At 43.3% G+C, this 72,089-nt stretch overlaps 1 protein-coding gene across 2 annotated transcripts; it reads left to right on the top strand.

Annotated features, from left to right (window-relative positions):
- Positions 1-41,261: 41,261 nt before the first annotated feature.
- LOC111216858 (endothelin-converting enzyme 2-like) lies at positions 41,262-70,221 on the top strand. 2 transcript variants are annotated; one of them, XM_022738489.1, is made up of 20 exons: positions 41,262-41,504; positions 53,425-53,511; positions 54,534-54,669; positions 55,545-55,760; positions 57,438-57,562; positions 57,995-58,141; positions 59,175-59,240; positions 59,367-59,555; positions 63,785-63,927; positions 64,434-64,548; positions 64,667-64,669; positions 65,626-65,736; positions 65,853-65,951; positions 66,030-66,107; positions 66,303-66,406; positions 67,039-67,149; positions 67,521-67,588; positions 68,100-68,290; positions 68,414-68,509; positions 69,559-70,221. In XM_022738489.1, exons 1-20 carry the CDS (start codon positions 41,472-41,474, stop codon positions 69,733-69,735), a joined length of 2,295 nt encoding a protein of 764 aa, XP_022594210.1. In that variant the 5' UTR covers positions 41,262-41,471; the 3' UTR covers positions 69,736-70,221. The 2 variants fall into 2 exon arrangements, with proteins under 2 accessions (XP_022594210.1, XP_022594211.1); XM_022738490.1 differs by lacking the exon at positions 64,667-64,669.
- The last annotated feature ends 1,868 nt before the right edge of the window (positions 70,222-72,089 follow it).

Genomic DNA, 72,089 nt, shown 5'->3' with positions numbered 1-72,089 from the left:
TGAGCAGCACTGGGGCTCCACAGGGGACTGTTCTGGCTCTGTTCCTGTTCACCCTGTATACGGCCGACTTTAAATACAACTCTGAGTCCTGCCACATCCAGAAAACGTGTGTTTCCTTTTTCGGTGCTACCTTCAGATTCACTCTCAGTTCACCTTCCTTCAACTTTGACCTTTAGATCTGCCCCATCAGCCAATCGAAACACTGTGGTTGTAAGTGTGGAGGTTATTATCATGCATAGTGTCAGTACAGTGGAAAAACTGAGTGTCGCTGTGGGATACAACTTGAGTCTGATGTTCAGACAACTATCACTGGATCCAGTGTTGTGTATGAACAGCGTTCACTGAATACATTCATAATTTCAGTGAACTGAACGAATCAGTTTACAAATGATGAACGTGAATGTGCTGCTAACGTTTTATGACAGTTTTACAGCACGCCGCATGAAGCATGACGTCTCCATAGACACGGCCCAGCTTGGCTGGTGCTAGAGGTACAGACGGTACAGACGGTACAGACGGTACAGACGGTACAGACGCATCTACCACTACTGAAGCCAGTTTGTTTGGGCATTTGAAGCAGATTTATGAACAAACAAGTGAAGAACCAGACAGATTATATTTATATACAGATTTTAAATGTAACTCATGTCTGTGATTCTTCAGTAATGAACAATAATTCATTTCGTTTGGGACTGGCAATGATTAGAGGCTGGTGAAAAAAAAAAACAGAACAAATGAATGTGAACTAGTTAATTTTTGCAACTGTGAACTGTCAAAATTTTAATAAATGAACTATTAATGTGAACTAGTTCCTTTTCATCTGTATGAACTGAACTTTGAACTAGTTCTTTTAAAGTGTGAACTGGCACAACACTGGATGGATAACTGTGATACTGAAGGAAACTTTAAAACAGGAGGATTCTAAATGAAGTTCTGCGGCCTCTGTTTCTCTGGAGCTTTGTTCTGGAGAGACATCAGAGAAACTATATCCTCATGAAGGGAAGTCACTCTGAATCAGATTAACATGTGGTTCAGGTCTGTGGGTTCAGGTCTGACTCAGGACCAGTTCGTGAGAAAAACCATTTCCAACAAACACTGAAGCAATCAGGAGTTACGTGTTTTCTTCATCACGCTGAGTGTTTGTTTTCTTAAACGACAAACAAGTGTAAATGTTTTCTTCCAGAATGAATACAAAACATGACTCTCAGTTAATGCCTTCAGCTCTGTATGCTTCAGTCATCCTGACATGACCTTTGACATTTAATCCCAGTATCAGCAGCAGCTGTGGCTGCTCTTTAGGTGAGTATGCAGGTGTCTTCAATTCAGTGTGATCAACAGTGTGATGATGTCACACCTCTCTGTGTCATTAAGAAGCAAACGTTTCTTTAATAAACAGGAAGCAGCTGCTGCAGGCGCACAAAGAGCCTCAGCCGCCAATCAACCTGTCAGCCAATCAGACGCCAGCATTTAAACGGCTTCAATAAACCGTAATGAGCTTTAATTACAGCTGAAAGCTTCACTGGAAGACATCACACACTGCCTTTTAACTGTGTGTCTGTTTGTGTGTGTATGCGTGTGTGTGTGTGTGTGTGTGTGTGTGTGAGTGTGTGTGTGCGGTGCTGCATACTTCAGCTGATTAGTCGGCATTTTGTTTTCAATGAATTTCCTTTTTAAGGTGAAACACACCATCAGATGCCATTCACACACACAAGCACACACACATTCAATATGACGTCAGCAGCAGTTAAAAAGGTCAGAGGTCAAACTGCCATCAGGAGGTCTGGACCAATCACAGAGCAGTTCACAGAGCAGAAACAAAAAGCCTGTTGCCACAGTAACGTTATCAACATCCTCCAGGTTTGGAGGTGTGTCACACTGTCTCAGGTCTTTATTGAGCCTGGTGCATGATGGGTAGGAACAGTGTGTCCTGGGCAGGTAGATGATGAGTGTGGGAGGAGTCACATGATGAAACAGACCTGCTGTGATGAAGTTCTCCAGAGAACCTTCAGTCTGGGTTTGGGCTCAGATAGTCGGTTCCATCAAGTCAGGTGACATCAGCAGGATAAAATGATGACATCATCAGTGGTAGATTGCATCAGCTGTAGCTGCTGACTGGACTGGACTGAAGACAAATCACTCTTTAGCATCTCTGTGAACTTTGTTTCTGTAGTCCAACAGATATCAGCTGATCATTAAATACAGTCATACTCCCTCATCTAGTCCCCAGACCTCCACATCTAGTCCCCAGACCTCCACATCTAGTCATCAGACTTCCACATTTAGTCATCAGACCTCCACATCTAGTCCCCAGACCTCCACATCTAGTCCCCAAACCTCAGTATGAAGTCCTCTGACCTCCACATCTAGTCCCAAAACCTCCACATTTAAACCTGGGTCCTCAACATCTAGTCATCAGAACTCTACATCTAGTCCCCAGACCTCCACATTTAAACCTCAGACCTCCACATCTCATCTGCAGACCACTGTATTTGGTCCAGAATGCTGCTGCCTGTTATTCAACCTTCCAGTTCCCTCACTCCTCTCCTCTATTCATTCACTCCTGCTGCTGCTTGGTCAAGTTCAGAACTCTTGTTCTGGTCTAATATTCATAACATATTTGGTATAATCTATTCATCATTAAAAAATATACTCCAAAATCAATACATTTGAAAAACTGAGTAAAATATCTGTCAAACAAAAGTAGCTGTAATGTACAAAACAATCATGAAAATTGTGAAAAATTTTAGCATTCTGACAAAACCTGTAAAATATCCTAAAAGAAACAGTAAAATATCTGAAAATGAGTGAAATGACCAAAAATATCAATGAATGATAAAGTCAGAGTGTTTTTGACTCTGACTCTTGGTGTGTGTTTTTACCCCTACTTGTGTGTTTCGATTCTGACAAGTGTTTTTTGACTCAGACTTGAGTGTGTTTTCACTCAGACTCGTCATGTGTGCTTTAACTTTGACTGGTGTGTGTTTTGACTCTGACTTATGTGTTTTGATTGACGCATGTGTGTTTTCACTGACTCCTGTGTGTTTTGACTCTGACTCGTGTTTTCTCACTCTGACTCATGCTTGTTCTGACTCGGACTCGTGTGATTTGACTATGATTGGTGTGTGTTTTCACTCAGACTTGCGTTTTTTGACTCTGACTTGTGTGTTTGGTAAATGCAATTGCACTAGTTGCACTTGGCGTCAGTTTCCGCTGAGGAGAGGTGTGCATGTAGAAACCTGGTTACTGTGAAAATGGAGTGTCAAGCCAGGCCAGCTACACCTGCACATCCACAAATTGTCATCAGCTTATTTTAGACACACACTTTCTGACCATGAGTATACATCATAATCTAATCTGTGTACTGCTCCATACCACACAGAAAAAATTGGCTCTGATTTCAGTGCCACCACAAAGTGAGAACTGGCCTCCACCTGGCCACACCTATGAAAATTGTCTGACTCTACCGCTATTACTGTGTAAAACAGAGATGAAACATCTGATTGGACTCAGTGACTTTTTCATTTACTAAGTTTCTTTATCTCAAAAACAAAGAACAAGAAAAGAAGTGAAAATATGTCAGCTGTATGACATTGTTCTCTGCTCAAACACTAAAGTGTATAAAAGGCAGTGAAGTCAAAAACATTTAAACTGCATTAAACAACTGGACAGCCGTTAATAATGGCTAACTCTTTACACATGATCGGGAATTATCGGGTGACTTGTGTGTGACAAACAGTCCAATCAGATCTCCTCTCTGCTTCAGATTCAGAGCGCCAGCGAGTCCCATCAGTCCTGAAGATGAACCAAACTGTGATTCAAGTTTTTTCTCTTTGCTGCTCTTTGAATGTTAATTGATAAAGAAAAACGATGCATAACATTATCTTTGAAAGCATCCTCACTTTCCTCGCTTTACTTTCAGGCTCTCAACCTGTAAATCATTATTTTAACTCCAAGCGATGCTGGGCTGGATGGATGTGAGATGAGCTCCTTGGAGGTCCTACTCTGCTGCCTGGACTCCTTCCTCTTCTCCTGGCCTTGCTTCAGCTCTGGATACAATATTCCAGCTCCATGGTCACCTGCTTCTGCCGCCTTGTGGCCTGCAGAGACACTGCAGCACACAGATGTGAGTTAGTGCTTCACTCCTCTCCAGTTCAATATTCACAAGCTGAGTGCTTCATGTCAGACAATCCTCTGGTCAACAAAAATGTGTACGGTACCTTAAAGATGAAATAGATGACAGCAATCACCAACAGCAGAATCAGTGGCAGGATGACCAGTCTGATGATAGGATCTGTTGGCTCTGATGAAACACATTCAGTTATCACATTAAGTCACATGACATCATGAGTACAGCAGCTGCATTAAACAGAAACTCCAGTGATGTCGCTGAAGTGAAGTAGCTGTTGAAAGAATGAATTGAAGCCCTATAATTTTCTCCTTCATGCCTCTGTTTGCTTGAATTGTCACAAGTGAGTGTTAATCACCATCTTTACAGACAGTTAACCAAACATGATCCTGGTGAAGCTGAATAATCCTGCTGACGTCTGACTCATCATGTAAAACCCTGTTTCTTACCATCATGGTGGTTATGAGGCTTCACTGGCTTCTTCCCTGTCGTGGACTTTTCTCTACAGCACACATGGCCGGATTAAGAGACAATGTGCCCCTGGACACAAACAGGTAACAGGCCCCCCAACCTCCTATATGGGGCCCCCACACCGATATTAGTCATTAGCATATCTTTGTTTCTTCTAACTGAGCTCTGTTACTTCCAAATAAGAAACATGAGCCTTTCAGGCCCCAGGGTCTGTCCCCTGTGTGCCCACTAGGTAATCCATCCATGACAGCACAGTTGTAGAGCTGAAAAATAGTTTACAACTTTAAATTATACTTCAAGTCCCATAACTCCTTGTTCTGGACCTGGTGTCTGACAACTTTTTAATCATGTTTTCCACCTGAGCTTGACTGCGCTTAAGCTCACTTGTGAGGGACAGCTGACGGCTCTCAGAGGAGAAGTTATGAGAAAAAAGGTAGATCTAATAAGCTGTAGCTTCCTTGTTGGGCACGCTCTGCAGCAGGAAACAGGAAGTGGGCGGAGTGATTGACAGCTGGCTGGGTGTAGTTGTGCGTTGTGTCGAAGGAGGTGAAGGTGAGCTGGAAGAAGCCTCTTGGATATTGTGGCTGGATGGAGCGGCTGATGTTGAAGTTGGAGCCCTTGAACGCATCTGAATACCCCTGCTGCTGGGCCTCAGAGAACCCGTCCATGTAGGACACACAGAGATGATTGACTGAACCAGCAGGTTTGTAAACAGAGAGATGATTGGCTGAATGCTAATAATCAGTTTCTAAATGGACTTTGGTCCAGATGTCCTTCAGGTGTTTTCCAGAAGATCAGTGGTCAAACTGTCAATTGGAGAGATAAAAAGACAGACTTCTTCTTCTTCAACACTATGTTGGGTGTTTGGTGGTGAGAAGTGAAGAGGTTTTCTATATATTCTTTCTTTTTTTCCAACTGTGTGTTTATTGTATGATCATTGTGATTATTGTGTGATATTTGTGCAGTGTTTGTGAACTGTTAGTGTAGTTTGTTTGGTGTGTTTCCTGTGTTTTCTTGGCGGGGATGGCGTCCTCTAAGACGCCGTCCCTGTCTTTGAGGCATGGAGTACGTATTGTTCCTCAGCCCAGCTCCTCGGCGGAGCAGGTGCTGTTGGCGGTGGGAGAGCAGGTGGGTCATGCTAACATCACGTATGCCTCCCGTATGAATAAAGCGGTGGTAATATTTCTAAAAGACCAGGGCTTTGTAACTCAACTCATAAAGAGCGGCCTGGAACTTAATGAACAGTTTCTGCAAGTGTCCCCACTGGCTGTTCCTTCTACCCGGATCACAGTGTCCGGAGTCCCTCCGTTTGTCCCTAACGAGGCGTTAGAGAAAGAGCTCAGGCGTTTTGGCAAGTTTGCGAGCAGATTCCACTCGGTGGGTCTGGGCTGTAAAGATATCAAACTCAAACATGTTCAATCTCTGCGGAGACAAGTGTTTATGTTCCTAGACTCCCCCACCCAGACACTAGAAGTTTCCTTCCGTGTTAAACATGAGGAAGGGTATTATATGGTGTACGCCAGCTCGGGGAATATGAAGTGTTTTGAGTGCGGAGATGTGGGTCACAGAAGAATTATTTGCCCCCACAGGCAGCAAGCAGCGGGGGCTGCTCCGCCTGTGTGGTTACAGACTGCCGGCTCTGTTGCCTGGGGCTCCGCGGCAGGGGGCGCCAGTTTAGGCGGCTCCGCGGCCGGGGATGCTGATTTCGGCGGCTCTGCGACTGGGGGCACCGGTGTCGGTCTCTCCGCGGCCGGGGATGCTGGTGTTGGCAGCTGAGGCTGAGGTGAGAGCAGGGCAGGAAGCAGTGGTAGCTGTAATAATGTATAATGTTGTAAACACACACACGGAGACCTGTATTCCAGAACGCCTGTATTTTATGTCCCGCTTCTTCCTCTCCAGCTTCCAACAGGTTGATCACAACACAACACTGTTACCATACTCCACCTAGTGGTAGGAGTCATACCCATACATCACATCTTCCCCCTTAAGATTCTCCATAACCAATTTACTCAAGATTTCTACTTGTTGACTTATCATTTCACAGTTTAACAAAGTCAAAACTTGGTTTGAAGCACATACAATAAACACCATGAAATACTGTTATGAGTGCACTTTCTAATAGTATATATATATATATAATTCAAAACTGCAGCCTCTGATTCCAACTGAAATTAACCTTACCAAAAGTTTTTTTCTTTTACATTAAGTGACTCTCACTACATAATTAAATGCTACGTATCACTGAGAATAACGTTTTGGTGGTCTAATTTGCCTGCCACACCTTGATCTTTTAACTGGTTCTTCACTGTTCACAGTTGGTGTCCCAGTCCCTTTCAGTGGTGTTATCACTGGTGAATGCATGTGATAGCATAGGCCTATCAGTCTCTGCAGGTGTACCAGTGACTGGATACAAGTCCTCCATATCTACAGAGCGTGATTGTGGAAAAGTCTTTTCTCTGGTTTTCAGCAGGTGTCGCCGATTTCTCCTTTAGGTGTTTCCATCTGCCGTTTGGACTATCAACGACTTGGGGTTCTCATGTCTTCTCACGACGACTGCTGGCTGCCAGTGATCTTTGACTCTTACTCTCACCTTCTCTCCTTCCATCAGAAGTGTTAACCGTCTTGCTCCTCGGTCAAGGTACTGCTTGCTTCAGCTGCCTCTCCTTGATGCTGTTGTGAACATCCTCATACAGCTGTGGCTTCAGCAGCTGTGCTGATGTTGGCAGTTTGGTTTTCAGTCTCCGACCCATAAGCAGTTGGGCATTGCTCTGTATTCCAACAGAGCAATGTAAGAATCACTCTGGCTCTCTTGTGCTTTCTTACTGTCTGTATTGCTCGCTCACATTGTCCATTAGACTGGGGGAATCCCGGGCTGGATGTGGTGTGTACAAACTCCCAGCTCTCTGTAAATGTCCTAAACTCAGCACTCGTGAATTGTGGACCATTGTCTGACATGACCTCGTCTGGAATCCCATGTCTTGCAAACGAAAATCGATTTGAGGGCTGTCACCATATGACGGCTGGTCGTCTCTGTGAGTTTAGCAATTTCAGGGTATTTTGAATAGTAGTCAACACACAGCAAATAATTACCTTGCTAATAGTGGAACAGATCTACTCCAACCTTTGCCCAGGCTCTCTCTGGAATGTCATGGCAGATGAGTGGCTCTTTAGTGTTGTTCCGCCTGAACGTGTTACAGACAGCACACTTTAACACAACATCTTCAATCTCCTTTGACATGTTAGGCCAGAACATGACGTCTCTCGCCGTTTCTTTACATTTGACAACTCCAAGATGAGCTTCATGGACTCTCACAAGCATGTCTGCTCTCAGGCTACTTGGAATGACAAGTCGTGTGTTCTTGAAGAGTAGACCATCACCACATGTAAGTTCCTCTTTGAATGTCCAATATTTTCTGATGTCTGCTGGTACATGTCGTATTTCTGCTGACCATCCTGTTTGAACCATCTCTATGACCATCTGCAGTTCTTCATCAGCCGCTGTTTGTGTTCTGAATGTATTCAGTTTCTCCTCTGTGATTGGTAGTTGAGCTGTTAGCTGATGGACCTGTAGTTCATCCTCCAGGAGTTGCTCTGGTTTCTCTTTCAGGTAAGCTCGACTTAGTGTGTCTGCGATGTAGAGCTCCTTTTCAGGCTTGTAGCTGACCCGCAAATCATAAGGTTGGAGGCTCATAAGCATCCTCTGCAGTCTCGGTGGAGCCTTCTGGAGTGATTTCTTAAACACAGTCTCTAAGGGTTTGTGGTCTGATTCCACATGCACCGTCTTGCCATAAACATATTGTTTGAACTTCTCACACCCATACACAATCGCCAAGAGCTCTTTTTCGATCTGTGCATACCTTTTCTGACACTCAGTCAGCACTCTTGAGCCATAGGCCACCGGCTGTCCATCTTGGATTAACACTGCTCCCAGGCCTTCAGAGCTCGCGTCCACAGACAGTGTTATATCCTTTTTCACATCGAAATACCTGAGCACCAGGGCTTTGCTCACAAGCATCTTCAGCTTTTTTCAAAGCTTTTCTGCTGCTCAGCCTCCCAATGCCAAGCTACGTCACCCTCCAGGAGTTTCCAGAGCGGCGAACTCGCATCAGAGAGGTTTGGGATACACTTTGCCAGATACTGAAGCATCCCTAAAAACCTCAGCAGACCTGCCTTGTCTTCTGGTTCGGGCATGTCCTGTATAGCTCTGACCTTCTCTTGGTCTGGTTTCACTCCCTCTGCAGACAGAATGTGACCGACGTATGTGATCTCTGTCCTTCTGGTCTTACATTTGTCTTTGTTTAACTTTAGGTTGATGCTTCGGATCCTGTCTATCAGCGCTCTCAGTCTCCTGTCACGCTGTTCCTCGTCTTCCCCCCACACTAAGATATCATCCACTATGTTCACCACTCCTTCCAAACCTTCCAGTCTCTGTGCAATGCACTTCTGAAACACTTCTGGAGCTGACGACACTCCAAAAGGAAGTCGCAGGAAGCGGTAACGTCCATACGGGGTGTTAAACATACATAACTTGGAGCTCTCCTTGTCCAACTGTACTTGCCAAAAGCCATGATTGGCGTCCACTACAGAGAAAACCTTTGCATTTGGCATCTCTGCGATGATCTCTTCAACTGTGCGTAGTGGATAGTGTTCCCTTTTTATAGCCTTGTTGAGATCTTGGGGATCGATACAGATTCTCAGTTTGTTGGGCTTTACCACAGTGACCATGCTGTTCACCCAGTCTGTGGGCTCAGTCTGCTTTACGATAACTCCAAGATCCTCCATCCTATCCAGTTCTGCATTTATTCTGTCTTTCAGTGCTATTGGCACTTTCCTTGGTGGGTCAATGACTGGAGTGACATCTGGATTGAGCTGGATGTGGTGAAGTCCTGGCACGCACCCTAAACCAGTGAACACATCTTCATATTCGCTCAGAATGTCAGTACTGTTTTTTTTATCTACACTGTACACCCGCCTGATAGTCCTAGTTTTGTGCAGGATTCTCTTCCAAGGATAGCAGGTAAGTCTCTCTCTATGATCTGGAATTCCAGCTCATATTCTTTGTCTTTGAAATCACACTTGAGCTGTTTCTTGCCCTTTTGTTGTAATCATGTGGCCAGAGTAAGTAACTAGCTTCCATCCTGAATTCTGTAGTACCGCATCCTTGTTTGTGATTCTCTCAAAGTCTCTCATTGACAGCACGTTGCAGTCTGCGCCTGTATCAAGCTTTACAGTTAACACACTGTTGCTTATTTTGAGCTGTTGAGTCCATTTCTTACTGTCATTGTTCACTGTTGAGACTGTATCCAGCTGAAACTTTTCATCCGTTTGCTCACTTGGTCTGATCTCTATACATCCCATAAACATGACATCATCCTCTTCTTCTTGTATCTCATGTACTTTTTTCTGAGTTTTCCTGGGTTTCAACTGTTGTTTTTGTGACCTGCATGTGCGACTGAAGTGGTTCTTTAATTTGCACTGGTTGCATATTTTCCCATATGCTAGACACTTCTTTGGTTCGTGGTTGTAGCCACACCTCTTGCATTCTCCCTTCTCTCTATCAGTCTCATAGTGTTTGCTACTTGCTTTGTTCGTTTTTGTAACTTTTATCTTATTCACAGCTACATCTGCTTCTTTGTGTAGTGCTTTCATGTGACTTTGCGTTACCTCACTTGCTCGACAGATATCCACAGCCTTTGTCAGGGTTAAATCCATCTCCCGGAGCAGCCTAGCTCTCACAGTGTCATTGTTTATGCCACAGACTACGCGGCCTTTTATCAGTTCGTCTGTCAGCTGTGCAAATTCACAATCTTTTGCCTTGTTCTTAAGGTCCGTCACATAGGCATCAATTGTCTCATTCGGCCCTTGGACTCGGGTAAAGAACACGTGTCTCAGGTAGGTGATATTCTTCTGTGGCTCACAATAGTCTCTGAACATTTCCTTAAGTCGGTTAAAACCATCCACATCCTCATCAAAGTCCATGGTATTAAATACCTTTATCGCTTCATCTCCAGCAACATGAAGGAATGTCGCACATTTCACCTTCTCACTCTTCTCTTCAATTCCTGCCGCAATGAGATATAGTTCAAACTTTTGAATCCACGTTCGCCAGTTTTCCGCCAGATTTCCCTCGAAGCACAGACTGTTCGGAGGTTTTAACTGTTCCATTTTTCTTTTTCATTTGTTTTGTCTTCTGACACCATGTTATAATGTATAATGTTGTAAACACACACACGGAGACCTGTATTGCAGAACGGCTGTCTTTTATTTCCCGCTTCTTCCTCTCCAGCTTCCAACAGTTTGATCACAACACAACACTGTTACCATACTCCACCTAGTGGTAGGAGTCATACCCATACATCACAGTAGCCATTGTAGGGCAGAGAGAGGCTGAGATTGAGGTGAGAGCAGGGAAGGAGGTAGATGTAAGCCAAAGAGAGGCTGAGCTGTTAAAGGCTAGTCTGGATAACACTGATTTAGACATGGAGTGTGACTGTGACTGACAGTGTTTCTGTGGCAGACAGTGTCTCCCAGAACACTGACCTGTATTCTTTAGAGGAGATAAATCATTTCTTGGAAGATACTTTTAGTAAATCAGCCAATGTAACTGATTATTTTCCTGATGCCAGAAAGTTCGTCCAGACAGCAACACTCTGCAAAAGATTGTGGGTCTGGACTTATTGGATGAAAAAAAACGCTACCGGTTAAAGAAACATATAACTACTGTAAGGAAAGACTTAAAGATGTCTAAAGGCAAAAGAGTGAAGAAAATGAAAGTCTCCAAGTGACAGGCAACACTGGGTGTTTCTTCTCTGCTGTGTACTGTCCTGTCTCTTTTCTCCTCCTATGAAGGTCTTGAGGGTGGCATCTCTAAACATTAATGGGGGTAGAAGTGCACAGAAAAGAGCATTAGTGTCAGAGGTGGTCAGTCAAAAAAGACTGGATGTAGTTTTTTTGCAGGAAACACACAGTGATAGTGTGAATGAGGCAGACTGGGGCTTATGGTGGGGGGGGGGCAGTAATCTCCAATCTCAGTGCAGGAGTCGCTGTTTTATTCTCTCCCACTGCCAATGTCAAGATTTTAAGTAGTACAGAAATCATGAAGGGCAGAGTCCTCACAGTGAGAGCAGAAATACATGGGTTTATTCTTACTTTCATTAATGTTTATGCTCCAAACCACGGCCCTGAGCACTCAGCTCTTTTTAAAATTTTAAAAGATCAGTTAAGGCTGTGTGGTCAGGGAGAGTGTGTTGTTCTGGGGGGGGGGGCTGGAACTGCTGCACAGACTCTCTAGATAGGACAGGTCAGGAGCTGCACCCACAGTCAGCTGCACATCTGTCTCAGCTGGTGGCAGAGGCTGATTTAGTAGATGTGTGGAGAATGAAGCAGCCTGCAGTCAGGCAGTACACCTGGGTGAAGGTGGCAGGTGGCAGGGTCAGTGCAGCTAGGTTAGACAGGTTTTATCTGTCAGCTGCTTTTACTGCTTGGGCAGCTGACTGTCACATCCTCCCTTTGGCTTGCAAAGATCACCATTTAGTTCTTATGGAGCTTGTTTTATCTTCCACTGGCAGTTTCAAATCTTTTTGGCATTTTAATGTCAAGTTATTGATAAAACCTTTTGTTCGTTCGTTCATTCATCGTCTCCCGCTTATCCGGATCCGGGTCGTGGGGGCAGCAGCCTCAGCAAAGAGGTCCAGACAGCCCTCTCCCCAGCCACTTCCACCAGCTCCTCCGGGAGAATCCCGAGGCGTTCCAAGGCCAGCCGAGAGATATACTCCCTCCAGCGTGTCCTTGGTCGGCCCCGAGGTCTCCTCTCGGTGGGACATGCCCGAAACACCTCCCCGGGGAGGCGTCCAGGAGGCATCCTCACCAGATGCCCGAACCACCTCAACTGGCTCCTCTCGACATGGAGGAGCAGCAGCTCTACTCCGAGTCCCTCCCGGATGACCGAGCTCCTCACCCTATCTCTAAGGCTGAGCCCGGCCACCCTGCGGAGGAAACTCATTTCAGCCGCTTGTATTCGCGATCTCGTTCTTTCGGTCATTACCCATGACCATAGGTGAGGATTGGAACGTAGATCGACCAGAAAATCGAGAGCTTTGCCTTCCGGCTTAGCTCCCTCTTCCCCACAACGGACCGATTCAGCGCCCGCATCACTGCTGACGCCGCCCCAATCCGCCTGTCGATCTCCCACTCCATCCTACTCTCACTCGTGAACAAGATCCCGAGATACTTAAACTTCTCCACCTGAGGCAGAGCCTCCCCCCCGACCCGGAGCGGGCAATCCACCCGTTTCCGGCTGAGAACCATGGCCTCAGACTTGGAGGTGCTGATCTTCATCCAGCCGCTTCACCACTCGGCCGCGAACCGCCGAGGAGAGCTGAAGGTTGGCGCTCGATGAAGTTGGAGGACCACATCATCCACAAAAAGCAGAGACGAGATCCTCCGCCACCGAACCCAAACCCGTCCCACCACCTGGCTGCGCCTAGAAATTCTGTCCATAAAAGTTATGAACAGAACCGGTGACAAAGGGCAGCCCTGGCAGAGTCCAACCCTGACCGGGAAAAGGTCTGACTTACTGCCGGCTACGCGAACCAGGCTCACACTCCTTTGGTACAGGATTTAATGGCCACTAACAAGGGGCCATCCACCCGCATACTCCCGGAGTGCCCCCCACAGGGAGCCCCTGGGAACACGGTCGTAAGCCTTCTCCAAATCCACAAAACACGTGACTGGATTGGCAAACTCCCATGCTCCCTCCAGCACCCTAGCGAGGTGTAAAGAGCTGGTCCACAGTTCCATGCCCAGACGAAAACCACATTGTCCTCCTCGATCTGAGGTTCAACTATCGACCGGACCCTCTTTTCCAGTACCCTGGCATAGACCTTACCAGGGAGGCTGAGGAGTGTATTCCCCAGTAGTTGGAACACACCTCTGGTCACCCTTCTTAAAGATGGAGACCACCACCCCGGTTTGCCACTCCAGAGGCACTGCCCCGATGTCCACGCAATGTTGCAGAGGCATGTCAACCAAGACAAGTCCTACAACATCCAGATCCTTGAGATACCCAGGGCGGATCTCATCAACCCCCGTGGTCTGCCACCGGCAGTTGTTTTCACTACTCGGCGACTTCTGCCCCAGAGATAGATCATCCATCCCTAGGTCTCTTGGCTCTGTTTTCCACGGAATACGTGTTGGTGGGATTGAGGAGCTCCTCAAAGTATTCCTTCCACCGTCCGACTATATCCTCAGTTGACGTCAGCAGCTCCCACCCCCACTGTACACAGTGTGAGCGAGTTGCCGCCTTCCTCCCCTGAGGCGGCCGGACGGTTTGCCAGAACCTTTTTGGAGCCGATCGATAGTCTTCCTCCATTGTCTCACCGAACTCCTCCCACCGCCCGAGTTTTTGCTCAGCAACTGCCGCGGCTGCACTCCGCTTGGCCCGCCGGTACCAGTCAGCTGATTCCGGAGACCCACAGGCCAACCCGCCCTGTAGGCCTCCTTCTTCAGCCTGACAGCTTCCCCCACCCTGGTGTCACACAGCGGGTACGGGGGTTACCGCCACGACTAGCCCCAGCTACCTTGCAGCCGCAGCTTGCAACACCGCCTCAACAATAGCAGAGCGGAATAAGGCCCATTCGGACTCAATGTCCCACCGCCTCCGGGACGCGATCGAAACTCTGCCGGAGGTGTGTGTTGAAAATCATCTTGACGGGTTCTTCCGCCAGGCTTTCCCAGCAGACCCTCACAACCCGTTTGGGCCTGCCAGGTCTGCGCGGCATCTTCCCCCGCATCTGATCCAACTCATCACCAGGTGGTGTGCGGTTGACAACTCTGCTTCCTCTCTTCACCCGAGTGTCCAAAACATGTGGCCTCAGGTCTGATGATACGACTACAAGTCGATCATAGACCGGCGACCTAGGGTGTCCTGGTGCCAAGTGCACCTGTGGACATCCTTATGTTTGAACATGGTGTTAGTTGTGGCCAAAGCTGTGACTAGCACAGAAGTCCAATAACTGAACGCCGCTCGGGTTCAGATCGGGCAGGCCGTTCCTCCCCCACCACACCCTTCCAGGTCACGCTGTCATTGCCCACGTGAGCGTTGAAGTCTCCCAATAGGACAACGGGAGCCCCTTTCGGGGCACTTTCCAGCACCCGTCCCAAGGACTCCAAAAAAGGTGGGTAGTCTGAACTGCTGTTCGGCGCATAAGCACGACAACAGTCAGAACCCGATCCCCTACCCGGAGGCGCAGGGACGCAACCTTTCGTCCACTGGGGTAAACTCCAACATACAGGCAGAGAGCCTGGGGGACACCAAAAAGCCCACCCCAGCCCTCCGCCTCTCACCCGGGGCAACTCCAGCAAAGAGGAGAGACCAGCCCCTCTCAAGGACTTGGGTTCCGGAGCAGACGCTATGTGTCGAGGTGAGGCCGACTATATCTAGCCGGTATCGCTCGACCTCTTCCACAAGCTCCCGCTCCTTCCCCGCCAAAGAGGTGACGTTCCGTGTTCCAAAAACCAGTTTCCGTAACCGAGGATCGGACCGCCTGTCACGGCCAGGTAGGTGGACTCAAGTGGCAGAGACTGGAGGCAGATGGGGATCGTTACAAAGAGTTTTTATTGTAAGAGAAGGTGCGGGGCAGATGAAGGGACAGATGATGAGGCGGATGATGGCTGGAGGAGTGTGGTAGGCAGGAGAGCTGAGCCGGGCGAGGGGAACTGGAAGCTGGAGGCCGGATGGGAGTGCAGGTGATCCTGAGCAGAAGAGAAACAGGTTAAAATGGGAATACGGCAGACCTGAATGGCGACAACTAGAATACGTTTTCAGGAGCTGGAGACGGAACTAGCGCCCAGGGAACTGGTCAGGAAGGAGGCGATGGAAGTCCCTGATGAGGGACGGGTCCAGGATGTCCCGCCGGGGAACCAACAGCGCTCCTCAGGGCCAAAACCCTCCCAGTCCACCAGGTAGTGGAAGCCACGCCCCTGGCGGCGAACGTCCAAGATGCGCCGCACCCCGTGTAGACGGGACCCCCGTCCACCATCCGGGGAGGGGGGTGGAAGCCGCAAGGAGGAGAAGAGGGACAGGAACGGAAGGCGTGGATGAGCGCTGCGTCGTTCCAGCCCGACTCCACTGCTGCACTTTGGAACTGGCTCACAAACTCCCGAACAGTAAGCCGTCCTTGGCGGATCCTGGATAGCTGTTGGCCCGCTTGCTGGCCCCGTACGGGATGGTCGTACACCCGTTTCAACTCCTGAGAAAAGGCATCAGCGGACATGGCAAGGGGGGAACATTGCTCAAAGAGGGCATTATAAAAGTTAAGAGGAGGACCCTCCAACAGGTTAACAAGGTAAGCTAATTTAGCGGCTTCACTAGCATAACGGCTAGGCTGAGCATTGAAGGTTAAATGGCATTGAGTGAGAAATTGACGACATGTGTTGGGATTACCTGAATATTTTGCCAGAGGGGGAATATGTGGCTCCGGGCCAGCAGAGGCATTAATTGGACCTGATGGGGCAACTGGAGGAGCTTGTTGGGCAGCAGGTGGCTGAACGGTGGAGGCAGGGGCAGCATTGAGCCGATCAGTGAGAGCAGTCAGAGCAGCAGATACTTGATCTAATTTTTCTGTTACCATTTGAAGGGCTTTGTCATGGTGTTCCAGATGTGTTCTCTGGACGGTAACTGCCTGCTTGAGTGCCTCCTGCTCTGCAGAGTCCATAGTGGCTGGATTGTACTGTCACGGGCCAGGTAGGTGGACTCAAGTGGCGGTTACAAAGAGTTTTATTGTAAGAGAAGGTGCGGGGCAGATGAAGGGACAGATGATGAGGCGGATGATGGCTGGAGGAGTGTGGTAGGCAGGAGAGCTGAGCCAGGCAGGGGAACTGGAAGCTGGAGGCCGGATGGGAGTGCAGGTGATCCTGAGCAGAAGAGAAACAGGTTAAAATGGGAATACGGCAGACTGAATGGCGACAACTAGAGCCTTGGTCTGCTGCGCAATCCACACTGCACCGGATCCCGCTGACTCTTCCTGCAGGTGGTGAGCCCACTGGGAGACGAACCCATGTAGCCGGTTCGGGCTGGGCCCGGCTGGGCCCCATGGGGCAAGGCCGGCCACCAGGCGCTCGCCCACGGGCCCCAACCCCAGGCCTGGCTCCAGGGCGGGGCCCCGGTGTCCCTCCGGGCCGGGTACTCGGGTTCTTGATATTTCTCATCATTAGGATCTTCTGAACCGTTCTTCGTCTGGCCCTTCACCTGGGACCAATCTGCCTTGGGAGACCCTACCAGGGGCAAAATGCCCCCGACAACATAGCTCCTAGGGTCATTAAGGCTCTCAAACTCCTCTACCACGGTAAGGTGACGGTTCAAGGAGGAGTAAAACCTTTTGTGAAAATTTTTAATTATTTTGGGCTCACTGGAGGTCTAGGAAAGAGTCCTTTCCTTCTCTGAGTCAATGGTGGGAGGTAGGAAAGGACAAATCAGGGTTTTCTGCCAGCAGTACACATAGTACTCCACTGCTAAGATCAGGTAAGCTGTGCAGCGTTTGGAGGCAGAGATCACAGAGCTGGAGAGAGGGTCTGGTGAGCAGAGCACCCTATTGCTCTCAAAATAACAGCAGTTGAGCGCCTTCCTCCAGGACAGAGCTAAGGGAGTGCTGGTCCGGGCTTGTTTCTCTCAGCTCAGCAACATGGATGCACCGACTAAATTCTTCTTTAGCTTGGAGAGGTCAGTGGCCCGGAAGAAGCAGATGGTGTGCGTGTTGTGTGCTGAAGGTGGGGGGAGGTCTTACTTGTCCTGTACCAGTCAGGAGGGGGATCAGGCAGGGCTGCCCCATCTCAGGCCAGCTCTACAGCATGGCCAACAAGCCTCTCCTCCACAGACTGAGGTCCAGGCTGAGGGGTCTCTCTCTGCCAGAGCTGGCTAACTATCCCCCTGTGGTCATATCAGCCTACGCTTCGATGTCAGTGTTTTTGTCCGGGACCGGGGCGACGTCGTGGAGTTAGAGGCTGGCCTGGCTCTGTATGAGAGGGCCTCCTCAGCAAGGATAACCGGGGGAAGAGTGGAGCTTCTCTGGTGGGGCGGTGGGTTTCAGAATGCCCTCCTGGTCTTCCTTGGGGCCTTATGTAACCCACATGATAGTGACTTATAGAAAAAAACAAAAAAAACAAAAAATAAATTTAACTATAACAGTATTGAAATATTGTTATTTCACTCAAAATAGCACAACAGTTGTTTAAATAATGGGATATTCCATATCCAGTGAACACATCACAAAAGACTGACAAGTTATCTTGGACCAATCAGAGATGATCTGACCGATGCTCCCCTCTTGTGAGAGTGAGAGTGTGTGTCAGGTGTGTGCGAAGAGACATCGTGTCAGAGCACTGCTAACAGGGTTGGTGAAAAGACTGAAAAAGTTGATGAAACTTCAGGAAATACCACACACTTTGTCTGTGCCCCCCAACGACTGTGAACCTGTGAGTTAACTGAGCGCTGCCATTTCATGTGAATGCGCCCAGCCCAATAAGAGAGATCGGTGAGACAGTTATTTTTACTTCTAAATGAGAGATTTTATTTAAATTGAACCATTTTTATGCACTTACTGTTTCCTGTAAGCTGTGAGAAGATATTTTGTGGAAAAAAAAGAGGGAAAAGGAGTTTTTTGGTTAACGTTTTGGTTATAAAGTGGATGAAAGTAAAATTCTTTTTGCCCAGGTGTCAATGTATATTTTGGTTACTGAACTTTTATACAGCCTATATGTTGTAAGTGAATGTATAAAGTTAAAAGAACTAGAAAGTAAGGTGTAAAGCTTATACAATGTGTTATTTTGTATTTAAAGGTCCATATTAATGTGTTATTGTTTTGTGTGATTTGAAAAAGACAGGTCAGGTTTTTTTTGTTAGTTTGCGCTTTTGGTTGTTCCTGGATTTGGACCCTTGTTGCTGATGGCGAGCCTTCCCACCAGGATCTAGAGAGAGGAAGAGAGAAACAGTATCACAAGATACTGCTGTGCTCATTGAATACATCCTGTTTCTACTGCACTCAGTGGTGTGGTAGGCCAACTGCTACAAACACCCTCACACTCAGCCTCATCATTCTCATCCCCCCAATACACACACATTCCCCCTTGAACTGTAGACTTGAACTCACCTTTTACCTTTTAAGTTTTTTCTTCTGGACTTTGGACTGAATTAAACGAAAGACTCATCTCTTCATCTCATGGAACTAATGACTGAGTGGTAGGATATTTTCCAGCAGGGTGGTGGTTGTAAGCAGAAATGTGATTGTGTACTGTGAACTGTGTTTTGAATTGAATCTGATCAGAAAGGAACCATGAATCGAATGTTATTTACTGTGCATTCAGGTTAAGGGGTGAACCCAAGATAGACACTTTGCAATAAGGTATGGTGAACTTGAATTTAGAGCAGTTGCTTATGTGACATCAACTGTGGTTCAACACAACTAGTGTTATTACTGTTATTGCAAGTGGTATCAATATTGTGTTTTGTGTGTTTAACCTATTATTTTCTTTGTAATAAGAAGCCGACATACTTCTAAATCAAACCTTAAGTCTTTGAGTCTCATTTAGGCATTTCACTCTGCTCCAGCAGCCAAACCTACTAGTCCTTTACACACTATATTTATTCAACACCTATTAGTATCTTATAGGGTTGTTACACTTAGTTGGGGAACAAGAGGAGCAAAGTTTTTAGGTGTATTTCTAGGCAACGAGGACATAGAAAGACAGAACTGGGAGGGAGTGCTGGGGAAGGTGGAAGCCAAGTTGTCTAAGTGGAAATGGCTGCTCTCCCAGCTGTCCTACAGGGGAAGAGTTCTGATTATCAATAACCTGGTTGCCTCTTCCCTGTGGCACAGACTACAGGTGTTGTTTCTACTACCAGACCTCACGGAATCGATGCAGCAGCTCCTCATGGACTTCTTCTGGTCAGGTCGCCATTGGCTACGGGCGACATTGCTGTATCTCCTTGTGGCAGAGGGAGGACAGGGCCTCATAGACATTAGATCCAGGATGGCAGCCTTCAGACTGCAGGCAGTTTAGAGACTGCTGTACGGCTGCAGTCTCTGCTGTTCGGCCATCGCCCAACTCATCCTCAGAAAGGCTGGGAGACTTGGCTTAGATAGGCAACTGTTCTTGCTGGACTCACAGTGTGACCTGTCTGGGCTTACACCTTTCTACAGATCAGCGATCGATGTATGGAGGACACTTCACATCACCCGACCTCCTGATCCCAGGCCTGGAATGTGGCTGTTTGAGGAGCCCCTATTCAACAACAGCTTCCTGTTCAATGGTGTGCCCTTTTCAGCCACTTTGAGGACACGTTTTGTTGAGGCTGAGGTTGTCAAGCTCGGTCATCTAATGAGGATGTCATTGGAGACACTGACGGAGGTGACCAGCATCAGGTCGTCCAGAGTGCTGAAGAGGGTTGTAGATGAGGTGGGGCAGTCTCTGTCTGCTCCACTGAAGGCTTTCGTTAGGGACCAAGTGCTGGCTGAACAGTGGAGTGACGGCCACGATTTCGTGTTCCCCTCCCTCATAATCAGTCCTGATGTGGGTGGGTGGAGAGAGAACAATGGCCTGCTTCTCTCCATAAAGACTCCAGCTATGGGAAAATTCATCTCCTGTGGGAAGAAGCAGCTGTATCACAGCTGAACACTGAACCTCGGCTCTCTGACAGGACTCAGGGAGTCAAAATGGACCAAGGTGTTGATGCACACTCTTCCCCTAAAGGCTGCTGGCGGCTCCTGTACAAGCCTCCTGTTGAAAAACGGATGGCTGACCTCCAGTGGGGGATTATACACGGAGCTATAACTTCAAACAGATACAGAGCTCACCTGGACCCCAGCACTTGGGAGGGCTGTCCTTTTTGCAGGCACACAGAAACTTTAGAACACCTGGTGGTTTCCTGTCCTCGTTTGTATGATTTATTTAGGCTGCTACACGGGTGGGTGGAGGCTCTAGGAGAGGTTTTTTCGTTTTCTTTTTTTATCTTTGGCCCAAGGTACACCGTCAAAAGGAGAAAGACACTGGTTCTTGTTAACTTTTTGTTAGCAAATGCGAAAATGGCAATTTGGAAAAGCCGTAAGAACCAGTTGTCAGGTGTGGGTTGGACGGAGCCGGTGCTGTGCCTGAAGGCTCTGGTCTCAGCTCGGCTAAGAATTGAGTACTCTTTTTACAGACTAACTTACAACCTGGACGTTTTCAGGGATGTGTGGGGGATCAGACAGTTCCTGTGTTCCATTGGGGACGATGGGTCACTGCAGCTCAGCTTTCAGTCTTGGTTTTTTTTGTTTTTTTTTATTTATAGGTAGGAGTGTTGTTGTTGTTGTTGTTGTTGTTTTTGTTTGTTTTTTTCATTTTGATTGGGAGGTTTAATTGTTAACTGGTAAGTTATTAGAAGTTTTGAAATGGACCATTTAAGTTTTTTGGCATAATGTGTCCTGAATAAAGTTGTTAAAGTCAAAAGTCCTCTTCTTCTACTTGTTGTTGTTGTTCTTCTTCTTCTTCTTCTTCTTCTTCTTCTTCATTTATAACGGATCTATAAAGCATCAGTAAATTATTTATTAACCATTATTAATAAGTGCTTTCGCCACAGCTTATGAAGTCTTTATACATGGAGCATCATTAGGAAGTGCGACTGATTCTTCTTTGGGCTCCCAACACAAACCTCAAGGCACTCAAGTCAGTCAAACGTTGGTCCACCAAAACACAAGAGTCGGCCTCGTGCCATAAACCAGCTATGCTTTTTCTCCTGTTGTACTGCAGTTACGCCCTGTTGTGGAAAATGATCTGACAGGTTCAGGGGCAGATAAGCTCCTGCTGGGGCTAAACTCTGACACCTCCTTCCTGTCGGGAGTGCTGAGTGGCAACAAACTGGTTTTAATTCCCACTGTAGTTTAAGCAACCTGCACAGCAGGTATGAAACAGTCGTCCGGTCCTCACTGACATTTTGATTGAGGACGTCACTTTCACAAGTAGTTTCAACATTAGTACAGTCTGGTCTCATGGTCCACAACAGTGAGCTTGATAAAGAAATATACACATATGTTGCTGAGCAGATCACTGAGGCTCAACAGCTTCTACCAAATAAGGAGATGAAGTTATGAACTGAGAACATGTCACTGTGGAAGAAAGACACTGTAAACATTACTATCATAAGTGATGTCACTGATAGGCTTAACCGAACAGGTGAGCTCTAGGGTGGAGGAAGAGGAACTTAAATTAAATCCAGACTGAACACAGTCAGAGGTGATCCTCCGTACAGACCTTGCTGAAGCCTCCTCTCTTCTTGATGAGACAGCAGAGCCACATGCGAGCTCTCTACAGGCTACAGCTGATGCCTTCAGGTTCCATAAATACCCTTCCACTGGTCTCCACTCTCCTCGTTTCACCTGCAGTGTACCTGCACAGCGACTGTCGCCTCTCACCAACCTGGTGATGCATCATAGAGTAAAACCAAGCCTACCTAAGCTATTGGTGATGTTACAGAGGTTCATGGTGAGGTTCTTGACAATGTCTGGAAGAAATGAGAGGTCCTTGATATAGTACATATGAGATTCTTTGGGATCAGAGGCCATCGACCTCAGCTGAGTCTCGTCAGCATCCTTCACACCTGAAAAAAATGTTGTCTTAATACTGTCTCTTAACAATGAGACCCAAACAAAGAAAACTTTGGTTGGTAGGTAATAAAACTGTCTTCCTAATGCCTAAACTAAACCATGATAAACTTTACTGATTGTTGTACATTTTAATCCCATGAATTAGTAATCTAATATTTTATGTTGTCATTTCATATATTTGTTTACACATATTATTTATATGATTTATTTGTGATTATATGATATATTTTCTTTAATTTGTATTGGATATGTAAGACATAGGAAGTTAGTTTCAGCCTCTGTTGCACAGTTGTAACACTTACCTTCTGAAAACCACATGAAGTTAAAGAATGTTTGTTTTGTGTTCAGGTAAAGTATAAGGTAAAAGGGTGAAGCACTGCCGCTTTGGAATTTGTTTTGGTCCATTCATTTTTTCTTGGTCGTATGCAGCCAGCAAGGTATGTTTATTTACTTTATGTGTGGTCGTGTATGTTTATATTTACATTTCTGTAGTTTGTTGTACTATGGAGTCTATGAGTTTCTAATTAGTTCGTCGATGATGACGATGGTGCCATTTGAAGGAGAAAGAATGAATCCATCAGTAACAAATCTTGGTGTCGCCTATTTCCTGGAGAGAGTGACAAGTATGTTCAATTCATATACATGAATTTTAGTTCTTTTGTGGTAGTGTTGTGGTTTCACAGCTTTTCAGAGCTCATCCTCACTTTAACGTTTCTGAGGCTCTGCTGTTCCGCTATTCAAACAAGTCAATCACCAATAATGTAGATCTCAACCCGATGTCTTTCAGGTTCTGTGAAGGGAGGTTTACGGACATTCTATCTGTGATCAGGACAACAATTTTTGGGGGTCTGCACATATTCCCACATGAGGTTTAAAGTTCTTATGGTTTATGTGGTCCAGAGCATCTCCTGTATGACAGTAATAGAGAGACATCATAAAACATAGAGTTGTGATGTTGGGGGAGTTACTGCAGTTTATAACAACTGTGTTAGAAAATATCTGGTTCTTTGATAAAAAGTCAAAGATACAAGAAATCTGTGGACATTAATACTGCCAGAGAAAAGTCAACTACAACTCCCAAGATGCAATGCAGCAAGAAACATCCAATCAAAGAGTATCAACTTCTGTAGTGAGTAGCTTCCATCATTACAATTATTAATAACAGGCAAAACTTTAGAATCCAGTCTGCAAATTACAGTGTAATTATTTAGTACATATGCAGGGAATCAGTGAAGTACTTACTGGGTGTCTATACATATGTTAGAGCAAGGGGGTATGGGAATACACTTCTTCCTCTCACTGCTGCTTCCATTGTTGTTGTAAAAATGTGTCTTTTTACAGTGCTTGCATCCTGATTGATGAGTCAATAATCAAGCAGTTAGGTGATTGGCCAGGCGGCATGTGTATTGGCCAACTGGTCCATAGGTTTAGCATTTTGAATAGCAGTGTTTTGAAATGGCAAACAAATTACTTTATGTCAGCTTCCTCTGTTTTACATAGTGAACTGTGTGCAGTGCATTGCAAAAAGTGTCATGTTGAATTGCAATTTGTGTGCAAAGGTGAAAATGTGTTTAGAGTTTTGGAGACGTGAGCTGAGGTTTTGCTCTATGAGTGTCAGTTTCAATCATTTTGCTTTATGTCTCATTGTAGTGTGTTAGCAAATGAAAAAAACTGTAATTTAGTTAATTTATGTTTTGGGGCCAGATCCAACTAGAGACTCTGGTTCCACAGCCCGTTCCTGGTGTAGACAGGATAACATGATGGTAAGTCACCTGTCATATTGGCGGCTCCTCCTGCATGTGTCAGCTTGGCTATGGCAGCAGGGATTGTTGGGTTTGGTGGGTGTTCAGGTGCCATTCAGTCCTTAAGTGGTTACTGTACCTAGTCAGACCTGCAGAAAACACACAGCAATGTGTAAAACACAGAGGACACACTGACCAAGAGTTTTATATATATGTATATTTAATTATTATTATCATTATCTGTTCGTAATCATCATTGTTGCTTCACAGACGTGTCTCGTACTCTGTAGATGTACATCTGTATTATCTAAAAAGAAAGTGAGTAAAGGTTTATTTGTATAGCACTTTTCAAAATAAAAGTTACATAGTGCTTTACAATAAAGCATGAGCATGATAATAAAAACAATGGGATTTATAAAACAGACATGATGAACAGGTGAAGAACACAAAGATCAGTTAAAAGTAAAGGAACATGGGACAGAAGGGAAACGACAAGGAAGTGAAAGGACAGAGAGAGAGAGAGATGTACAGTACATGTAAATAAATAATGCTTTGTGTGTGACAACAGTTATATATAGTATATATTTAAACAGCTAGCATCTATATATAAACCAGTATAGAGCAGAAGCAGACAGGTAAACCCACTGCCTGAAACTCTGAAAATCAATCAAAGAAAGAAAGTGAAATACAATATACACTGCTGGATGTATGTCCTTTTTCAGTGTACATCATTTGGCCTGTTGTCATTCCAGTCTGCTGCTACTGCTTGTTAAAAAACACTAAAACAACAATTTATCTCAGTCACTGTTTTTAAAGGCCTACTTATGAATATTTTAATGATACACTGAAAACAGATACTAAAAAATATTCAATATCTTCCTTTCCATACACTGTAGTGTCATGAAAATCACTTCACACATAAATAGTCTCCTCTTGGTTGTACTACAACACTTAATTTGGAAAAATGTGCTTTTACATAACTTTGGGGATTTTTTATGAGGGATAATATTCAATAACTTAACTCTTATGATCTTTTATTTTGGAAAATGTCCCTATGTTTTTAATGGTCTGATTTTTTTTTTTTTTAAGATAAAGTGTAGGGGCATCAAACTCACATGAAACACCAGGAGACCCCTGATTGTTAAATGAAACCACCTGGTTTTTAAAGATTTCTTTCATAACTTTAATTTGTTTAAACCATATAAGAAGGTGTCCTATTTGCTTTCCACAAACCAGAACACTAGTTCAGACTTCTTTTGTGAATTAAGTGTTGTAGTATAACCAACAGCAGACTGCTGATGTGTGGAGTGATTTTCGTGACACTACAGTGCATGAGAGGGAAATCACTGAATTTTTTGTAGTATCTGTTTTCAGTGTTTCATAGGCTATATTTCATACACTGATGACAATGAACAGCAACAATCAAAAGTCAAGAACATAAAAGCAATAAAATATAATTAATAAATGAAATAACTTAGATAAAAACAGCTGAAGTACACGCCTTGTATTTGCATACTACTACTACTGAAGAAGCAGTAGTAACAGTACTGAGAGAGTAGTATGAATAGTAGTAGTAGTAAAAATATTACCAATCTGAACTCTGTCTGGGCCGATGTCAAAGACTCTGACAGTGTCAATGACAAAAGAATGGATGATTTCAAAGTTGTTTATGCTCCATGTGTCCTCCATGAACAGCATGATGTCAGCTTTGGCTGTGGTTTCACACTGAGCATCTGGAAGAACAGAGTATTATGGGATACAATAAAATACCAAACACAGAGACCTAGGAATGCTTGTCAACGATTGTGGCCATTATCACCACCACCAACCACTCCTTACAAGAAAGCCACATTTGGCAGTAAAGAAACAAGAGTTTCACCACCGGAGACAGCTCGTGAAGAATAAGACGCAAGCATGCTCTCAATGAATGAATCAGGCACACAGAGAGGGCCAGTAAAGAGACAGAAAAGGGCTGGTAAACACTTATTGGATTTTTTGGCGGTCCACCAGCACACTGATTCAGCAGTCCACTGGAATTTCTCCAGGTTTGATGCTGAACTCACAACTTTTCTTCTAAACTGGTCAGTGAACAGCTGTAAATATGTTAGCTATGTAGTGATAGCTTATAATGGTAGCTAATTGTATAATATAACAATGTTAATATGTTTGTAAGCTGTTTGTTGATACTGGGTTCAGACCTGTTTGAAAAGCTGTATGTGACTAGATCAGCTAGCTCTATCTAGCTATCTACCAAACTGAGGTAATTTATGTAGCAAACTCAGCAGATGTACTGACATTGTTTGGACAGAACAGATCTTTGCAGCTAATGACAACATAAACCAAACCAACAAACAATCTAAATGGGGTCAATCTATGGTTTTGCTGTGGCTGTGTTCTTCCTGTTTTGGTCTGATAGCATATACTTAAGCATATCAAGCTATAACTTAAACTGTAGGCTGTACGTCACACGTGAAGAAGATTGTTAGTCAGCTGTGTTGTGTTGACGACTCTCAGAGTTTCAGTTTGGATAAACTTGCATGTTCTTGATCTGTCATTAGTTTGTTGTCTTTTTTATGACTGATGATTGTAAAGTCACTGTGTGGACTCAGTAGTGAATCAATGGGTTCTCCGGTTCTCTGACTTGACATTACAGTTATGAGATAACTGTACAGTTATGAGATGTACTGTACATTACTGTCCATTACTGTACATTACTGTAATGTCAAGTCATTACAGTTATGAGATAAGATAAGATTGGAAGGTTGGAAAGTTCTCTATTTCCAGCCTTCCAATCTTACCTCATATTAGGGTTGCCACCCATCCTGTATAATACAGGATTGAATCAATACAGGAAGCAATTTGTATTTTCATTCATGTTATGTCGTCAAAGTGCTGTGAATAATGTAATGTCAGATAAAACCAAACCAGTTGTAGCCTACAAGTGGATTGGAGAAGTTTAGCAATTAGCAACAGACTGACAAGCTCTGTGTGCTGTGAAAAAATGCAGAAGACAGCTGTACGGTGCTCTAGTGGTTTACCTGGTACAACGCATGTCATTAGCCGCACTTCGAACAAAAAGTCTTTTCTTTTTTTCAGGAACTAAAAGGTTCCTGTGGCCCACTGTTGTCTGCATTTCCACTGCAGCCTAAAGTCCCGGGAAGATTATGCAAAATTATTACTTGAGATTACATTATTCACAGCACTTTGAGGACAAATTGCGTCCCGTATATATTCAATACAGGACACAGCATTTTTTTTTTTCAAATATGTGACGAGCCCGTATTATATGTGACAGGAGGCAACCCTAGCCACTCTTTTTTTTTTTGAGGTCCTGTTTCAGTTTTTTTTACCCTCTCAAAACTGTTGACAGGACACCTCCTGCTGTAAACACAGTCAATTATTAATCTTTGTATTGTATATCATTAAGCCATGAACTTTTAATCCTTGTAAAAAATTTCCAACAAAAAGCCCAGAAAAGTTTTTTTTTTCTGGATGACATCACCGCTTTGTACATGCACTCTCCACGCAGTCGAGCTATGTCTTGGGAACAAGGATGCTTGCTAGGTTGAGCCAAACGCCGTATACAGATGTACAGAAGTTAGTTGGAAAACTGAATTAACGACATAAAGGTGAGTCTTTGTTTTCACACATCAAGATATTTAGATTTTCTTGATTTTGTGTGGCAGTTATTGGCCACTTGTCAGCCATTGTGCTCAAACATAATTGCTTTTAATCTATATATTAGCCAATATATTAGCTGTGTGATCACTGATTCATTGTTATGACACTGTAAGTGATTTTTCATAACTACAACTACTACTATTTTTCTTCAGTGAATTTTAATTTGGTAAGTCATTTACCTGACAGGTGATCTTTTCTGTGATCTGTGTGCCAGCAGTGTCTCATCCTGACTGAAGTTCACCAGCCTGTCTTCTGCTACAACAACCACATTCATTTAGTTTATGGCTTAAATTGTCTCAGTGTGGTAAAATTATAACTCTGACTTCTCGTCCAATGGGTTGGCGGTGGTGGCCTTAGATGGTGCAACCTGCTCCCCTTCTCGCACCGGTCCCTGAGGGAAAGAACCGTCCCGGACGTCCTCATTGTCGTCTCTCTAACCCCCCCACGTCATCATTGTGTGTTCCATATACAGTATGCTAAATGTTCAATGGCATTCATTATCATTTAAATTAAATTTCCCTCACCTCCCTCCACACAGGGGTCAAGTCTCCTGTCCTTTACAGTGGAAGAGGTGAGGGCGGAGCTCAAGAGGCTATGTCCTGCAAAGGCAGCAGGCCCGGATGGTGTGTGTCTGAGGCTGTTAAAGGACTGTGCAGCCCAGCTGACTGAGCCTCTCCGGAGGATCTTCAACTTAAGCTATTTATTATTAACTGCTTTTATTATTATCAACAATGAGCTAATGGACACATGAATTTCCCCTTGGGGATAAATAAAGTATCTACCTTTCTATCTTTCTATCTACCTATCTATCTATCTATCTATCTATCTATCTATCTATCTATCTATCTATCTATCTATCTATCTATCTATCTATCTATCTATCTAACACTTAATTCACAAAAGAAGTGTGAACCAGTGTTCTGGTTTGTGGAAAGCAAATAGGACACCCTTATACATGGTTTAGAGGAATTAAAATTTATTAAAAATTGGTTTCATATCAATCAATCAGACTTTATTTGTATATTACCTTTAATACAAACAATGTCACACAAAGTGCTTTACAGCATAAGAACAATAAAAACAACCCCACCCACTATTTAATGATCAGCTGATATCTGTTGGACTACAGAAACAAAGTTCACAGAGATGCTAAAGAGTGATTTGTCTTCAGTCCAGTCCAGTCAGCAGCTACAGCTGATGCAATCTACCACTGATGATGTCATCATTTTATCCTGCTGATGTCACCTGACTTGATGGAACCGACTATCTGAGCCCAAACCCAGACTGAAGGTTCTCTGGAGAACTTCATCACAGCAGGTCTGTTTCATCATGTGACTCCTCCCACACTCATCATCTACCAGCAGACTGAACCCAGGACACACTGTTCCTACCCATCATGCACCAGGCTCAATAAAGACCTGAGACAGTGTGACACACCTCCAAACCTGGAGGATGTTGATAACGTTACTGTGGCAACAGGCTTTTTGTTTCTGCTCTGTGAACTGCTCTGTGATTGGTCCAGACCTCCTGATGGCAGTTTGACCTCTGACCTTTTTAACTGCCGCTGACATCATTATGTTGAATGTGTGTGTGTGTGTTGTGTGTGTGAATGGCATCTGATGGTGTGTTTCACCTTAAAAAGGAAATTCATAGAAAACACCGACGCCGACTAATCAGCTGCAGTATGCAGCACCGCACACACACACTCACACACACACTCACACACACTCGCACCCACTCACACACACACACACACACACAAACTTGCACCCACTCACACACACAAACACACACTCGCACACATTCACACACAGAAAAATGGAGACAAAATAATAAAATGCTAAAAGAGAGAAAAAACAGAATCTATCACTTGATATGTTTCTATGTCTTAATAACATGAAAATATATTGTTATAATGGGAAAAAAACCTTGTAACAAACTTTTCACACCATAATTACTTTTTTTTTCTGGCATGGCAAAATATTCTGATTAAACAATCTAATCGTTTTTTTTTTTAATTCATGGGTGCTAATAATTCTGACCAGGACTGTAATTAATAGTAGAAATGGAGTTGAAGCTTAACTCACAGTTCATGATCAAAATTCATCTCATTTGAAAAAGGTGATAATCATCAAATTAAAGAAAACATTTTCATGTGAAAACAACATAATATGGTAGATACAAGGTTTGCCTCTAACAGTAAAGTGAAACAAAGAATGGAAGACTCTTCACTCTGTTTTACTTCAGTGTTCTTCCTCTGTGGTTCTCAACCTTTCTCCTCCCAACCTTTCCAAAATTAAAGCAGAATCCTACCTGAGCTCCACAGCAACAGCAGCATCATCAGCAGGTGAACCATGTCCAGGTAGATGCCTGTCACCGTCCCCATCTCTTCTCTGACTGCTGGACTCGACCTCTGCTCCTCCGTTAACATGTTGTCAGCTTCATATTGTCAGTACACCCTCTCTGACGTCACATGACTTGTGCTTTCCTGGATTATGGTATCATAAAAAAAATATATGCTGTTTTATTAGACCATTATCTCAACTTAAGACACATACAGTTTCATCTGTTGGATATTTACTCAATTTACTTGGTTTTTTGTGTTTATGCGGAGTTTGTGCTAGAGCCATTTGTTTGTTGATGTCCATTTCTAAGCTAACATTAGCTTGTGTTGCACAATGTTGGGACTGTAGAGAAGTCACTTGGGAGTGAGCATAAACATCACATCCCTCTGATTTTCCAAGAAAACTTGTCCTGAGTCCTTGACATAAAATTCAGTCCACAGGTTGTAAAAGACAACTGAGAAAGTCTAGGAAGGTTTCATCATGTTACAATCCATTCACACACTGGAAATAAAAAAGAGAGGAATACATGTAAATTACTTCACAGTCTTACATGATAATACCTTTAAAGATTTCACACACAAAATCAACCTTTTAATTCCATTCTACATGTTCCATGCAGAAAAACAAACCACTGAATAAACTAGGATTTTTAAAGGATGTACAACGAGGCGGATGTAGGGTCGATCTATATCTCTGATCGGCTCTTGCTTCTCTGATCCATTGTTAGAGTTGGGTCACTGATAAATGAGTCTTGTTACTCAAACTCAGACAAACAAACTGTTTTTACTCTGTTTTACTTTGGTGCTCTACACACTTTCTGGCAAGTGTGCTCAATATGAGTCCTGACCTCAGATATGATCTTGAAATACTTGTATTTTGAATCCACATCAATTTAAATAATGCTCAAACAAACAGAAATATTAAACACATACATGCCTGCGTCTCCACCACACCTGTAAAACTCTGCCCCCCATCAAACAGTGGATGGATGCTGGGTGTTTATCTCTGCATGATAGTTGTCAGATAACTGTGGTTTCTGTCAGTGTGATGGACGTGATAACATCAGTTGCTGGAAGAAAACTTCACACACAAGTGGTTTTATGAGCTGCACATGATGTCGCAATGTCGCAGCTCGTAAAACCACTAGAGCAGTGTCATGCCATCAGAACAAGCAAGGCAAGCAGTGTTTGGCCAGTTAAAAATATAATTGGATCAATCAGAACAATAGTAAAGTGAAGTGATATCTCTCCTTACATCTGATCTCAGAGAAGCGTTCTGTCCCATGAAGAATCTGATGCCTGGTTCATTCATCATGTAATTTACTGCCCTCTTATGGTAGCAGCAAGGTGTTGTCTCTGGAAGCTAGCTTGACTTCCAGCTGTTGTATCTGTCATTTCTGTCATTTTCATGGGTGTGACCGTATGCTGTTGTTCAAAGGCTGGAGCCTGTCAAGTGGAGAGGACAGCAGCTTAATTCAGAGGTTTGCTCGTTGAGGATAATCCTGGATCTTAGTGGTGATAAACTATAACGAAAGTGAGCTTGTCAAGCTGTCTTTGACTCAGCTTCTACTGTTCTGAGATCAGTTATGATATTGAAAGAGAGAGGGAGCAGTGATGATAATGACTGGAACAGAGAGTTAGTCGTTAGCAGTGTAGCTGTGAACGTAGCAATGTGGTGTATGTGCAATTTAGGCTGTTTTTTCAGTAAATAAATACTACGACTGATCGAGACTAAAGTTCCCCTGTACTCCCCAGGTTCTGCTTACCTATTGTAAAAGTCGCCGCACGCCACTGGTACAACTGGAACACCAACCTAAACCTGCAGCTTGCCCTCACTATGTTTTAAAAGAAAATTAATAATAAGAATTCAGATGGGAGACAGGGTAGACTGACTGTGATTGTTTTTACTTTATTACTTAGCACCAGTGACAGAGTGGGAGACATGTTGTTTTCAGGTTGTCTGTCCGTCCATCTCGTTCTCGTGGACACAATGTCTCAATAACGCCTTGACAGAACTTCTTCAAATTTGGCACAAACGTTCAGTCAGACTCAAGGATGAACTGATTAGATTTTTGTGGTCAAAAGTCGAGGTCAGTGTGACCTCTCAAAGAATTTTTTTAGCTAAAACACATAGCAATTATGACAAAACCTCACGCCAATGGTTCATATTTTCTATGACTCTGGATAAACAGGGATGTGACCTGAAACTAATCTGAGTGGAAGAGGCAGACAACCATGAGGAGGTGATTCCAGTTTTCTTTTGTGTCGCTTTTATTAATTAATTCAAATTATTTTATTCCTTCCACTGCATATATTATATCTTTTTGTTTGTTTGTTTGTTTTCTAATTTTTATTCATTTTTTCCTGATTCATTATGATTTAAATCTTTACGTGTGATGTTGTAACAGAAGAACTAAACGGGTCATTACCTCACCTTCATATACCCTTATTAAAAAAAAAACTATTTCTTCTTTTATGCGTGAGAATAAATCAAAACAAAGAAAGATCAAATGTGTTTGTTAGAAAAGGAAAATAACCTTTAAGTTTAGAGGACAGGACAGCGTGTTATGTCAGCATGAAAGTACAAGTGTCTGTGTGGGCTGGACTCAATTAATCAGTTGATTTCCTTATTCAAAGTTATAATCTGTAAGAAGCTCAAAATTGACTTGTATCTAGTTTTACACCACATACACTTTTGACACCTTGAGCTCCTGTCTGCAGTGGATCATGATGTCCAGACAACTATCACTGGATTACTGTGATACTGAAGGAAACTTAAAAACAGGAGGACTCTGAATGAAGCTCTGAGGAGACATCAGAGATAATGATGTCCTCAGGAAGTGACATCATACTGAATAAGATCAACATGTGGTTCAGATCTGACTCAGGACCTGTTTGTGAGAAGGACCATGTCCGGCGAGCACTGAATCAATCAGGAGTTAAAGTTATAATCTGTAACTTTTCCACATTAAATGTCTAAAAACGACTAAATCTATGTTCCAAATGTTGTTGAGTTGTGTTCTTATATTATCCTTAATGTTTCCATCAATTCTCAAACCAGAGAAATCTGTGATTTTGATCATGGTAACGCTCCGTGCCATTTGGTTGACATCATATCCTCTATGATAATGTGTCAATGTGTTTGTCTGACAGAAGCTCATCACTGACTTTTATTTAGTTTTAAGCCACATACACTTTTTACACCTTGGTGGTTTTGAACTCTACATTCTAACCAGATGAAGGATTTTAGTCATCAGACGTCTGGATCTGAAGTTATCAGAGAAACAAGCTGAGGAAGTGTTAGCCAGCTCAGCTCCCAGCTTCTAGAGACGTCCTGTCTCCATCTCTTTTTCAAAAAAGTGAAATTGTTTTATTCGTTTGCTGGTTTTAATGCCCTGGTCTGTTTGTTTTGGAGAGGATGGCCCTTTGCAGATAATTCGGCTACCGGGAAAAACCTGTTGAACATCTGGTTCATACTTGATTAAAGAAACATAGGTAAGCAGTCTTAGTTTTCTGCTACTACTAGACATCATGAGTCAGTGAATCATTGATTTTTTTTAAGTTATATGGAAGGAATTTTTGCCTTTATTCAGATCACTACAGTGAGAGAGACAGGAAAGTCAGGGAGAGAGAAAGAGGGGATGACATGCGGTTCCCAGGTCAGACTGGAGGAAGACAATTCATTGAAAATGAAAAGCCAGCCAACGGTCAGAGGTCAAACTGCCATCAAGAGGTCTGGACCAGTCACAAAGCAGTTCACAGAGTAGAAACACAAAGCTTGTTGCCATAATAACGTTATCAACATCCTCCAGGTTTGGAGGTGTGTCACACTGTCTCAGGTCTTTATTGAGCCTGGTGCATGATGGGTAGGAACAGTGTGTCCTGGGTTCAGTCTGCTGGTAGATGATGAGTGTGGGAGGAGTCACATGATGAAACAGACCTGCTGTGATGAAGTTCTCCAGAGAACCTTCAGTCTGGGTTTGGGCTCAGATAGTCGGTTCCATCAAGTCAGGTGACATCAGCAGGATAAAATGATGACATCATCAGTGGTAGATTGCATCAGCTGTAGCTGCTGACTGGACTGGACTGAAGACAAATCACTCTTTAGCATCTCTGTGAACTTTGTTTCTGTAGTCCAACAGATATCAGCTGATCATTAAATAGTGGGTGGGGTTGTTTTTATTGTTCTTATGCTGTAAAGCACTTTGTGTGACATTGTTTGTATTAAAGGTAATATACAAATAAAGTCTGATTGATTGATATGAAACCAATTTTTAATAAATTTTAATTCCTCTAAACCATGTATAAGGGTGTCCTATTTGCTTTCCACAAACCAGAACACTGGTTCACACTTCTTTTGTGAATTAAGCAGGTTAAAGTGATGACATCATCAGTGGTAGATTATATCAGCTGTAGCTCATTACTTTTAACAGTGTAACATGTTACGTGAGCCGCTGACTGGACTCTAACAAAGATTGTTTGTGAGTGAAGACACATCACTCTTTAGCATCTTTGTACAACCGCCAGTGAACTTTGTTTCTGTAGTTCAAAAGATATCAGCTGATCGTTAAATACAGCAGAGTCATCAGATCCAGATCTCGAGCTCATTAAGCACAAAATTCTGCATGTAGTACCCAGACCTCCATGTCTAGTCATCAGACCTCCACATCTAATCCTCAGACCTCCACATCTAGTCCCCAGACCTCCACATCTAGTCCTCAGACCTCTATATCTAGTCCCCAGAACTCCACATCTAATCCCTAGAACTCTACATGTAGTCCCTAGGCCTCCACATTTAGTCCTCAGACCTCCACTGTCATGGTTTGTGGTAAGGCTGGGCCCAAATGCAGCCAACATATGGGGATGAGTGCAAAAATGTTTATTAACAGAAGGCTTACCAAAACTGGTGAAAAGCAAAAGCACAAGGAACCACAGGGGACAACAACAGATAACACAAGGAACTTCAACAGATACCAGAGGGGAGAATAACAGACGAACCGACACAGACAAAGGGGAGCACAGACACTAAATAGACACAAGGGAGGCAAGGGTGATTGAATACAGGTGAAACACATTCGGGGCAGGGAAGAAAATCACCAAACAGGGAAACAGGACAAAGACAGGAAGTACAAACATCAAGAGACACACAAGGAAACTGACTACAAAATAAAACAGGAAAAAACAAAATCCAAAGATAAATTGTCCATCATGGTAAACCATGACCCCCCCCCCCCTAAAGGTCGTATTCCAGACAACCCTAAAGCAGGACAGAAACACAGATTCGGGTGGGAGGATGGGGTCCGGAGGAGGGATCCAGGGGCTGGTGGGCAGGAAGGAAAGCAACCGCGCAAGGGAAGGAGCCTGGGACCACAGGGGCAGAGCAGGAGAGCATCAACAGATGCTCAGGGGCAAGGCAGGGCAACTCAGGAGGACAGCCCAGAGGCCCCACGGATAGGCTGGGCAGTTCAGTGGGGCGACCCGGAGGCTCGGTGAACGGACGGAGGTCGAGCGGGAGGACGGCGGCGAAAGACGGGGTCTCTCCGGAGGGCGAGAAGTGGGACGGCACTGAAGTTGGGGTCTCTCTGGAGGACCGCTGACAGGAAATCAGGAGCTGGAGTCCGCCGGACTCCCAACAGGATACGGGGAGTAGCAGTTGACCAGGCTGCCGAATGGGAATCAGGAACAGGAGTGGGCTGGACCACTGACTGGGAACCAGAATCAGGAGTCAGCTGGGCCGCCAACAGGACAGGAGGAGAAGGATTTGGCCAGACCACTGAATGGGAATCAGAGTCGGAAGTCAGGTGGGCCACCAATAGGACTGGAGGAGAAGGATTCAGCCGGACCACTGACTGGAAACCAGAATCAGAAGTCAGCTGGACCACCGACATGACACAAGGAGCAGGATTCGGCCGGGCCGCTGACTGGGAATCAGGAAGAGGAGTCGGCCACACCGGCCACACTGAAAACCATCTAGTCCCCAGACCTCCATTTCTAGTATTCAGACCTCCATATCTAGTACTCAGGCCTCCACATCTAGTCCCCAGACCTCGGCATCAAGTCCTCAGTCCTCCACATATCGTCCCCAGACCTCCACTTTTAGTCCCCAGACCTCCATATCTAGTACTCAGACCTCTACATCTAGTACTCAGACCTCCACATTTAAATCTCAGACCTCCACACCTAGTCCTCAAAACTCCTCATGTGGTCCCCAAACCTCCAGATTTAAATCTCAGACCTCCACACCTAGTCCTCAGACATCCACATCTAGTCCCCTGACCTCCAAGTCTAGTCTGCAGACCTCCTCATCTAGTCATCAGACCTCCACATCTAGTCCCCAGACCTCCACATCTAGTCATCAGACCTCAACATCTAGTCCTCAGACCTCCACAGTTAAATCTCAGACCTCCACATCTAGTCCCCTGACCTCCACACCTAGTCCTCAGACATCCACATCTAATCCCTAGACCTCCAAGTCTAGTCTGCAGACCTCCACATCTCGTCCCCAGACCTCCACTTTTAGTCCCCAGACCTCCACATCTAGTCCACAGACCTCCAAATCTAGTCCCCAGACCTCCAAATCTAGTCCACAGACCTCCACATCTAGTCCCCAGACCTCGGCATCAAGTCCTCAGTCCTCCAAATCTAGTTCACAGACCTCCACATCTAGTCCACAGACCTCCAAATCTAGTCCACAGACCTCCACATCTAATCCCCAGACCTCCAAGTCTAGTCTGCAGACCTCCACATCTCGTCCCCAGACCTCCACTTTTAGTCCCCAGACCTCCACATCTAGTCCACAGACCTCCAAATCTAGTCCACAGACCTCCACATCTAGACCCCAGACCTCCAAATCTAGTCCACAGACCTCCACTTTTAGTCCCCAGACCTCCACATCTAGTCCAAAGACCTCCAAATCTAATCCACAGACCTCCACATCTAGTCCACAGACCTCCAAATCTAGTCCACAGACCTCCACATCTAGTCCCCAGACCTCCAAATCTAGTCCACAGACCTCCACATCTAGTCCCCAGACCTCCAAATCTAGTCCACAGACCTCCACTTTTAGTCCCCAGACCTCTACATCTAGTCCACAGACCTCCAAATCTAGTTCACAGACCTCCACATCTAGTCCACAGACCTCCAAATCTAGTCCACAGACCTCCACATCTAGTCCCCAGACCTCCAAATCTAGTCCACAGACCTCCACTTTTAGTCCCCAGACCTCTACATCTAGTCCACAGACCTCCAAATCTAGTCCACAGACCTCCACATCTAGTCCACAGACCTCCAAATCTAGTCCACAGACCTCCACATCTAGTCCCCAGACCTCCACGTTTAAACCTCAGACCTCCACATCTAGTCCCCAAACCTCTACATATAGTCATCAGACCTCCAAATCTAGTCCACAGACCTCCACATCTAGTCCCCAGACCTTGGCATCAAGTCCTCAGTCCTCCACATATCGTCCCCAGACCTCCACTTTTAGTCCCCAGACCTCCATATCTAGTCCACAGACCTCCACATCTAGTCATCAGACCTCAACATCTAGTCCTCAGACCTCCACATCTGGTCCCCAGACCTCAGCATCAAGTCCTCAGACCTCCACATCTAGTCCCCAGACCTCCACATTTAAACCTCAGACCTCCACATCTCATCTGCAGACCACTGTATTTGGTCCAGAATGCTGCTGCCTGTTATTCAACCTTCCAGTTCCCTCACTCCTCTCCTCTATTCATTCACTCCTGCTGCTGCTTGGTCAAGTTCAGAACTCTTGTTCTGGTCTAATATTCATAACATATTTGGTATAATCTATTCATCATTAAAAAATATACTCCAAAATCAATACATTTGAAAAACTGAGTAAAATATCTGTCAAACATTAGGAAAAAATATATAAAAAAGTAGCTGTAATGTACAAAACAATCATGAAAATGGTGAAGAATTTTAACATTCTGACAAAATCTGTAAAACATCTTAAAAGAAACAGTAAAATATCTGAAATAGACAAAATCAGTAGAATATGCTTTTATATGTTTGTAAGATTTGACATCGTCCCCACACTGTTGTGTCTCTGCTCCACAGTCAGTGTTAGTCTGTGCTATATGTGTGTCTGGTCAGCAGGGGGTGATATTACATCACATTTCACTGAGCAGCACCACAGCTGAGTGAAACCTTTAAATTTGTAGGAATAAAAACAAGCTGAGCTCATGAGAACACCTGGTGACAGGTGAGTGTTTAATACAGGACAGACTCTGATGTGAACATCAGTGATCCTGAATCTTCATCTATAAAAACGAGACGGGTGACAGACAGGTGTACACTATTAAAACAAAAAGATCCTTGAGGAACTTTGTTGACCATTCACTATAACTTTATTCACTGAGGAGTGGCTACAGTGGTCAGACAGGCAAAGTCGGGTAAAGAAACAAATACTGGAAACACTAAAGTACAAGGACCTCAGAGTTAGAGTCAAGTACTCGAGTAGATTTATTTAGTTACTTTCCACGATACTCGACACTCTGGTTGTTCCTATGATCTCATATATACATACTCTGGCTATATGAAGATATAAGCTTATAACATGAATGAAATACCCATAGTAAAATTTGTATATGTACATATATTTAAACAATATCTATCCATCTATCTTTTTACATGGTATAACATGTTTTAACTGTATTTGGTATCGATATATATTTAGATTATATATGCAATTTTATTAAAACAACATACATATCAAAATTCTATATGCTTATATATATCTGCAATATAAGCATACATACATGACATACATGACAGCTATTGTGTCGCGTATCAGGAACGGGCAGGAAGAGGAGTACAGGGATCTGACGACGGCCTTCAGGGAACGGAGTGACAAGAACTGCCTCCTTCTGAACACCTCCAAGACCAAGGAGATGGTCATGGACTTTCGGAGGTCTAGGCCCACCCTTCAGCCAGTCAACATTAGAGGGAAGGACATTAAGGTGGTGCACACTTATAATATATAATATATTTAAATACCTAGGTGTGCACCTGGACAGTAAACTGGACTGGTCCCTGAACACAGATGTCATCTACCTGAAGGGGCGGAGCCGGCTCTTTTTCCTCAGGATGCTCAGGTCCTTTGACGTCTGCAGTGAAATGCTGCACATGTTTTATCAGTCAGTGGTGGCCAGTGTACTCTTTTATGTTGCAGTCTGCTGGGGCAGCAGCATGTCCGACATGAACACAAAGAGACTGGACAAGCTGGTAAAAAAGGCTGGTTCTGTGCTTGACAGGAGTCTGGACTCACTCAGGACTGTTGTGGAGAGACGCATGCAATGTAAGATGGAGACCATCTTAGACAATACCAACCATCCTCTCCACAACATTCTGGCAGGACAGAGAAGCAGCTACAGCTGCAGCAAAGGTTCAGGAGATCCTCTGTTCCCATATCATTTATTTATTATTATTATCAATAATGAGCTACTGGACTACATAAACATACTACTACATGAGTTTTCATATATAATTTTTACATACATAAACATATACTTCTTTTACACACACACACACACACACACACACACACACACACACACACACACACACACACACACACACACACACAGTATATACATAATATTGTATTATTATATAATATTATATAATAATATATATATATTATTATGTTCTGTGATATTTTGATAAGTGTTAGCAGATGAGTCGTTCTTGCCTCCTGTCAAACACTATTAAATAACTGACCTGGAGTCAGCTGTTCTTTCTCTCTTCAGTTTTATTTCAGTGAATTGCTGCTCTCTGTGCTGACTGAGTGCAGTTCAACCAACTGAACCAGTTGAGCCAGTTGAACCAGTTCTCAGTGAGCAGGTTCTTGGAATAGTGACAGCAAAGAACATTGAACTGGAGGCAGATGAACTGGTCCACCTGTTCTAGGTAACAGGAAACAATCCCACAATACTCTGCGGGAAATCAGTGTATTTATACTTCAGTATGTTTCAGAGGGAAATGTCATACTTTTACTGTGCAGCGTAATAATATAACTATAACAGAACAGAGAGGTTGTGGAGATCCTGTGTGAACCTCAAGCAAAGGAAGTGACTCATGAACTGGACTAATTTTACTATTATTGTTTACTATTTATTATTAACTATTATTATCATTATTATTATTATTATTATTATTATTTTTACAAATCAGCTGCTGGACACCTGAATTTGAAATAGTAAAATGCAACATGAACATACATGTCTATCTTTTATATACATATATAACATCAACATATACTGACGGGCTTTGGGGTGAAAATGTATTTATGTAACTTATGTCTGCACTATAAAGATACATACTAAACATACATGTTTGCATTACCTTGACATATATGTAATTTGTTTTACATATGTAGACTATATATACATATATGTATATATATATATGATTTTACTACATATGTACATATATTTCATATATGGAAATTCAATATATGTACATATATTACATGAGCATATGGGCACCTCTTATCACTAACATGTGGTTGATTATTACTCATCTGATTTATGGCTCAGTCTCCTCTACGTATTTATATCTGTGCGTAGCTTTAATTCACATTCATGGAGCTGTTTTACTGGACTTTGCTTTGTTTCTTCTCCTCTGTTTTATCTGCTCTGTTTCTCCTGCATCATCATCATCATCATCATCATCATCATCATCATCATCATCATCATCATCATCATCATCATCATGTCTGAGACCGGTCATATCTTTTTTTATCCTGTTTTTCAGACCTGAACTGAAATTGTGGATTATTTGTGTTTGTGTTTATTCTGCAGCAGGACCTCAACATGTTTCTGCATCATTGGCAGATCACTCAATCAGTCTCATCATGTTTCATTCATTTATGATTGTCATATTTCATGTTTTCAGCCACTTATTTGTTTACTCATTGGATTTAAAGTAATAACATGTTGAGGTTTAAAATAGTTTAATTTAGCAAAGTATACAATTAAAAATAATATTTGAATCATTCTTTATAACAAACATCATGGCAAACTAAAAAAAAAACTCTACAACATACAGAAGATAGATAGATAGATAGATAGATAGATAGATAGATAGATAGATAGATAGATAGATAGATGAGCTGGAGGTGACGTAGGGCCGTGTGAATGACGTCAGCCCCTCTGTGTCTCGGGGTGTGTTTGTTTGTGAGAGGAAGAGGCTGGTTGGATGTTGGGCGGGGTCTGAGGAGACAGAAAGAGAGAGCGAGAGAGAAAACAGAAAAACCCTCTGATCCCAATACTGCTACTGCACGGACAAAAGAAGGAGAACATAGAGAGAGAGAGAGAGAGAGAGAGAGAGAGAGAGAGAGACCAGCAGAGAGACAGGCAGAGCGGAGGACAGACGGACGGATAGCTGGAGAGGATGGGCCGGCGGAGCGGCCGTCGGTAGCGCTCTGTTTTCGGGGACGGAGCTCCAGGATGAGCGTAGCGCTGCAGGACCTCCGGAACACCGTAAGTACACGCACACGCACACACACACGCTCACACACACACGCACACACATATACCCGCAACAAGAACGCGCCAGGACGCGTGACAGTTCCTGTGCCTCCCGGTTACACCGGGTCTGTTCTGTGTCTGCAGCTGCGGCTGATGCTGATCACCTGTCAATCTCTTTGTTTGATTGACTGTGTGACTGATCTCTATGTAATTATAGACAGCTCAGTGTGTGTGTGTGTGTGTGTGTGTGTGTGTGTGTGTGTGTGTGTGTGTGTGTGTGTGTGTGTGTGTTTGGTTGTGAGAAGGTTTGTTTGGGGTTTGTGAGCAGAAACATTTTCAGGCCTGACATCAGCTGATGTCAGGCGATCAACTGATCGATCAGTAAACCACACACATACACAGAGGTTAGGTCTTAGATTTGTTTCAGAACCACAGAAGAAGAAGAGATTTCCTGTAAACACAGAATCATGAGGCTTTAATCAGTTAATGGACAAACACATCATCAGTTTGTCTCAGTCTTTCAGAGTCCTGAAACTTTAGTCTCTAAAAACCTGCAAAAAAAATCATCTTAAATCTGTTTCCAATCAAAATCATCTTGTTTCAATGATCAGCTGCAGCAGAGGAAACATCAGGAACACAGTGAATTATTCCCATCAACCAGTCGCTGAACTGAAAACTTTCAAGTTCTTCCTCTGTCTCAGTGAAATGAGGATATTAGACCTGCTGCACCTGAGCTCAGACCTACCCGGTCTGAGCTCAGGTGCAGCACTTCTCACACTGCTTCAGTTAAAAGTGTGAGAAACAACCACAGGGTTTATCCCCTCCCTCTGTCATCACCTGACAACAACTAATATTTTCTTTATTGATTAGTTGAACTTCAGCAAATGAGAAAGGTCCATCAGAAAGGTCTAATATTCTGTTACCAGTTTCTCCAGTGAGTCAGTTTCTGAATCTGGGGCTGTGTGGGTCTTTCACTGTTGCTCAGATGGGTTAGGTTTAACATTTGAACTTAATCAATAAATTAATAAAAAGATTCATTAGTTTCAGTCCTGCTCTCTCTCCTCTCTGCTTCGTCACTGCTTCAGTTTCCAGATCAGAAAACTGGTGAAACTTGTTAGTTTAGTTAAATCACTCTACTGACTTTACGGCTAAACTCAGCCCTGTGTCAGCCCTGTGTTGGCAGGCCGGTGACTAAAGTGAAGCAGATTTAATGGACCAGGTGATTTTATTTTCAGCTGCTGAGAGAGAGAGAGAAGAGTCAGTGGAGAGAAGTCTGCAGTTTTCAGATAGCACCGTGTCATAATGTTATAGTTAGAACCAGAACCAGAACCAGAACCAGAACCTCGGTTATTGCCAAGCAGGTTTTCACGTCACAATCAAAATGTACACACTTAAAACTAAAGACCAGCAACAGTTGTATAATCATACATGAGAGACACTGATTATCATAACTGACACCCAGAAACTATCTGTAGCAGCTGACCAGTTGATTGACAGGAAATCACCCAGTAACAGTTCTGATCATTGATTAGTTTCTCTGATGTGGATATTTACTGTTGTCTGAATATGTTTTATTAATATAAGAGCTTCAGGGAACAATTAAAGATGATAAGTGTCAGAAGTGTGTTGATGATGGACTGATACAAGCTCACCTTAGGTTTTCTGTCTGTTACTGTGTCTGTGTCTGTTTTTTCAGTCAGACAGTGGATAGATCACCTCCACCCATACCACCTTAAAAATGACAGACTCTCCCTTTTATCCAACATTAACCAGAATACAAACACTAAACACTCCCGTATCTCTGCAGGTGAGCTAACAGCAGTCACTTGAGAACAGCTGATCATAAAAACTAACCAGAACACAAACATCAGTGATGAGGGATCATAATGAGTTCTTCCAGGAAACACAGATACACAGACAGTTCACCTGTTTGTCTGACGTGTGTTCGGCAATGAACAGAAAACATTCAGAGACCAGTCTGGTTTGGTGGGTTCAGGGACGTTCTTATAGACTTTGTGGAGGTTTGGTTTGATTGTGATCCTGATGCTTCTGAGAACTGACTCAGTTTGTGTTTGTCCAGGTTGGACTCCTGCTCTTCTCCTTCATTAACCTCTGTTCATCAAACATCGTTAGACACAAGAACAAAATATTCCAACCAGGAAGTTTCAAAATGGCCGCCCAACAAAAGGTGCAGCAACTGGTCTCAGTTATTAAACACCTACATGGAGCAGACTGTGAATGAGAGTGACGTCAGGTCCCTGCTGATGTTTTTGTCTCAGTATACTGAAGAACAAGTCATGAAATCTGAAGTACAATATTGAGGTACTTTAAACTACATTTATCCGGCAGCTGCAGTTTTACTGATTATTTATTTAGACACTAAACATATGATCAGTTTAATTCACTAAATGTGACGTATTATTATTATTATAGGTTAAAGGTCCTTCAACCTTCATGCTCACAGCAGATGAAGTTGTTGACCTGAGCAGAGTCTGAAGTCCTGAATTATTATTTTTTATCTTGTTCTGCAGGACAATGACATGAAATCATGAGGTGGAGAAATATCATTGTACTGACATCGTACTTTAACTTTTGAACCTTTAATTCAGCTGATGATACTTGTGTGCTTTTATATTTTTCACTCTGTGGTATTGAAGTAAAAGATCTGAATTCTACTTCTACCACTGCAAATGAAAATAATCGGGTATCATCAGACTCCATCAGACAGTTTGGACATGTTTGAAACTTTCAGATTCAGTGTCTGTTGTTGTAAAAGGTTGGAGTCTACGCAGACTCTGGTCCTCCCAACTACATCTGAACTCTCCACCACTGCCTGTGAGACCAGGTGAATGAGTTGTTTTAGTTGTATGATTTCTGGCTTTACAGCAACATCAGGGTCATCCCTATAATCTGGAATGTCTTTGACTGACTAGACTGACCGACTGACTATATTTCCTCGTCACCTCGTTTCTGGATCAAACAGGTTCTATTAGGGGATGTTAACAGCTGCAGTGTTGACGATTTAGCTCATTGTCTCTAGATTTAGAGACTTGTTTTCAGACAGACTGGGTATAAACCTGGTTCAGGTCTGGACGGACCAGGGGCTTAGGGCTATACTGAACCGCTCTGGTTTCCAGGCTGCTCGAAAATGATATTTGTGTCTCCTCTACCTTTCTCTCTGAGTGATCAAGTTACAGTAAATCCAGCTGAAATCACAGCTCAGTCTTTGTATAGGCCCAGACATGGACTAGGTTTAGACCTGGTCTTGATAGAAATGAGAAGGTGGGAATATGGGTCATGAAAATGCCTGAGATGATTCATACTTGATTAGTCTTTAATCAGTGATCTGGTCCATAACGCGTGAAGTCTTCAGTGATGATGTCTTGTCCAAAACCAAGAGATTCACTTTACTGTGTGAAGATTAAAGTTCCTCCAGACATGTTTTAAACTCCTCTCCTATGATTCATATTTAGTTGAACCTGGTTTTCACATATAAAAACTGGGTCTGAAGCTCTTACTCTTACTTCCTGATTGAGAAATGTGGATCAGCCCTTGAGCCCCGCCCACCACCTGCTTGCTTCAGGTGGACAGGTGAAAGAGCAGAGAGTATCAAGATGGTTAGAGGAGGAAACATCAGAGAGACTCAGCAACATGTTTGAGCCTCAGTCAGACCCAGACTCAGATGAGGAGTCTGAGACCAGAACCAGAGACTAGCAGACGGATCAGAACGGTTAGCGCAGTTAGCATCTTTTATTTGTTGATGTTGTTTGTTAGCTTGTAACTGGCAGTGGCTGACACAGTGTTAGCACTTTTGCTAATGCTAACACTCTCTGTACTGATGAGGTTTCAGGTTTATTTAGCCCCGCCCCCTGTCCCCACAAGTTGACAGGATTGGTTCCTTAGGTTTGTGATGTATGAAACCCTGACTGTCTGAATCTGTGTTTATGAGACTGTCATTGGTTCACTGCAGTTCAAGGTGGAAACACTCAGTCATGGTGTTGATGATTATTTCACTCATCATATGTCTGTATTATATAAAACCATAAAACCGTCAGCTGGTGTGTGTGTGTGTGTGTGTGTGTGTGTGTCTGTGTTGGGCAGGGCAGGGTTTACTGTTTCCTGTCTGCAGCTCTGTGACTTCCTGTCTTAAGACGCCCTGTTTCCATCTGAGCAACAAAACAAACCAAGACACCCTGGATGACCACTGCTGCTGCTGCTGCTGCTGCCTGGGTCCTGTGTTTGACCTTCATCATCTTTATCATCATCACATTACCTCTCATCATCTTCATCATCTTTGACTTCTACATCATCATCATCGTTTCCGTCTGAGCAACCCAACATTTCTCTTCTTCTTTGTCTTAATACCTGAGTTTTACCGTCTCCACCACCTTCATCTTCATCATATCTATTTTTATCAGGTTCATTTTCATCATCATCATCATCATCATCATCATCATCATCATCATCATCATCATCATCATCATCATCATCATGTTGTCCCATTGGTCGTTGCCCTTTCAAAATGATTTATTACATCATCGGGAGGGTGTTCATGTGTTACCTTCAGTCCTGGAGTAATCTTTTAACCTCAGACTGGTTTCAGTGGTTTCAGAGGTCGGGACCAGTACTGGTCTCTGGGGGTTTCATGAATGGCTCGTAGGTGAATAGAGCTCTGAGGGGGGAGGAGGGGCGGTGAATTAGGGTGGAGGGTCAGGAGACTGTGGGGGGAGGGAGCGTGCGTCCTGTCTTTGTGCTGTATTGTGCTGAGGATGTATTTATGTTCAGAGGTCAGAGGTCACAGAGGGGAGGCGGTGATGTAAAGGTTGCCGTGGTGAAGACCTGCAGGTGGTGAGGTCAGGAGGCGGCTGATGGAGGAGGGTTGGTCAGCAGTCAGCAGTTCACATGATGAAACCAGGATGAAATCAGTTTGGAAGCATGTTTGTTTCATCTTCATTCAGTGGATGTGTTGACGTTCATCTCTCCCTCAGGATGCCTGGAAAAACGGAGTCATCATTCCTACAGGATCCTGACAGGGACAAAAGAGTTTACAATAAGGTGATAAATAAACGAGTAGTAGATATTTATCAGTGGAATCGTGTTGCTGTTCCAGACCTTGCATGTGTCCACTGGTTTTAAAACAGAGCTTCTAACAAACAGAGGAGAGTTTATCACACTAAATAAATATATAATAACTATGATAGCTGCATTTTAATTGAACAAATATGCTTTAATCTGACAGGATTCCTGACTGTATCGATGCTCGCACTCTTCTTCCATCACTGCAGCTCAGAATAATATGAGACTCTGTGACCACAACTGGAAATAAAAACTAAACCTCTGATGTTGTTGATTAGAACAATGATCCACATCCTGTTGAATATTTCCCATGATTATAAATCTGATTTATAATTTTCAAACATTTCCTTCGGTCTGACTCATCAAACATCAAATAGTCCTCTTCTCTTTTTTCTCCCCTCTCTGCAGCAGAAACAATCTGACATTAACTTTATAAACAATTTTATCTGCTTCACATGTTCATAACAGTTTGTTCATCATCAGACTGAAGAGCAAAAATATTCAAACTTCAACTCATGCACTTATTTACAATACATCTTTAGTCTGACTTTAATAGTGACTGTAATTAGAAATATTTCTTTTTATTCCAGTCATGTGATCATATTGTTTACATTTCACTTTATTGAATATCACTTTTGGACGTTGCTATAACGGAACTGACCGGGAAGTATCAGCGTTTCTTCTCATATCATATTAACAACTTCATTCATGGTTCAGACGATGTTGCTTATAATTAACAACTCCGCCTCTTTCACAGGAACGCGCTCGTAACTGGACAGGTAAACCCAGGGTTAACTGAGCCAGCTGATAACCAGCTTCGTAGTACAGGTTGTCCAGGAGGGACAATGCTAGGTTCAGTTAACCCAGATAACTAAAAGTTATCCTGGGTATGTTGAACTTGCTTCGTAGTACAGGCTTCAAGTCAACATTTTAATGTTTTTTGACCAAATACCATCTCCTAGCAACCACACATATACTGATGGAACCAGCAGGACTCTTTATCCTGGTCTCATTGAAACAGGGTCTGTGTAAGAGAGGGGTGAGAAGATGAAACCTGATCCAGGACAAGGTCTTCAAGTCTGAAGACAAATACTGCACAGAGGTTTGTGTGAGTCAGAGACTCACACTAATGATTTATCAGCAGGTGAACTGTAGATTTACTTGTTCACATTACACACTCATCTACCTCAGACGCATTTGATTGACCGATGAGGCTCAACTTTTTTTCCCAGACAACGTGGGGGGGGGGGGGGCCTGCATCAACACATTGGTCCCATTCAAATGGACATGGTGTCAACAAGGATGAATGTTCACCTACTCCCATGGAAACTACAACAATACTTTCATAACAATCATGTTTAGATGTTTTCCTGAGTGTCACCACTAATCCAGTGACTGTTGTCTGTTTCCATGGTTACATGGAAAAAAGCTGCTAGTAGCTAATGCGGCGTGACTTAGCTTGGTTCAGATCTGCCAAACTTGAAACAATAAAGTTTAAACTCAGGGAGGTGAAGAGCTTCATCCTCAGAGACCCTTCAGCTGACTGCAGTTGTTTCTTCTTCTCTTTAAACAAGGCAAGGCTCTGAACTTTCAAAACTTCACACAACTTGACTAAATGAAAAATGAGAACCCAAAAGAACTTTTCAGATTTTTGTCAGTAATATAAAATTATCTTCATCCTCCCACTGTGTCCTCATCCTTCACTTGTAATTCACTGATGAATGAACTGTTTCCTGTGAGGTAATGTGGTTTTGTGGTCACGTGGTTCTGCTGTGCCACACTGACCCAGCTGATCAGGATTTACTGACGCTGCACAGCGTCCTGCCTCGTCCCTCAGTGTTCGCTGTTAAAGAGCAGCGAGGGCTGAGGTGGTAAATGTTGAGCATCTGCTGCAGCTCGATGTGAGATGACGATGTTTGTCTGCACACGCTCACTGATGCTGCGAGCACAGACTGACCCGTGAGGACTGTCTGTTCATTTCATCTCTTATTGTTAATCTGACCTTTTCGTTTATTTTTCACTGATTTCTCTTCCTATTTACTTAAAGGTTCCCTGTGGAGTTTTTTTTATGAGTGGGTCTCTGTTTGTTTATCTCACGCAGCTGCAGTCAGAGGTTTCACACTGTTCCACACTGTTCTACAGGTGGCTGTAACACAACGAGATGTGCAGTAATGCGCCAACAAAGGCAGTGAAGAAGAAGGAGGCTGTTAGCTCAGAAACAATGTTGGATTGAATCTTTTTGGGGAAATTTGCAACTGCTTATGACTTAAAGGACACACACAGTGAGTTTAGATGAAAAACACTGAAAGTAAACACAAACCTTCGTTTGTCTGCAAGAAAACTCACAGGGCACCTTTAATATGACACATTTTTTATCCTGGTTTTCAGACGTTCATGGAGAATTTTCTGGATGCTTAAATACTTTTTCCCAGATTTCCTTACACTTGTTCAGGTGTTGTCATATTTTTTCTGTCTTTTAAATTCTTGTCAGATGTCTTCAGACAGGATGTATATGTCTGTTATGTGTCCTCTACTTTTTTGCGGTGCCCTTATGTTTTTTTTTGTGTTTACATTCAATATATTCATATAGTGTTTGTTTACCTCTGCTGCTGTATAAATAGAAATCTGTCTGTCTTTTGAGGAGCTAGGCTAACAGCTTCCCCCCGCTTCCAGTCTTTGATAGGCTAAGGATACCTAGCTTAGCAGATCTGATCTTGTCCTGTTGTTCTGGAGGAACAGATGATTGACTGAGTGTTTCCTCAGCAGTGTTTGTGTCTGAGGTCAGTGTTTAGAGTACGGAGGCTGTGAGGGGACAAAAGAGCATATTTCACAGCCAGTACAGAGAGACAGACAGACAGACAGACAGATGTTATATAAGCTGCAGTGAACTCCATTAGAGCTGAATGGAGATGATTCACACACATTATCTAATTACACACACACACACACACACACACACACACACACACACACACACACACATATAAACATACGCAGTGACATCAGCCTCTACAGAGAGATATAACACACACTCCCATCTCCTAGCAACCTCACTTGCCCACTCCTCCCTCTCTCCCCCTCTGTGTGCGTCATCAATTAAAGAGAACAGAGCCGGGCGAGAGACACATACAAAGACAGGGGGAGAGAGAGAGGCAGACAGACAGGTTTCAGTGAGGGTGTTAAGGAAGGAAACAGTTGGAAACCTTTAGTTTCCTGCAGGACATCAGGCAGCAGCAGAAGGACACTGAGACTCTGCAGAGACTCAGAGCACAGACAGGAAGACGATTCCACCCTCCTGACCAGGACTGACACTGAGACAGATCTGCTGCTACTGCTGTGTCAGACCAGGACCTGGTTTTCAAAGAGCTTCCTGAGGTTTAAATGATGGTAGAAACCATCTTAATGAGCTTCTTAAACTGAAAAGATGTTTCTGAAAAGCATAGTAACAGAAACTATGGTAGATTTATTACCAGGTCCAACCAACAGTGTTCACAACCAAAACCTGCACATTTCAATCTTAAACTCGTCGTGTGTTTTGACTCTGACTCGTCGTTTGTTATGAATTTGACTCGTGTATTTTCACTCTGACACGTCGTGTATGTTTTGACTCTGACTCGTGTGTGTTTTGTTTCTGACTTGTCGTGTGTTTTGATTCTGAATAGTCTGTGTATTGTCTCAGACTCGTGTGTTTTGACCCTGACACGTGTGTGTTTTCACATAGACTTATCCCCGGCTCGCAGGTATTTTGACAAATTTGTGGGTGTTTTTAAGTCGTCTGTGACTCATGGTGTTTTGACTTGGACTTTTCTCAGTCTTTTGTAGGTTTTGCCTCAATCTACTGCTCAGTCTAGTGAGTGTTTTGGACACATCTGAGACTTTATTTAAGTGATCTTAAGTACACTAAAACAGGAAGGGTTAGGGTTAGGGGTTCCCAGTATGCCGCCATTGTGGCATACTGGAAAATGCATACTGGAGCAGGAAGATTTCCCTTTATCAGAACTGAGAGAGAAAACATTATTTTTATTTTAACAACATGATAAAAACATCTGTTAGGGCTTGAAGGGGCTGTGTAAGAAAACTAGTACCAGACCAAAAGTACAGTGTAGTATGTAGAAAGGGGTTTACATATAGTTTTGGGCCATATAGTGTAGATTGAAGGAAGCAGATGAAAGGTCAAGAGGTCACCAGAGTCATTAGGATCCATCATGTTGGGATCAGGACTATCCATTGAATCTTTTTTGTGGAGACCAGCCGACATCATCATCTGTCAGCCTCCCTTCAGTAGAGCTGCAGTGCTCCCATGCTAACAGCTGCAGCAGCATTAGTGGCTGCACTGCTCTGCACAGCAGTGGTTCCCATGGTAACCAAATGCAGTGCATGAGGTATTAATGATGGTGAAATGATGTGAGGGGTTTAAGTTTGTAAAACTTGCACTGTTTGTGAGACTGATCCAGGATCAGCATGTGTTTCTCTCTGCACATACAATGAGTGGTGGAGAGACACAGAGACTGAAGTACAGAGAGAGAGGAGCTGAGTGTAAACAGAGGAAGTGGAGATTTATTTGATTACAGTTAAATATCTCCTCATGCTGAGCTGTGCTCTGCTCTCATTTCACGTTACAGTCCTGCTCTGATCCACCTAAAACTACAGCCTGTTAGTCTGTTGTTTCTGTGTCATGAAAAAACATGTGATCACGCTGATTATTGTCATTGTACACCTAGTATCTGTACAATATGCAGGCATAGACATATGAAGATAAATTCATGTACAGTGGTGTAATGATACAGTAGATCCATCCCACATGATGCTTGTTATATTTTCCAAGCATGAAAAATATAACAAGCATCTTCTTTCTTTTTTTTTGTTCTTTATTTGTGACGTTGCAGAACAAAAACAAGTGTGACACCACAGGTAAATTCCAACAAAACAATAAACCTTCATAGAGATGTACAAATGAAAAGAATATGATGTGTATGTTATGTGAGGGTGCAGGAAAGTGCAGTGGACATTAATGATGTAATATAAATATAACTGTAGGGAGAGTGTAATAAAAATAAAATGATTTTAAAGAAATAATAATAATTGTATATGATATCCTGTGAATGTAATAGAAAATAAATAAAAAAATAAAAAAATAAATCTTGTGACAAAATATGCTAATATGATATTATAAAATGTAATGTAAAATAGTGTATAATATTATGGTGGTGTTATGACAGAATAGTATGTTTTATTTATATAATCATTTTAAACATGTTACATTATAATAATATAATATACATTATTATATTACGTAACAATTCTGATTAAACAACACAAAGTTAAGTAGCGGTCTTGAGGTCAGGTTGGTCTACCGTGGAGATGAGCATCTTTTGATGAAACCCTAAAAGTGAAAAATACAACATTATATTGAAAAGAAATGCTTCATCCACAGTTTATCCTGATAAAAGGAAACAAAACATTTGTGTCACTGAACAAATCTGATTTTATTTTTTCAGTCTCACATTAAACCACCACATCAGAGTACATGTTTGCTACTCAGATAAATGATATACAACATGCCCCAGTTTAAAGTTCATCGTCTTAAATGTACATACATATGTTTTGAGATACAAAGTTATCTTATTTTGTCCACAGTGGCATTACAGTTTCCTGTTGTAATCTAAGCACTCGCTGCCCAGAAGAAGAGTTGATTTCTTTCGCAATGTGTTTGTTTGTAGTGAGAGCTGATATCAGACGTCTGCAGCAGAGGAAAGCTGTAATATCCCAGGGGACCACTCTGGCTTACAGGCAGCAGTCAATGCATAATCAATACACAAAACTACAACAATCAATAGACACAACAGTGAATTAAGTGCACAGCTTCACACATCATCTTTACATCTCATCCAAACCGTCCAGAGAGAGCAACAGCTGCAGGAGGACAGACACCTGGACAAAGACAAATCATACATCCAACTCAAAGTCAACCATGTCTGTATGGATCAGATTGGTTATTAATTAACTTTGACCTTTCTCCTGTAGTGACTAATGTGCTGATAGTTCAGTCTGCATCACTAAAGTGAATCTGCTGGTGGCGCCAGAAGAAAGGTCAGAGAATCACCTGGGGACCATGAGTGTCCTCATCACAGAGTCCTCATTACAGCGACCAGCGGACACACCATCACTGTTACCCACAGAGCCACTGAGCCTGCATAATATTACATTATAATATACAAGAAGAGAAAGTTAAGACTATGTAGAGTTTGACTTTTTTGTACATTTATGTATAGTTTCTTATGATGATGATGATGATGATGATGATGATGATGATATAAATTCAATCTGCTTATTCTTCATGATGACTCCTGACTGGATTTAAAGAGTCAGTCAATCAGACAAGGAGTTCCATCAGTTCTGGATCGTGTCACAAATATAAAACAGCTGCTCTGTTGTTTCTACATGTGTGTGGGTCCGTCGTGGTGAAACTACGATGGTGCATCACTTTAAATGCTGCTGCAGCAAGGTATTATGGGAAGGTATTTCTCCTTTCCTTTGGTAAAGGAAGGTCCAGTGTTTCCTCTGCTAAAGGAGATAAGACAGGAAGCCTTGAAGCTCCTTTCCTCAGCTCTTATCATGGCTGCTGCTCAGATACGTCAGCTCACTTCACTCAGTTTGAACCTTCATGAGAAAAAAAGTTTTTGACCACGGACGTGAACCAGCAGTCACACTGACTCCACCTGTTTTTATAGAAGTTGATGAAAAGCTCTGTTTTCTGTTTTCAACCCAGATTGGATTTATCCACTGTTTTCTGTGTTAGTGTGGACATTACTGAATGCCTGTTTATCTGTCTGTCTGCCTGTCTCTCCGTCTGCAGATGTCCAGCTATAAGCGAGCTACATTGGAGGAGGAGGAGGTGTCTGATGCTCCAGCTGAGTCGGCCTCATCTCCTGACAGAGTGGAGGTCAGTGAACACATCACACGCACACACACACACACACCACACACACACACACGCACGCACTGCATCAACACAACAGTGTTGTAGAGAAGAGACAGTGTGTCTGACTCAGCTGAGTTGAACATGAGGTTCACTCTTAGAGCTGGAGTGGTGTCCTCAGGAAGTCTGCTCCGTCTCCCGTGGCTAACTGGTCCCAGGTGAAGTCCTGAATTCAGACTGATCTAAATCCCAGCTCAGAGTCACAGGGCTTGAGACAGACCTGGGGGGGCTTGGACTGAAAACACAACAAGGGGCCACCTCCATGTGGGTCCACCACCCACAGAGAGAGGAGCAGGGGGGGCTCTGTGGAGGAGGAGGAGGAGGAGGAGCTTCAGCTAGACACACACAGATTTAAGACTTCTGGATCTCTAATAGACCTCTTCATACAGAACCACCTCTGGAACCAGGATCCTGGATGCTGACTGGACCCATGTTCACATCAGAGACCAGGTTCACATCAGAGACCAGAATACACTGTTCAGATTATATATCCCATCAGGTCTTAGTTTAGAGGGAAAGTTCTTGTCCAGTTGTTTGTATTCAGACTCTCTGGGTCCCTGTGGGTCTCTGTGAGTCTGTGTGAGTCTCTGTGAGTCTCTGTGGGTCTCTGTGGGTCTCTGTGAGTCTCTGTGGGTCTTTGTGAGTCTCTGTGGGTCTCTGTGAGTCTCTGTGAGTCTCTGTGGGTCCCAGTGGGTCTCTGTGAGTCTCTGTGAGTCTCTGTGAGTCTCTGTGGGTCTCTGTGAGTCTTTGTGAGTCTCTGTGAGTCTCTGTGAGTCTCTGTGAGTCTCTGTGAGTCTCTGTGGGTCTCTGTGAGTCTCTGTGAGTCTCTGTGAGTCTCTGTGGGTCTCTGTGAGTCTTTGTGAGTCTTTGTGAGTCTCTGTGAGTCTCTGTGAGTCTCTGTGGGTCTCTGTGAGTCTCTGTGAGTCTCTGTGAGTCTCTGTGGGTCTCTGTGAGTCTTTGTGAGTCTCTGTGGGTCTCTGTCTCAGGTGGGCTTCAGGAAGGGAGGAGTGGACATCCTGGGCAGGAGGACTCAGCTGGAGGTTCTGCTCTCCGTCCTGCTCCTGGCTGCCCTGCTGGCCCTGCTGGCCTGTCTGCTGGTCCTTGGACTGCGACTCAGTTCAGGTGCATACATCACACATACACCTGCCTCCTCCTCTCCTTCTCTACTTCCTTCTTTCCTGTTTCCTTTCCTTTTCTTTCCTACCCTTGTCTATCCTTTTCTACCTCCTCCTCCTCTTAACCCTGTGTACCCTTCACTACCTCCTCCTTTCCTTCCCTCCCATCCCTTTCCTCTCCATTTCCCCCTTTCCTACCCACACCTCTCCTTTTTTACCTCCTCCTTTCCTTCCCTACATCCTTATTTCCATCTCCTCTTCCTTGCCTCCTCTTCCATTTCTTGTCTTCCTTTCCTTCCCCTGTTTAGCCCGCTCCACCTCTCCCCTTACTTATCTGTGTCCTCCTTTCCTCCTCCCCTACTTCCCTATCTCCTGCATTTTTGTTTCCTTCCCTTTCCTTTCATTTCCATCCCTCGTTTTCTACCCCCACTTTACCCTTTCCACCTCCACCTTCTTTATACATCTCAGTCTCCCATTTCCTTCTTTTTCATTCTCTTTATTTAATATCTTTCCTTTTCTACATTTCCTTCCAAGCCTCCCCTCTCCCTTCCTTTCCTACCCCTGCATGTCCTTCATTACTTTCATCGTTATTTCTTCTCTGCCTCCTCCTTTCCTTCTCAGCCCATCCCTTCCTTCCCTTCCTCCCCATTCCTTTTATTATCTTTCCCTTCCTTTCCTACCCCCGCCCATCCGTATCTAACTCCTCCTTTCCTTCCCTACCTCCTTCAGTCCTTTACCTCCTCCTGTCTTTTCCTGCCTCCTCTTTCCTTTCCTTTCTTATCCTTTCACCCTCGCTTGCCTCCTGCAGCTTCAGATTTCTGTCCTCTCTGGTTCACCCTCAGTTATTTATTCTTCTATTTTTTTTCCCATGATGCCATGCAGACAGTGGGCATGGCCTGTGCCTGTCAGAGGCTTGCGTCACAGTGGCCAGTCAGATGGTGGAGGCGATGGACCGCAGCGTTGACCCCTGCCATGACTTCTACCAGTTTGCCTGCGGAGGCTGGATGAGGAAGAATCCGCTGCCTGATGGGCGCTCGCGTTGGTCCACCTTCAACAGCATCTGGGAGCAGAACCAGGCGCTGCTCAAACACCTGCTGGGTAAGACAGCTGGGTGGAGAGGTGGAGAGAGACTGGCCAACACTAACATCATCACTTTAAGCTGGTTTTACTCAGTTAAATGAGCAGAACCGGGTTCTTAATGAAGTTTTGCTGCCCTGGGTTTTGCCTCTCAGGCTTCATACAGTCATGGTCCACATACCCTGAGCTGGGGACAGACCTGAGGACCAGACCAAAACCTGCAGAGACTAGATGACCCACACATGGAGACTGACTTCCACCAATCTAAACAGATTTCTTAGTCAAGATGGAGAAGCTACAGACTGAAGGATTAAACTCAGAGATTTCATTCATTTATGTTCAATCCAGAGCAAAGACGGAAAGAAATCGCTGTAAATGTGGATGATGACAACTCTCTCACTCAGTAGTTTTCCTACTTGTTTGCCATTTTCTCTGTTTGTGGCTGGTTTTGTTGTTAATTATCATCAGTCATTCCACACACACACACAGACACACACCTGATGTTAATGTTCTGGTTCCAGTCATAGATATAAAAACATGTTTAAAATCAGCGTAGCAGCTAGGGTTACTGTTGGGGTCACAGGTGGGCAGAGCACAGATCCTCCTGGTCAAATGTGACTCCAATACAAGAGAATGTTGTTCAGTCAGATCTTTACCTGAGTTAAAGTACTGGAGTACTTGACTTAAAAAATAATGCAGTATTTGTTGTTTGTTGTTGTGTATTTTTCCACAGTGCTATACAGAACCTCATGACTCTGAAACACTGCACTGACTTACGTGTAGAACCTCCATACCATAAAGCTTGTAGAATATGATACAAAGGATATAGAAATGGCCATAAAAACAACCGAATCAACAAAAGAAGCCATTGTCATTTTCATATTTCTTTTTTTAGTCAGTGATGAAGTCTGGTCGTGGTAAACACAGCAAACATTCAAACTAAATGAATCTTTCTTTAAAGCTTCAAACACAGAGCTCAGACCTCAGATGGTGAAGAATCTTCAGCCTCATCTTTATCTAACGTCGCCATCATTAGGACCCTGACAGGTTCAAACATGACTGACAGTGGAGGAGTTGTGATTCTCTATGATCAACACAGCCTATGGTCTATCACATTTTTCAAAATAAAAGAAAATCCACTCACTGACTAAAAGCTGCTTCAAAGTAAGAGTCCTTCATAGAAATGTAGTGGAAATGTAGTCTTTTAAGTGTAGAGAAATAAAAGTCAGAAGTTTACAAAAAAGAAAATACTCAAAGTACAGATACTGAAAAATATACTCAAGTACAGTACACAAGTAATAATACTTTGTTACTGTCCACCCCTGGTTAGTGTTAGGGTTAGGGTTAGGTGTTGGGGTACCTTCACACACTGTTTGGTTTTGTTTGACCCAGACTGGGACGCTACATGCCCAGGATCAGCTGAACATCTGTAATTTTTCCTCCTGCCCCACAGCTGGAAGTGTTAAGTTCAGTGTTAAGATATGGTAAAGGTTATTTTAGAATCAGAGCAGTTGAATCTTTTCTTATAATTCTGTTGGACAAAAGTTGACACAAGGGATGAATGATAAGGTAGAAAGAGAGGAGGTTTACAGCTCAGTTTAAAGTTAGTATCTTTTGTGGTTTTCTGTTTCGGGTCATTGAAAGTCCCCAGGTCTTCCAGGACAGGTGTCCCTGACTATGTGTTGTATTACTCTTTAGAGAACGGGACCTTTAATGGCAGCAGCGAGGCGGAGAGGAAGACCCAGTCCTACTACCTGTCCTGTCTCAACACACAGAGGATTGAAGAGCTGGGAGCTCAGCCTCTCATAGACCTCATCGCCAAGGTAACCAGCCATACACATTGTCGCCACTGCATCACTCAGGTGCACATGGTTTAAGGCCATGGTTTTTAAAAACTTACATGATCAGGACGATAGAGTTTTTTTTACAGTGAGACACGAATCTTCTGATCCGCAAGATTTCCTGATGTACGGAGCCACTGAGATGAATCTATCTCTCTGTCTGGGTCTTCTCATTTGATATGAGATCTCATTATTGTAATTGAAAGTGTGATGTAGGAGATTAAGAGTGTCAATATTAGTAAACAAATCACTGTGAAAAAGAGGCTGTCATCAGCAAACAAGTAGAGTTTTATGAGTCCTTGTCTTTAAAGATGTAAATGTGTTTAACAGAAGATGGTCTCAGCTGCTCGTGCTTAGTTGCTGGTCTCAGGTGCCGGTCTCATGGATCAGACTCTCTCTGAACTCTCTCTTTAGATCGGCGGCTGGAACATGACGGGTCCCTGGGAGAAGGAGAACTTCATGGAGGTTCTGAAGGTGGTTTCGGGTCCGTACAGAGCTAATCCTTTCTTCAGTGTGGGAGTCAGTGCTGATCCCAAAAACTCCAACAGCAACGTCATCGAAGTAAGCCAGGCCTAGAATCAGATCACAGAGGGTTAACAAAGTACGAAGGTGACAGACAGATGTTGACTTTTATTCAACCAACCAAACCTTTATGACTAAATATCGAACTAGCTTCAGAAGTTCATCACAGTTTATCTGTAACCAACCTCACTGAGAGAAGACGGTGAAACAAAACCAGCAACCATCAGCAAACAGAAGAGTCTCTGTCAAACATGGACAACAAGTCCTTAAAGGACTCTGATAACTGACTGATTAATTGAAAAAATAATTGCCTCTATAAGCATGAAAATAGTACTTAAATTTTTGCTCCAAATAGTTTGTTTATGTTTTGTCTTTGAAATTTCGGCTTTTATATTTGTTCTCATTCATATTTTTACTAATAATGGCACATTTCAGCACATCTTCTGGAGTACAGCACTATTTTGAGGGATTTTCTTCTAATTTGGCCCAGACATTCGCGTGGACTAAAGGATGAACTGAGTACAGTTTGGTGGTCAAAGGTCAAAGGTCAAAGGTCAAGGTTGCTGTGACCTCACAAAACATGTTTTTGTCCATAAATTGAAATCACAAGTTTTAGATGACAAGTTTCAGTTCATACAGTAATTATGACACAATTAAACACAAATGTCTAAAAGGATTAAATGTTGAAGTGATGACATTTTATGTCCAAAAGGTCAAAGGTCAACTTTACTGTGACATCATATTGTTCTGATCATTATTCAAAGCTGAAACTCAGGAAGGAGAGATTGGCTGGTTGAGTCTTACAACAGTAATCAGTTGAATCCTGAATCTTGAAATTGATTATGAACGTAATCATTACCTAACATAATGCAAACTGTTGTGTTGAGGTACAACTCAGCTGACATGTTGGATGTGTGGCTGCCATGTGCCCCAAGCTGATTGGTCCAAAGGTTCCAGGTGTTTTTGAGGCTGATGCAGCTGTAGCATCTGTGTGTGATCATCACCTTAGGCTGCAGTTAGCTATATGATGATCTGAGGTGGTGTTTCATTCACCTGGTGACCTCCTCTGTAGGTGGACCAATCAGGACTCTTCCTGCCATCCAGGGACTATTACCTCAACAAGACAGCCAATGAGAAGGTGAGAATTTTTCCAGTCGTGGTTTATTAAGATTATTACAGATATGATATCAGAAGGCAGCTACTAGTACAAATCTGTGAAACTGGTTTTACTTGTGTGTCCCCACTCCTGCCCGGCTGGTCCCAGGTTCTGGCGGCGTACCTGGACTACATGGTGGAGCTGGGGATGCTGCTCGGTGGGGAGAGGAGCTCCACTCAGCTACAGATGCAGCAGATCCTGGAGTTTGAGACGGCGCTTGCCAACATCACCGTCCCACAGGACCAGCGCCGTGATGAGGAGAAGATCTATCACAAGGTCACCATTGCTGAACTACAGGTGAGGGCAACAACACCTGGGAGGGTCTGCTAACAGTCTGGGTGGGTACGAGGAGTATGTGTTTATGTGGGTTAAAAAGTACTTGCCTGGATTTGACCCTGTACTTTGTGTGAGGGGTCACAGTCAGGACTGAACGTGATCAAGACTATGGAGGTTTTTTCCTATCTTTATTCAAGAGCGTGGTTTATCAATTTGAGGACATGATTTATTGATTTCACATTCAGATTTTGTAATATTGTCTCTCAAAACCATGCCCTCGCACTCAAGTAGCCTCTGCTCCTGTTCCTGCTCAAACTGTGTGCTTGCACTCAGATATATAGTTGCTTGCACGGATTTCCTACGCTCAAGCTTCAGGTGTTCTTCTTGTGCTCAGGTTGTTTCTTTGCGCTCCCAAAACTTCTGCTCTCGGATTTCATCTCTGCTCTTGGATTTTCTGTGCAATAACCCTGCCAAAATCTCCCAACCAACAGAAGGCTGGGTATAGTGTTGATCAATCAGATTATCCCTGCCTCCTTGCGGGTGCGTTCGCTGTACTTCTTAGAGCGTCGCGTACGGGCAGGTACTCTTTAACCTTGTTCATCCACTCCCACCCCCAGGGCTTTATTAAATGTGCTTCCCTTGATTTCTTTATGACTTTTGTAATAAAATAACAGTAAATTAATACACAAGCACCTACTCTTCATTACAATAGCTGTATAAGTATAATAATAGCCGCATGGCACAGCACTTCCCATCAGTGTGCTGGAGGAGAAAGCACCAGTTTGTACTGTTTGTACCACTGTTTGTACTAATGAACTGTGAGTGTGTGCAGCAGATTGTGTATGATTGACTGTCTAATGTGTGTGCAGTGTTACAGCTGACAGATTCAGTATTTAACATTGTGGATGATAAACAGCTGTTAAAATGATGAGAGGAGCTGTGAGAGAGGAGCAGTGCTCTGACGCTGTGTTCTACTGTAGCTGTCTCTCTATGTTGCAGCTCTCTGTCCTTCAGGGCTGCAGATGCTTCTGGGGTCACCATGGTGACTGTTGCCATGAGCTGTTGCTATGTGCCTGCATCTCTGAGAGAGAGAGAGAGAGAGAGAGAGAGAGAGGTTAAACGACAGTTATTATATAAACGTGGCTAAGCATGAAGGAGACTTCAGATACAGAACCTCTCAGTGCAGGTGAATCGTGACCTTCCTATGTCAAACACATGGAGTCCAGTAAAGCGACGGTAGAGTGACAGTAGAGACATCTGTCAGCTGACTGTGGAGCAGCTTCTCTACTTTCATGACTGCTTCATGTGTGAAGTCATTTGTGCAGTCACTATGACTGAAGGTTCGTGGAGCTGAAGACACAGGTTAAACTGTTCTCAGTAAACTTTACACAGGTCTCTGTGCAGCATGAAGCTTTTATTCATGATTGGCTAAATCCATGATTGGATAAAGACGGACGTAGCCTCTGTGACGTCACCCACAGGTTTCTAAAGAGCAGTTTTCATGCTCAGAGTGAGCTGCTCCACTGTCGCCATCTTGGCAGTGTCTGACTCCACCCCCAACTCCCAGCTCATCCAAAAATGGTCAAAGAGGAGGGGCGTGTGGAGATAAGACTTTGGTGCATGATGCCGGTTTAATGACTGTGGCAGGCATACGCTCCCATTAGCATCATTAGCACAGCTGGGTGGCCAAGGCTAATTTATTTGCTGGCTAACAAGTCAGGTATGATGAGCGCAGACACTGATACCTGCTAATTAGTGCTAACACATACAAACAGGCTATAAATAACAAACAGCAGTGCAGACCTCCTCATGTTCTGTTGGTCATTTGGGAAGCAAGTCAAATTATCTGTCTCATATTTACATTAAAAGTCCTCCAAAAGGCTCCAACACCACAAAGAGGATATGTTCAGTGACTGAGTGAGCTGAGGTGACACAGAGCAGACAGTTAGTGGTAAGTGACAACACCCACCTGTCACTCAAAGAGGACACAATTCTCCATAACTTTAAGCCTTAATAAAATATAAACAGGGGAGTTATATAAACAGTTGTCATGAAGGGGGAAATTAGCTCTAGAGACCAAAACTGTTTTTGTACCAGGCCGTAAACATGTTTATTTCTGCTGTAAAGTTGGACATTTTAACACGTGAGTCTGTGGGGATTGACTCAGTGTTGGAGCCAGACTCTAGTGGTCATTAGAGGAACTGCAGCTTTTGGTTCTTCAGTGTTGGCTTCATTTTCCAGCCTCAAAAGTTGATGCTTGATATTTACTTATGCTTAGAATGTATGTAAAACCAGATATGGCTACCCAAATACAGTATGTACATACACATAGAAAGAAAGAAAGAAGGAAAGAAAGAAAGAGAAAATATTCAGATTTGTATCATAAACAACACTACAAAAACCCGCATTTCGGAAGATGCTGATTAATTTAAGGCTTTAAGATATGATGTAAAAACAACAGGTAATATATTTAAAAATTAGTCAAACCAAAGATAAAAAATAACCTCAAATAGAACCAGACAGATTCAACAGTAGAATACAGATTACTGGAGCAGACCTGTTTTATCCGTGGTACTTCTTCTACTGCACTACATTGATCTGACAGCTGCAGCTATTCTGCAGATTCACGTTACTGAGACTGATACAAACTATAGTCAACAAATAAATGATGATGTTTTACTACAGGACCATATTGATCCCTGTAGAGAAACTCTCAATCTGCCCTGCTGCAATATAAAGTAAGTGTTAAATAAGTGATGAATGCATTAATGCATCAATCATTACAATCCAGTAATATAATACCATGTATTCTGAAACAGGCCATTCTTCATGATGAGTGCTTTTACTTTTGATACTTTAAGAACATTTTGATGCCAACACTTCTGTACTCCTACTTTAGTAAAATAAGTATTTTTCTACTGTGGTATAAGTACTGTTTCACCCCCTGATGTCTGTCACACCTCAGACACTATCGTCACAAAGCAACACAGATATGTCCTTCAGTTACAGCCTGACACACTCAGATCTTCACTAAAACCAATGACGTACTCCACATCCAGCGCCCTCTGCAGGACAAACACAGTATCTATTAAAACACAGAGTTCACCCTCTGTGTTTTAATAGATACTGATGCAAAATAGCTCCATAACTGTATCTGATGTATATGTTCGCAACTGTGTGAATAATGAATAAACCTAAAGAATAAGGGGAATGAATTGAAAACAGGACATTCAGTCATAGTTTGGACTTAGTCAGTCAGGTTCATGTTTGGAACCGTTTTGTTGGGATTAAATCGTGAACACAAGAAACATGCAGAGAGTCAAAGTTCACTCTTGATCTTAACATTTATTAGCCGTGTATGAACAGTTTCAAATGCTTGATGGCTCCTGAACAGTACTAAAGAGACCCTGTGGTGAAGCCGCCTACATGTGGATGTTGGAGTGTTTTGTCTCTGCAGCATCTTAGTTTTTAGTTTTTGACCGTATGAAGCTGTAGCAGATGGCAGGGATTAGTTTTTCATCTCAGCATCTCCCCCGCAGGTGATGCAGTCTATTCCCACACCGAGGATTACTGCTGAGAGACAGACAGAGGGACAGACTGAGGGATGAATGGATTAAGGGACAGACTGGTTCATGTGGTCCATAGTGAGACACCTATGTAACTACTGGTGGTACTGACTGTTTAACTCTCTTATTGAATCATGAGAGCAAAAGATCAACAACTGTCTTAATATCAAAGCCTGTTCACATAAAGAGAGAAGTCAACTACAACTCCCAAGGTGCATTTCTCAAACAAACATCCAATCACAAAGCTTCAAATTCTCTCATTTCTGTGTAAGTGTAATCTTCTGCCCCAGTTTGCCAATATTGCATTTTAATAAAATGCTTGGATCATTCACTTTCTGATTGTGATCCTTTTGGGATCAGTTCAGTAACCATTGCGACGGGTTCTGAATATTACCCAAACCACTGCACAGTTGGGTTTTCCTGCAGGTCTCACGTCAGATTTGATCTTAAACTTCATATCAAGGTCAGTTGGGTCAAGTTCTGGTCTCAGTTTTTGGCTGCTGCAGAACTGGCTGTCTTTTTTCTCAATAGCAACAGCAGCTGAGGTTTATGGTTATTGTAGTATTTAGAGCCATCCTTATATTCTTTGACCTTGTGTGAACCCTGCAGCCTGTGGTCTCCCTGGTAGCTGGTCTCCAGTCTTGTTTCTATGTATTTAATGTGTGTTGTTGTTTGCTGTTTCAGCTCTTGGCTCCGGCCGTGGACTGGTTGGACTACCTGTCATCCTCTCTGGCTCCTCTCGAGCTGAACGACACTGAGCCTGTCGTCCTGTGCGCCAGAGAGTACCTGCAGCAGGTGTCCGACCTCATCAACAAGACCGACCGCAGGTCAGACACAAACACTTGTTTGCCCAGACGGTATCCTGTACAGAGTCTCAGTAGACTTGATATAAGCCTGCATCAGAACCAGGTCCCACCCAGCTCAGAGAAGGACTGTCCTGTCAAGTGTTGTTATTATGTTGTTTTATAGACTAAGTGATAAATAGATAATGAGAATGTCATCAGCTGTTTATCTGCATCAGAACCACATCCCAACCAGCGTGAGGTGTTAGAGATGAGGAGGAAAGATTTTAGACTGTCTGCTTTCCTCTGGCTGCTGCTGCTGGGGCAGTTTTCAGCCTCAGTAGCAGCATGGCCCTGTGGACAGTAGAGTCTGTCCTCCACTTTGGTCCAGAGTGAAATATCTCATGAACTATAGTAGTAACTTTGGTTTGTGGCTAAATACTTGCAGAACAAATGAGAACTAATTGACTTGTGGTTACTGCTAATTAGCAAATGTTAGCATGCTCATAGGCTAAGCAAAGATGGTGAACATTATCTGTCTCTCTGTTAAGTCTGTTGAATAACTACATGATGTGGACATTGGTCCAGAAGAGTGTGGCCAGTCTGGATCAACGCTTTGAGAATGCTCAGGACAAACTGCTGGAGAGTCTCTACGGAACCAAGAAGGTACAGGACACTACTGCTAATGCTGCCACTGCTGTTGTTACTACTACTGGTACTACTGTTAATGCAAATACTGTTACTGTCGTTACTACTACTCATACAGTTATTTCTCTTACTACAGCAGGTACAAATACTACAAATACTAATGGTACAGTTACAACGGTTGGTAATCCTCCTCCCTGACAGGTTCTCAGAGTCCTGGTCCTGTTGTCGGAACTGTGAACTGGTGCAGCTTTAACTGGTTGTAACTCATTCTAATTGGCTTTAATATGTCTTCAACTTCCTGGCTTTGATTGGTATTAACTGGAGGTAACAGGTTCTTTTGTGCTCAGGTGGTTCAAACTAGCTCTTACTAGTTTTCGACTCCAGGAAGGTGCTTACGGGGGATACTGGTTCTAGCTACCTTCAACTAAATCTACCTGGCTTGTTCCACTTAGCTATATCCAGCTCTAACTGGTGATAATGGGTAGTATCAGGTTTTAACTGGAAAGAACTTGGTGGTTTCAAATACCTGTAACTGGTTCTTAATGTGTTCAAGCTGGTTGTTACTGGTTTTGGACTCCTGGACTCTACCAACTCTGCTGCCAGCTCCTAACTGGTATTGGACTAAACCTGCTGTAGCTGGCTCTAACTGGTTCTGACTTCAGAAATGTCGTGCTGGTGCTGAAGGGAAATTGGTTTTCGATTCCAGCTGTCTCTAAGGAGTTGTAACTGGTTCTAACTGGTCTACTCTTATGGACCTCAGGAAGCTACCACCTGTACAGGTGTTAATGGGGAGCTCTCTGTAAATGGTTTGCAACTACCTGTAACTGGCTGTAACTCTTTATTATTGGTTTTAATTTTATGTAACAGCAGCTTGTTCTAATTAGGTGAAACTGGTTCTAGTTGATCATAACTGGACATGGACCACAGGAAGATGTGTCTGTGCTGGTGCAAATGGGGAACTGGTCTGTCTGACATTGGTTTGTCATTGGTGACCGAATACATCCATTCTCCTTTAACTTTTGCAACCTCTTTCTAACTGGTTGTAACTGGTTCAGGCTAGTTCTTCCTTGTTCTAACTGCTTATGTTTGTTGTAGTCTTGCACCCCACGCTGGCAGACCTGCATCGGGAACACAGATGACACTCTGGGATTCGCTCTGGGAGCGCTCTTTGTCAAGGCAACATTTGACAAACATAGCAAAGAGATTGTGAGTCACTGCATGGTTAACACCCGCAGAAATAACGATCTCGTTTCTACAGCATGTGAGCACAAGTGGTCCTGGATCTGATACAGTCTGCTATGTGTTCTCTCACTCTCTCTTAGGCTGAGGAGATGATCAACGAGATCCGCTCAGCGTTTAAAGAAGCTCTGGACAGACTCAGCTGGATGGACCATGACACCAGACAGGCTGCAAAAGACAAGGTACACACAGGTGAACAGGAAGACAGGTAGAGCTAAAGGTAGTGATTGGACTAACTGTTTCTGTCTGTCCCTCGTTAGGCAGATGCAATCTACGATATGATCGGATTCCCAGAATTCATCCTGGACTCCAAAGAGCTGGATGACGTTTATGATGGGGTGAGTGACAGCTGTCAATATTCACGCATTCACCTGCAGACAGGTAGGGCAGGGAGACAGGCCAATGAGGGGAGAGTATTTTTATGTAAAGGAAGTTAATGTTTATGTTTGGGTGAGTTCAGCAGGTGGTGCTCTGCTGCCCCCTGCTGTTAAACACCATCACACACGTTTCATAACAGCTCTGTTGTGTTTCAGTATGAAGTGTCAGACGACAGCTTCTTCCAGAACATGTTGAACTTCTACAACTTCTCAGCCCGGGTGATGGCTGACCAGCTGAGGAAGACTCCCAACAAAGACCAGTAATTCTGACACAGCCCAGTAACACCAGTAACATGTACCAACACCACAAAGACCAGTAATAGTCACAGAAAATTACACACATCTAATCAGTGGTCATATTCACGATACATCTTGAGGCTAAAAGTTGCTCCCAATGTTTTCAGTGTTAAACTACCTCTTCAGTCTGAGATAGGTTTCTGGTCCAGAGGACTCCTGAGTCACGGTTTGCACACAAATGCGCTTCAAACTCTAGTTTGATTCATTATCATGGAAGAAGCCTGAAAGCACCAGGGATCCTCTAGACCTAGACATTCTTTCAAACTCAGTCACAGAGAGACTGAGAACAATGACCAGATATCATAATGATAAATAATGTCAGAGCTTGAGAGACTTGATTTTTTGATATCTGATACATTTGTAAATCTAAATAAATCTTATAAGTTGGACTTCTCTCAGCACCTCTGTGTAAAGGTGAGAAGAGGAAACTAATTTAGACGGACTGGAGGATCCTTTGTGAACACAACCCCTGGGCTGTTTTCAGATGGACTGCTAGGACCACAAATTAACTCCTCCTCTCCTTGTTTACTCCCCCTCTCCTGCTCTCCTTGTTTTCTCCCCTCTCCTCCTATCCTTGTTCCCTCTCCTCCTCTAGGTGGAGTATGACTCCTCCTGCAGTTAATGCATACTACATGCCCAGTAAGAACGGCATCGTCTTCCCTGCTGGAATCCTACAAGCTCCTTTCTACGCCCACGACCACCCCAAGTCTGTTTACCTGTAGATCTACCTGTCTGTGTGTGCACCTGTCTGTCTGTCTGTGATTTATGATTTATTGCACAATTAAAGTAGTCAAGTGATTGTATATGATGTCCTGATATTAGATCATTGATAGGGTGAACTTGACTCCATTATTATTATACAAACACACAGATACATAAACAACAGAATAGATGGTGATGAAAGTACCTGATCTCCTTCTTGCGCTCCACATGATGAACCTTTTGGATTTTAATGACTGCAGCCTCTAGGGGACACTGGCAGGACTTTAGACCCTTAGTATCTGGAACTTTCTGGACCTTCCAGGTGTTTGGAGAAACTCCTTTAACTCATGTACTTTAATGTATGTTTGTTTTCAGGGCATTGAACTTTGGTGGGATCGGAGTAGTGATGGGTCACGAGCTCACTCACGCCTTCGATGATCAGGGTGAGTCTGGATTATGATGTGTTCACTGCACTCTGACTGTGGATGTTAATGTGGGGCCTTGATCCCACTCTGTTTCACTGGCTAAAACAAACTGTGCTTTGGGATTTTCTTTCTAACCTCAACTGCACCAAGCCTCTTTGTTGGGATGTATTTTAATCATAAAAAGGTTATATTCAGAATAATATATCGTTTGCTTGCTGATTAAGCAACAGTCACAGTTTCTGCTGTCTTTCTAGGTGGTGGTACATGTTTATAAGTTTTTATGTGGTTTTTTGAATGTTCAAAATGATTACTAAGGTGATTTTCTCCCAGTGGACAAAGTTTATTTAAACTTTTTATCCCACATACAATGACCTCCGTAAAGTGCATCTGAATGCATTCAAACATATATGAGAGAAAGTTATGGTGATAACAACTTTACTTTAGAGAAGAGTAAGTTCATTTAGTTCAGAGGTAATGTACATACAGAAACCTGCCAGGTTGAATAATTATCCCTCCCTCTGTCCATCAGGTCGTGAGTACGATAAAGAAGGTAACTTGAGGCCATGGTGGCAGAACTCATCTGTGGAGGCGTTTCGTCAAAGAACAGAATGTATGGTGGATCAATACAGTCGCTACACTGTCAACGGAGAACACATCAATGGAAAACAGACACTCGGAGAAAACATCGCTGACAATGGAGGACTGAAGGCTGCATACCATGTTAGTACCAACATGTCACATGAAGATGAACTGAACTGTTCTGAACTGTGTCAGTCTGAGGTAACAGAACATCACATCATGTTTTATATCAGCACACATGATAATGATGTTTGTCTTCTTCAGGCCTATCGATCGTGGGTCAAGAGAAATGGCGAGGAAAAGAGACTTCCTGCTGTCAACCTGACTAATGACCAGCTCTTCTTTGTGGGATTTGCCCAGGTAAACATAGCAGTTACCTTCTCAATAAAATTTGGCATCCCCCAAGGATCTGTACTGGGACCACTTCTGTTTCCATTAGTGACCCTTGTTCTATATCTTCTGATGTAGTGTAGGGATTTATGTGTCTGTTGTGTAAACAGACTCAGAGTCAGAAAAAATTTTGCAAATAACTTAATATATATATATATATCAGTCTCTGCTTCGTTTTAAAGATGTATACAGCACATACCTTTTAGTTAATACATGTAAAATGAAGATTGATGAAGTTTTCAAAAATAAAGCCATAAATAGTTTTTATTTCTCATTGAACTTCATCCAAAGTTCAGTAAAGAGAAAAAAGCTAGATCCAGTATTTGCTGTGAACCCCATTTGCCTTTAAACCAGCTCCCGTTCTCCTTGGTACAGTAGTCTCCCCATGTGATCCAGACTGACTCTATGATGCTGAGATCAGGACTCTGTGGGGACCAGACCATCTGTTGAAGGACTCCTGGTTCCTCTAGTCTCTGAAGATAGTTCTTAGTTAGTTGTAAGTCAGTGTTTGAAGCTTGAAGCACTGCATTCTTCAAATATTGTTACACACAGTAGATGAAATGCTTTAGGTCACTCAGTGCTCTGTGAAATGAAATCAGTACCACATCACAAGCTCTTTTTATTCTTCTTTTATCATCAGGGGAAAGTGTTTGATTGTTTTATCTTACGCTTCTCTTTTTATTGCTCAATGAAGGCCACAGTATATCTAGACAGTCACTGGACTACAGTATTTTTTTTGTTTTTGATCTGTCGATCATCCTGTGGTTTTCATGTGTTTGTTGGACCTATCTTTTGTTCTTTGTGACATTTCTTGTCTTTATTTGAAAGCTGAGAGATAGATGAAATGAGGGAAGGAACTCCCTAGTCTTTAACCCCCTAGAACACAAGGACACCCTCTCTTTAGCTCTCTGTAACAAATGTCATGTAATTTGAATTTATGCCTTTTACCATCTGGGCAAGGACACATCAGTCACTAAACAACATCTGACTGCGTCTGTCCTCTTTTGGGTATTTTTCAGGTGTGGTGTTCAGTTCGAACACCAGAGAGTGCTCATGAGGGCCTGGTGACTGATCCCCACAGCCCCCCTAGATACAGGGTGATCGGCACGCTTGCCAACTCTCCGGACTTCAGCCGCCACTTCAACTGTCCTGCGGGGACACCCATGAACACTGGGAGGCGCTGTGAGGTCTGGTAGACAGACTGAAGAGGACTACATCTGGGGGAAGGAGGAGGAGGGTGCTAATTAGGACAGCCTGAAAATTAACAGGTCTGTTCATGAGGAAACTTGTCTGTATTTAGTTGATTAACAGGTGAGTTTCTTCATCGACAGACTCATTAGTGTCTTAATTAGAAGAGCTGAGACTGTTAATTATGAGTAGGGGTTGGTTGTGGGCGGTTCAGGTGTGATCTTCAGTTTCATATAGTTCATATAAATCTGTTCATGGAGACGTCAGACTGACTTCCTGTCTGGATACTGCAAGGACTCAGTGGACTTCACAGACACATGAAGGACTGACGATGATGATGATGATGATGATGATGATGATGATTATGATGATGATGAAGCCATGTGGGACGATGTTGCTGATTTCTGCTTTATCACTGTTATTGATTATTATTATAAATGGGCTTTGGTTTGTGTGTGTGTGTGTGTGTGTCTGTGTGTGTGTGTGTCTGTATATGTATGTGTGTTTGTGTGTGTGTGTGTGTGCACGTGCATGTGTGGGGGTGTGCATGCATGTGTGTGTTGTCTGTCGTACGGAAGACCACTGTAAAACCGTCTCTCTCTCTGATAACATCACTGTGATGACCTCATACAAATTGGAACTGTTACATCATTATTCATGGCCGTGTGTATTATCCGATCATCAGAGGAAGCTGTCGTCTGATTGGCTGACAGGCTTTTCTGACAAAATTTACATTATTCTGCATTTTTCACACAAAAGTTGATCTAGGACTGAGTAAACCTGCTCCAGGGCAGAGTTAAACCCAGTCCTGGTCCAGGACTCTCTGACCACATGTCACAGTCCTGGATCATAACATTTATTCTGTGTAAGAGAAATCTGTTTAAAGACTTTAAAGATGAAAAAGTGAGTTCAAAGTAACAAAAACATGATTTAGACTGAGACAGGTCTGTTTCAGTAAAATCCACAGAGCCAAAGTGAAACCTGAACCAGGTTCTGATCCAGAAAATATAATTCAAAATCCTATTGACATTTGTAACATTGCTAATAATAGATAATCCAGCCTTTCTCAACAGTAGACCATGTGCCTTGATTCATGTGTTTAGATAGTGGCAGTAGTTTCTCATATTATTGTTTATTCAGTGTTTCTGTTTTTTTAGATGCCTTTAACAAACACCATTTCCCACAAGCCCTAGACACATGGCGACTCCAGGGCAGACACACGGAGGGGGTTTCACACATCTCAGATCACAAGTACAAAAACTGATTTTAGAAGAGAGCTGTAGGGTTGTGATGGGATCTGCAGTTTTCAGTGTTTGACTTAAAATCACAGGGGTTTTATTCTGCTGTGGTGGAGCTGATTGGTCTTATGGAAAATCACTGTCAGGAACATGCTTAATTTCTTCATAAAGACTGACAGATTGTGTTCATGTTCCCAAATCCAGATGTGATGTCAGGACTTTGGCTCTCTACGGACACTCGGCCTTTCTTAGTCCGTGTGTTGACTTCAGTGAAGACACCTGTCTCAGTCTGAATACATCATTTTTCTACTGACAGATGCTATTGGAGAACTAATCCTTCTCCAATGACATAACCACCATTTCAACACCATGAAAAACAATCCATTGAAATTCCCTTAATCAGTCCTTAATTTACTAAACCTCTTCAAAACAACATTAGGTTTGGTTGGTTTATATTTGGGTTCTTAAATATTTTCAGCTGCAAATAATATTTTTTTAGGATTCAGGTTTTAAATACATAAACCCCAAATTTGAGGTTTATGTATTTGTATTAAGAAAATTTAATGGGTTTTCTTTATGGATTAAAGGGTTTAAAAGAGCTGAAAGTCCCTTAAAATGTACAAAACTATAGTACAGGTACTGCACTGTTTACATTGATGTGCAGTTTTGCTGTTGAATTATGGCCAAATTAATGGCATGTGATTACTGAGGGGGTGTTAATGGATGACTCTACAGTTTAACAGGTTTACCTTAATTAAAAATGTTGCCTTTTCACTTTCAATCAACTTTAATGTGAACAGTCAAACAATCAAAATACCTTAGTGTCACAATCTATTATTTGTTCCCATAAATACCCATCAACCTGAGATCTGTGTTGACAGCTCACAGATTTAGTTTCTCAGTGTAAGTGATGTACGAATGAACCATGCTGTTGTTTAGTCAGTCGTCTTATATACTTCAAACCACTCTACATGTTAATTCACTGTAACCACTAACCACCATGCCAGTGTTGTCATGGTAACCAACTGTTACTGTCACTGACATTAGTGCTTGCAACAATGAGGAACAGGAAAAGGCCTTAAAGGTTAGATTTTACTATAAAAATGAATTTGGAAAGTTGCCTT

Source organism: Seriola dumerili, unplaced genomic scaffold, assembly GCF_002260705.1.
Source record: "Seriola dumerili isolate Sdu_G_001 unplaced genomic scaffold, Sdu_1.0 BDQW01000036.1, whole genome shotgun sequence".
NCBI classification, from domain to species: Eukaryota; Metazoa; Chordata; class Actinopteri; order Carangiformes; family Carangidae; genus Seriola; species Seriola dumerili.
Note: the sequence above shows the minus strand (reverse complement) of the source record. Positions and strands in the feature narration are given on the sequence as shown.

Excerpts from the sequence above, each read along its gene's own strand:
- LOC111216858 (XM_022738489.1), top strand. The coding sequence starts at position 41,472 with ATGAGCGTAGCGCTGCAGGACCTCCGGAACACC. Across the intron at positions 58,142-59,174 it reads CCAACAGCAACGTCATCGAA|GTGGACCAATCAGGACTCTT; the intron begins GTAAGCCAGGCC and ends CCTCCTCTGTAG. Across the intron at positions 68,510-69,558 it reads TCTTTGTGGGATTTGCCCAG|GTGTGGTGTTCAGTTCGAAC; the intron begins GTAAACATAGCA and ends GGTATTTTTCAG.